The sequence below is a fragment of the Amblyraja radiata genome, chromosome 6, assembly GCF_010909765.2.
Source record: "Amblyraja radiata isolate CabotCenter1 chromosome 6, sAmbRad1.1.pri, whole genome shotgun sequence".
In the NCBI taxonomy this organism is placed as follows: Eukaryota; Metazoa; Chordata; class Chondrichthyes; order Rajiformes; family Rajidae; genus Amblyraja; species Amblyraja radiata.
Genome location: NC_045961.1, coordinates 14519653 through 14591741, shown reverse-complemented (window position 1 = coordinate 14591741; position 72089 = coordinate 14519653). Strand labels below are relative to the sequence as shown.

At 44.4% G+C, this 72089-nt stretch overlaps 2 protein-coding genes across 3 annotated transcripts; one reads left to right on the top strand and one right to left on the bottom strand.

The window, feature by feature from the left end:
• Positions 1-24287: 24287 nt before the first annotated feature.
• Positions 24288-45024, bottom strand: abhd13 (abhydrolase domain containing 13). Of its 2 annotated transcripts, none has more exons than XM_033022210.1 (2): positions 44889-45024; positions 24288-25627 (listed from the first exon to the last, which is right to left on the bottom strand). In XM_033022210.1, exon 2 carries the CDS (start codon positions 25603-25605, stop codon positions 24574-24576), a length of 1032 nt encoding a protein of 343 aa, XP_032878101.1. In that variant the 5' UTR covers positions 25606-25627; positions 44889-45024; the 3' UTR covers positions 24288-24573. The 2 variants fall into 2 exon arrangements, with proteins under 2 accessions (XP_032878101.1, XP_032878102.1); XM_033022211.1 differs by having other exon boundaries at positions 24288-25622; positions 44889-45003.
• A 76-nt stretch (positions 45025-45100) lies between these two features.
• Positions 45101-50925, top strand: lig4 (DNA ligase 4). Its single transcript, XM_033022208.1, has 3 exons — positions 45101-45212; positions 46052-46195; positions 48023-50925. The coding sequence occupies exon 3, from the start codon at positions 48062-48064 to the stop codon at positions 50798-50800; it is 2739 nt and encodes a 912-aa protein (XP_032878099.1). The 5' UTR covers positions 45101-45212; positions 46052-46195; positions 48023-48061; the 3' UTR covers positions 50801-50925.
• Positions 50926-72089: the final 21164 nt, after the last annotated feature.

Below are 72089 nucleotides of genomic sequence, written 5' to 3'. Positions count from 1 at the left end.
CCACTAATTTGCCAATCACACTCGCTGTTTGCCTGATAGATGGCTTATATTTGACTATAAGGTCGTTGCAGGCTTTTGTTAGATCTAGTTGTTTGCCCCTAGGCAAAGTCACTGACATGTTAACTGTGTTAATTGTGAACCCCAGGTAATCAATAACCTTGGTAGATGTCAATTTTGATTTAACTGGATGGATGAGGAAACCAAGTCTTTCAAACATGATTTTTGTTGCTATGACCGATGATTCTGCCAATTCTTTGGTGACCCCAAAAATGAAAATGTCATCCAAATATGCCATGACTATGTGATTCTGAGATCGCAGTAAACCCAGAATAGGTTTCAGTAGTTTTGTTCATAGTCTGGGGGCTGAGGTCAGCCCATTCGGCAGCACCTTGTATTGCCATTACTGACCCATCCAGTTAAACTTAAAATATCTCCTGTGCTCTTTGTGAATAGATACCGAAGAGTATGCATCTTTAAGGTCGATGCATGCCATATAACCATTTTTGGAAACCAGCTGGATTGCTGTGCCAAAGTTATCTATTTTAAAATGTTTATATTGCACATATGTATTGAGTTCTGTAACATCTAGGATGATACGACACCCTCCATCTTTTTTCTCTTTCGAGAATATATTGGATATAAATTGGTGAGGTTCTGAATGTGACCTCTCAATGACGTTTTTGTCAGATAGAGTTTGAATTTCTGCTTGTGTATCCAAACTTTCTTGTTGTGAGAAAACATATGTGCGATTTGGAGCATGTTGTGTGGGTGGTAATTAATCCAAAATGAACTCAATTTTGAACCCTTGCATACTGTGCAGTATAAACGGATCCGTTGTGACCCAACACCATTCATTCAAGAAATATTTCAACCTTCCCCCCACTGGCACGTGAGGCATGTCTAAAGTGTTCCCCAAGGAACTAGGTTGACTTACCTCCGATGTTACTGGTGGTATGGTACTGGTTTCCGCTCGCGAGGCTTGGAGGGTTGAGCTGGTGGTTGCCCTTTGCGCATCCTCACTGTGGGCCGGCTGGGGCTTATCCCTAAAAAAGACCTTGATACCTCTTGTATAGGTCTTCCACCAGTGCCGGGGCCCCTAGGTGTGTATCGCCTGGAGCTATAAGGGTGCATCCGTTGCGATGAACCCTTTTGTGTGGTCTGGCCTTTAGTTATGAGGCAGATGGTCTTTGCCTCATCGTCCAGATCCCGTACCTGCCTTGGCAGATCTTCGCCAAATAGGAAGTTGGCTGGCTGGACGTTGCTGGCTTTACATTGCACAGCAAACTTTGAATTTATTGCCGGTCTGATTGCGTTTTTACGCAGGCAATTGATTTCAAAATGGGCATTACAGAGTAATGCCATGGTATCTTGTTCTCTGTCAGTAACCCTCCATCTATTCCGCTTGCAAACGACGTGATGCCAGACGCCACTAGTTTGAGGACTTTATGGAGTTTTATTTCCTGTGTCTTGACTCCTGGTCCAATCTGTCCCCAGATGGTGTGGTTCACAGATTGTACATTGAGGGATGCACAGTTTGCAGGAGGGGGTACCAGTTCATGGTCTCCTCCATAGCCAGGTCTTTCAACTGGTGAGCTGCCAAGTAATTTATATTACTGGCCCGATCTTCGTCCAGGGGTGCACCCAATGGTGTGGTTATTGCAAACCTGGATGATTGTAGCGGCACCTCTGCTCCGCGTCCCTGGGAATGCTCCCCCACTGTGCTCCCGTATTCAGAATCAGGATAATGTTGCCCCGATGTACTTCCCCCTTCTCCGGGAAAGACATTTTGCTGCCCCATGTATGAGGCTGCTGGCACGGCCTGCTGTGGAGACCCGTGCTGATACTTCTCCCTCCTACGGAGCAGATCATTCTGGAGCAACTTCTCTATAAGTTGCTCCATATGGGTAAGTCGCCAACAGATGCTTCCCGATAACGGAGGGATTCCCTCCTCCCCCAACTCATCTGAGTCTATGGGTCTTGCACACTTGTGTGTGGCCTTGCGTCCTGCCGGGACCGCCATGGTGCTTTGCTCAGGCACCAGGTCTGCTCCTGCCGGCTCTGCTGCCGGCGGCAACGTCGGTGAAATAGACAGTCGCCCACTACCCGGATTACCGCGATCTTCGGTAGCTGACTTCCCCACAGACCGTCTCTTCACTTTTGACATGCTGGGTCCACTCCTGAAAATACAAATATTTTAAAAAACTTACCTGCCGTTTTTTAAAAGTAACCGCTGGGAGGACGCAGCGCCCCTGCCAGTCGGTCGTTGCGCGTAGCTTTCAGACATAATGACACGCACGCAGACGGACGGCCCTTCTTCACGTAGTCACTCACGTGACTCCGAAGTAAAATTAAATCTGAGTTTATATTCAGGGGAACAAGCTTACGCATTAAGCAAGAAAGTAAAGATCTGGTTGGGTTAGCAGTCACAACAGGAAGTTACATTGCACTGGACTAAACACTTTGGTTAGGCACATTAGGAGCATCGTGCCAATGCATTGTAGGAAGGATGTGGAAGCTTTGGACAAGGTGCAGAAGATATTCTCCAGGGGGTTCCCTGGTTGAGAAAGTATTGGATATGAGGAGAGGTTAGACAAACTTTAGCATGGCACAGTGGCTCAGCAGTAGAGTTGCTGCCTCACAGCACCAGAGACCCGGGTTCAATTCCGACTACTGGTGCTGTCTGTGCGGAGTTTGTACGTTCTCCCTGTAACCGTGCGGGTTCTCTCAGGGTGCTCCGGTTTCCTCCCACACACTCCAAGAACGATATGATACGATAAACTTTATTCATCCCCGGAGGGAAATTGTTCTGCCGACAGTCACAACACACAAGGTACATAAAACTTGACATTAAAAGTGAAAACAAAAAGAAAAAAAAAGAGTCTGTTGTCTGGCTGCCTTGTGCACGACGCCTTCACCAGAACAAATGATCAAACAAACAAACAAACACAGACTTATTCCCTGGGCAGAGGTTTCTAAACTAGAAGGCCCCACCCTCCCCCCCACACCGGGTCACTCTTTATTCTCCCATCATCCCCCCCACACCGGGTCCCCATTGTCTTCCCCTCCCCCCCCACGCTCATCGACCGCAAGGCCACACCGCCGCCGAGGCCCATGTTGCCACTGAGGCCCAAGTTGCCACTGAGCCCCCCCGCCACCACTGTGGCCCCACTGCCACCAAGGCACCTCAAGCCTGAGGCCCAAGTTGCCACTGAGGCTGCCGCCGCCAATCTCCTGCTGCCGCCACCGAGGCTCCCATCACCGCCACTTCTGAGGCTCCTTTTGACCCAGACAGGCCTCGTCTCCCAGCCTCACCGCAGTTCCCTGGAAGGCCTATGGGGCGAGTCGGGGCACGTTCCGGTATCCGGTCATCATTCTGGTCGTCAACGCCGTGGTTGTTCGGCCAGTGGATCGGGCCTGCGCATGTCCCCTGGGACACTCCTGCCGCGCGTGCGTCTCCCAGGGACACAGAACATACAGGTTTGTAGGTTAATTGGCTTTGGTAAAATTGTAATTTGTCCCTGGTGCGTAGGATAGTGTTTGTATACGGATGATCGCTGGTCGGCACGGACTCGGTGGGCCGACGGGTCTGGTTCCGCGCTGAATCTCTAAAGTCTAAATATCTTTAGAGGTACAGGTATACAGTCAGAGTTTTATTCCCAGAGTGGAAATTTCAAACAGGCCAAATCACCACATCCCTTTCACTCATCCACTGTCAACCATTCCACATGCTCAATAACATTCACATTCTCTTACTCTTTCTTCAAGGCTCATACACCCATGTAGCTCACATACAAAGCCAGCTATTAACCTGTGCCAACATACTGCACGTCTTCATTCAAATAAGGCAATCGTATTTTGCTCTTAGATTCTGCCCAAAATAATTGTGAATGTTCACATTTTTTTTCAAGTTACTTATGTCGCTTAAATGTTTTCCTTTGAATAAATCGACTAACATCTGGGCATTTATAGAGTACTACTGCCACCTGGTGATACACAAATTATAGTATCTTCAAGTCTATTTCTTTTGTATGTGCATTATCCAAAAGCTTCCACGCCAAGCTACCCTTTCTCTTCATTTCCCTGGTTTGATGGAACGTGGTCCTACACTTAAAGATCAATGCAAGTGGCTCCAGTCAATATTATTTTCAAGTCAATGTGGGCAGCATGTATGTGTAGGATGGAACTGCAGATGCTGGTTTAAACCGAAGAGAGACACAAAATGCTGGAGTAACTCAGTAGGACAGGCAGCATCTCTGGATAGAATGAATGGATGATGTTTCAGGTCGAGACCCCTCTGTCTGAAGAAGGGTCGCGACCTGAAACGTCACCCATTCCTTCTCCCCAGAGACGCTGCCTGTCCCGCTGAGTCACTCCACCATTTTATGTCTTTCTTGGGCAGCATGTAAGATGGAATATTTGACCAGAATGTGTACCACAATTAAATCTGAGTTTATATTCAGAAGAGGAAGTGTACACATTAAGCTAGAAAGTAATAATGTGCGTTGATGAGCACTCACAAGCTGAGGTCAATCACATCAGTTTCTCCAAGGCCTTGTTGAGAAAAGCTCATCGATTTTGCATTTGTGCCAAATTTGTAATGCACACATTCCAGCCATAGACACCTATTCCTTTTACTCCGGAGATGATGTCTGACCTGCTGAGTTACTCCAGCCTTTTTGTTACTATCTCTAGCCATAGTTTTAATTTAGTTTAGTTTATAGAACACCATGGAAACAGGCCCTTTGGCCCACCGAGTCCGCACTGACCAGCGATCCCCGCCCATTAATACAATCCTAGACATAAGACATCACAGTCATGCTCGTTACAGAGCTTTCCAATCAGTTGTTGTTTTGCAGATGAAAGCCCCTTGGCATTGAAGCTGCCCTTAATGACAGCTGCAGATGCATCACTGGCTGCCCAAAACCAATGGATGTGGATAGCTTGCACTTCTTGGCCGGTATTGCTCTACGAGGAATCCGCAGATCAGTTGCCGGTAGAACTAAACGTAGTACGCAAGTTGGGGACACCCGCCATTCCTGTCACTTCCCAAAATGGCTGAAGTCAAGGAAGAGCTTCCTTCATACAGTCCAGTCACTGTCACAGTCTCCTCAAGCAACCAGAACGCAGTGAAAACCACCACCACATAAAGATGCCAATCCCAACCAAGGTACAGCTACCATCTGGTCACAGGTGTGACGGGAAGACCTGGAAGTCCCTCAATAGGCTGCGTACAGGGATGGGCCGATGCAAGACCAACATGAGCAAATGGAGCTATGCAGATGTGGCAGACACAGAATGTGAATGTGGAACATCTGTACAATCCATGCCACACCTACTAAGATGCCCACTTCTTGGTGATCAATGCTGCCTGGAAGATCTAGCAGTGGTGAATGAGAAGGATGTCCACTATGCAAGAGCCTGGCCAAACATTTGAAACATAGATGATGGGCACGAAAGAAGTATCCTACACACACTATAGACAATTTTATATTTATACCAATCCAATTAACCTACAAACCTGTACATCTTTGGAGTGTGGGAGAAGATCGAAGATCTTGGCGAAAACCCACTCAGGTCACGGGGGAGAACGTACAAACTCCATACAGACAGCACCCATGGTCGGGATCGAACCTGCGTCTCTGGCGCTGATATCGCTGTAAGGCAGCAACTCTTCCGCTGCGCCACCGTGTCATCCTGGTTCTTCCAGTTCTCATTCCAAAGCATCACATATTCAGGCAACATTTACAATATAAATCTAACAAAAATTGGTTATTTGATCAGGGTTAATGTAGGCCAATACAATTTGCAGGAAGTATTTTCTGCTGCAGAATCCCTGAGCCACATCTCAAGCTTTATGTGATAATTGAAGTAACCTTGGATGCCACATAATCCACACAGAATAATTTACCCATATTAATGTGCAGCAGCAAAGCCTGGAGTGGTGAATTAGATTAATAATATAGGAAGGATAAGTTTGACTCCAGTGTCCTGAGCTCCTTCCATGTGGCTCCATGTATCCAATACTTTCCTATTGTCAATGACAGACAAGCTGACCCTGAGTGACCAATATAGTTCAGAAAGGTGGACAGCTCTGAGCACTCTTCGATCTCGATCCTGACAACGGGTGCTGTCTGTACGGGGTTTGTGTGTTCTCCTCGTCACCTGCGTGGGTTTTCTCCGAGATCTTCGGTTTCCTCCCACACTCCAAAGGTGCACAGATTTGTAGGTTGATTGGCTTGCAAGAAATGTAAATTGTCCCTAGTGTGTGTAGGACAATATTAGTGCTCAGGGATCGCTGGTCGGTGTGGACTCGGTGGGCCAAATGGCCTTTTTCTGTGCAGTATCTCTAAACTAAGCTAAAACTAAACTAAACTGGCAAGGCTTCAATCAGCTCATCAAATGTCAAAGGTTTTGAATATATCTGATTGTCATGCACAATGTAAACTGTTCAAATAGATTTAACTAATTTAAAATTTGTTGGAAAGAAAGTCAATAAATTAAACATGCTTAAAAACGCCTACAGGTAGTCAAAACATAGGAGTAAAATATATCAAAATATATTCTGAGGGATAGTATATACATGCGTTTAGATAGACAAGGGCTGATTAGAGATGGTCAACATGGTTTTGTACTTCGGAGGTCGGGTCTCACGAGCCTGATTGGGTTATTTGAGGATGTGACCAAAAAGGTCGATGAAGGCAGAGCTGTAGACGTTGTATACATGGATTTCACTAAGGCTGTCAACAAGGTTTTGCATTGTAGGCTGCTCTGGAAGGTTTGATTCTGTGAGATTCAAGGAGAGATAGCTGAATGGATATGAAAATTGACTTCATGGAAGGAAGCAGAGGTTATTGGTAGAAGGTTGCTTCTCGGACTGGGGGCCTATGACCAGTGGTGTGTCTCAGGGTGCTGGGCCATTTGTTGTTTGTCATCTATATCAATGATTTGGGTGAGAACGTACATGGCATGATTAGCAGGTTTGCAGATGACACAAAAGTGGGTGGTATTGTCGATAGTGAAGATGGTCGCCAAAAATTGCAGCAGGTTCTTGATTGGTTGGGCAGGTGGGCTGAGGAATGGTTGATGGAATTTAATACAGAGATGTAAAATGTTGCATTTTTGGGAGGACTAAGATGGGCAGGATCTACACTGTGAACTGTAGGGTTCTGGGGAGTGTTGTAGAGCAGAAGGATGAAGGAGTGCTGGTTCATAGTTTGTTGAAGGGGACAGCACAGGTAAATAGGGTGGTCAAAAAGACTTTTGGCCCACTGGCCTTCATCAATCAGTAATGAGTATAGAAGCTGGGAGGTCATGTTGCAGTTATATAAAAATCATGAGAGGAAAAGATCGGGTAGATACACAGAGTCTCTTGCCCAGAGATGGGACATTTTGTCGAGCTGGAAAGAGCCCACAACACCATCGTTGTTGGACGGATTACGAGTAATGATGAGTCAGAGTATAGGAGGGAGATAGAAGATCTGATTGATAGAAGCCAGAACAACAACCTTGCTCTTCACATCAGTGAGACTAAGGAGCTGATTGTTGACTTTACAAGAGGAAGGCCAAGGGTCCATGAAACAGTTTTCATCAACAGGTTGGTGGTGGAGAAAATCAACAGCTTTAAGTTCCTCGCTGTGCATATCTCAGAAGATCGGTCCCAGTTGTTGTAAGTGCAGAGATCTTGAGCTGACCAATGAAAGCCCCGTTGTACAGGCAGCATTGCAGGGTCGGCATGGAATTGGAAGGTCAAATTAGAAACAATGGAACTGCATTTAAATGTTAATAATTAATAAAGTAAAAGGATTCTAACCTTGGTCTGAATGGATGCTTCCTCAAACATGAAGCAGCAAAGTAGTAATGCTCAGAGTTAAACATTATTTCATCTGGCAACGTGCAATTGTTTTAAACTACGTGACTGAGTTGTACAGCATAACTACAGGCACTTAGGCCCATCTAGCTCCTGCTCTCTATCGTATCCATCTATCCTAGTGAGCTACTTTTGTTCCATGGCCTTCTGTGCTGGGCTTGATACTTCATAAGTATTGACATAAGAAGTTGCAGATGTTGGAAGTCCTAACATAATGTCATCTGTTCATTTCCTCCACAGATGCTAGCTGACCTACTGAATTCCTCCAGTACTTTGTTTTTTGCTTCTTAAATGTTGTTGGGGTATCTGATTGTACCGCTTCAACAGGCAGCAAACTCCAGATTCCAAACGATCGTCTAGGATACATGTCACCAGTTCTTCGTCGATGTTGGGCTATATCCTGCAACTCCCAGCCGACAGCACTGTGGGAGCACCTTCACTAGACTGTCGTGTGTAGGAAGGAACTGCAGATGCTGGTTTAAACTGAAGGTAGACACAAAATGCTGGAGTAAATCAGTGGGACAGGCAGCATCTCTGGAGAGAAGGAATTGGGTGACGTTTCGGGTCAAGACCCTTCTTCAGACTGAAAGGAGGGCCTTGTCCCGAAATGTCACCCATTCCTTCTCTCCAGAGATGCTGCCTGTCCTGCTGAGTTACTCCAGCATTTTGTGTCTATCTTCACTAGACAGTGTTCAAGAAAGTGAAGCCCCTGTCCCACAGGCGATTTTTTGGCGACTAGGCTGTCGCCACATGGTCGCGGGGTGACGCCTGTATGGTCGTGAGTAGCTCCTCAAGTCGCCTAAAGAGTCGTCATTTTTTTCTTGTCGCTGCTGGATTTTGAAATGTTCAAAACTTTTCGACAACTGTGGGCTTGACGTAGCTTGTATTTGCCTGTCGTAGGTGCTCTCGTAGGTTGTCGCCAGGATGACGCGGGTTGTCACTGGGTGACGTAGGTTGTCGCCGGGTCATGACCTCGGTGAATTCCGTTGGTAACTACCTACATCAATTTACGTCAACCAGCGACAGGTACCGGCGTCAAGAGAAGTCTTCAGTTGTCGCCAACAGGTTGTAGCTTGTCGTAGCTTGTCGCGGGTGGAGGTTGGTTGACTTTGGTTGTCGTAGGTTGTCTCCTGTGTGGGCGTAGGTTGTCGTGGGTGTGGTCGTAGATGGACATCCTAAGTCGCGACGATTGTTGGTGGCTTGACGTAGCTTGACGCTGACGAGGTGGTAGGTTGTCGTAGACATTATTGTAGGGGGGTGTCCAGTCGCTGTTTTTTTGGTGACCTTCTATGACTATGACAGTCGCCTAAAAAATCGGGTAAGTGGGACAGGCCCTTGAATTGCCATCACCTTCTCAAAGCCACTTCAGGATCAGCAATAAATATTGACATCACCAGTGATGCTCAACTAAAAAAGGGTGACAAAAAACTAAAGATATCATCGAAATGTTAGCAAATATAATAAATTGGTGAAGCTGCACTTGGAGTATTGTGTTCGCGTTCGGTCACCCTGCTCTAGCATAGACACAACATGCTGGAGTAACTTAGCGGGACAGGCAGCATCTCTGGAGAGAAGGAATGGGTGACATCCCCTTTGATGTCTCGATTTCGCACCTTACCATTCCATATCTCTGTGTCTCCCTCTCCCCTGACTCTCACTGAAGAAGGGTCTCGACCTGAAACATCACCCATTCCTGCTCTCCAGAGATGCTGCCTGTCCCGCTGAGTTCAGTGCAAACCAGCATCTGCAGTTCCTTCCTACACTGCGATAGGAAATATGTCATTTAAGCTTGAAAGAAGACTTACGAGGATGTTGCCAGTACAAAAAGTCCTGGGCTATAGAGAGAAATTGGACAGGCTTGGTCTTTATTCTTAGGAGTGCAGGAGGCTGAGGGACGATCTTACAGAGGTGTATAAATCATGAAGGGAATAGGTAAATGAATACAGAGTCTTTTACCCAGGGAAGTAAATCCAGATCTAGAGTGCATAACTTTAAAGTGAGTGGAAATATTTAATAAGAACCCGAGGGGCAACTTTTTCACACACAGGGTGGTGGGTATATGGAATGAACAGCCAGACAAAGCAGTTGAGGCAGGTACCATAACAACATTTTGTAAGACATTTGGACAGGGACATAGAAAGGAAAGGTTTTGAGGGATATGGCTAAACATAAGGATTGAGACTTGCTTAGATGGGGCATCGTGGTCGGCATGGATGAGCAGCCCATTTCTGAGCTGAATTACTCTAAATGTTTAATCAATTTGGGGGGGGGGGGGGGGGTGTGAGGTCTATAATACTGTTGCCATCACCAAGATGGTGAATCTTGGGTACTGCTGCCATCACCAAGATGGTGAATCTTGGGCAGGCTGATGACTGAATCACCCAGAGTATAGAATTTTCCATTCAAGACAGACAGGAATAAAAGGGGAGGAGGTACTGTACTGTTAGTCAGACCTAACATTATTTCAGCAATGAAGTTTAGTTTAGAAATACAGCGCGGAAACAGGCCCTTCGGCCCTCCGAGTCCATGCCGACCAGCGATCCCCGCACACTAACGTTGTCCTACACACGCTAGGGACAATTTACCATTTTTACCGAAGCCAATTAACGTACAAACCTACACGTGTTTGTAGTGTGGTAAGAAACCGGAGCACCCGGAGAAGACCAGCCCCTCTTCCCCTCTCCTCTCCTCCCCTCTCCCTCTCCCCGAGATTAGGAACAAATGCATAACGGCACAATCTGCAAATAATGCAAGCTACTTGCACACAGAATAAATCCAATGCTAATCTCACCTGGACACACACAAACCTTATACAGGAAGAAACCTACTTTTTATGTTTCTTTCTCTTGATTTCTATCTGATGCGCAGCCTTTTATCAAGACATTCACTAACCTGATAGAGCAAAATTTAAAAACATTCACCACAGTGCAACTGATGGGAAGTAATTTGGTCTGCCCAAACTGCAATACTTTCAGATATAATTAGCTGTAGTGCACTTGATTTACTGGACTGCGCCAGTTGGCTGACTCACACTTGATCATCCCCATCAAAAACAACTTGCAAATGATCCCCTTTGGGACGTGCATGTTCCTAATTCATCTCTCATAGCTGAGAATTCTGCTTGCAGTGCAAAAACACTGCTTGGAATTACTGCTGCTAAGGCAACAGAACAACACTGCCAAAGTACGGATGGAAGCAGAGCAGATCATATATTGTGCGTGGAAATCTTTCCTTCGTTGTAACATTGTCATTTTCATCGCTAACTTTTTCATCCCAGCTTCCATCTCACTATTGGGGTAGGAGATGGCAACCTTCACGAGGTCCACCCTGTTTCCACGAATGCAATCAACCCGACGTGCACAAACAAGATCAAATAGAACAAGTTGATCTACAACTTCAGGCTGTGCACGCCATACGCAAGAAGAAGAAGTAGTTCCCATTATTTCTTGTGAATAACCGATTTACAAGATTGGCAATTGTGCACCCATCAGAGACTACTTCCCCAACTTGTCTTGTTACATTTCATTACTTGCCTCACAAAACCTGTCTTGATTACTTTGGAATAAAAATGTTTATTTTTAAAAGTTACAGGATATTTCTTTGGTGTTGTAAAGTTTACCACAAAAATAGTGGTCTCCTCTTCACTTCGGTGACGAGAGGAAAACATTTGAGTGGTCAATTAGCAATAGTATTTATAATGTGTGTGGGAAGGATAGATTCTTGATTAGTACGGTTGTCAGGGGTTATGGGGAGAAGGCAGGAGAATGAGGTTAGGAGGGAGAGATAGATCAGCCACGATTGAATGGCGGAGTAGACTTGATGGGCCAAATGGCCTTATTCTGCTCCTATCACTTGTGATCTTCAAGTTCAAGTGAGTTTATTGTCATGTGTCCCTGTATAGGACAATGACATTCTTGCTTTGATTCAGTACACAGAACATAGTAGGCATTTACTACAAAACAGATACTGTAAGTGTGTCCATATACCATAATATAAATATATACACACATGGATAAATAAACTGATAAACATGTTCTCTGGATAGAAGTAGCTGTCTGAAAAAGGGTCTTGACCCGATAAGTCACTCATTCTTTTTATCCAGAGATGCTGCCTGTCCCGCTGAATTACTCCAGCATTTTGGGTCTATCTTCCCCATCAGTGATACGTCCCACAACAGTGGTGTCGTCAGCGAACTTGATGATGGAGTTCGCACTGTAACTGGCTACGCAGTCATGAGTATAGAGTGAGTACAGCAAGGGGCTGAGCAAGCAGCCTTGAGGTGCTCCCGTGCTGATTGTTATTGAGGCTGACACATTTCCACCAATACGAACAGACTGTGGTCTGTGAATGAGGAAGTCGAGGATCCAATTGCAGAGGGATGCGCAGAGACCCAGTTCTGCGAGTTTGGTAACCAGCTTGGAGGGGATGAATGTGTTAAATGCCGAGCTGTAATCGATGAAGCCTGACATATGAGTTTTTGTTGTCCAAGTGGTCCAGAGCAGAGTGGAGAATCAGTGAGATCGCATCCACTGTTGATCTGTTGTGGCGGTAAGCGAACTGCAGTGGGTCCAGGTTTTTGTCGAGGTAGGAGTTGATTTGCTCCATGATCAACCTCTCAAAGCACTTCATCACCACCGGCATTAGTGCCACTGGTCGATAGTCATTGAGGCACGTCACCTTACTCTTCTTGGGCACTGGTATAATTGATGCCCTGTTAAAGCAGGTGGGGACCTCAGACCTCACACGTCTTTATCTTGCCTGCCAGATCCATCTCATGGCCTCTTTTTGTCCTGATTTCTCTCTGAAGTGTACTCCAACATTTTTACTTGTGGAGTGATTTGCTTGATCCTGGCCGACTAAATCTGTCGTATGTCTACTGCCTTTTCCTGACCAGAGCCTCAATGTCTCTTGTACTCAGGATTTCTTAAGCTTGCCAGTCTTTTCCCTCAGGAACATGTTGTACCTAAACTCTAGCGATCACACATTTAAAAGTCTTCCCTTGCCAGACATCCCTTAACTTTGAATTAGTCTGACCCAAGCATCTTTGAAGTTCTCACCTCTTGCCTCACAAAATGGCTTTGCCCCAATTTAGTACCTTAAGTCCTGTATTTCTCCAAAGATAGACACAAAAAGCTGGAGTAACTCAACGGGTCAGAAAAGGAATAAATGACGATTTGGGTTGAGACCCTTCTTCAGACTCAGGGGAGAGGGAAACGGGTCAGAGCGCAGGAGGAATCACAGAGGAGAAGCAGTGAAAGTGGACGTTGCAGAACGCTCGTAGCAGAGAGGAGGAGAACTTCTTCAAAGTAGACACACAATATCTTGAGGAGATTACGCAATGGAGCAGACAAAATGTGTAAGAAGGAACTGCAGATGCGGGTTTAAACCGAAGATGGACACAAAAAGCTGGAGTAACTCAGCGGATCAGACAGCATCTCTGGAGAAAAGGAGTAGGTGAAGTTTCGGTTCGAGACCCTTCTTTAGACTGAGAGTCAGGGGAAAGGGAAATTTCTCCATTGCCATTCTAAAAATAATAGGTTATGGTCACTGTTCCCAATGTGCCTCCCCACTGTCACTTTAGCCACTTGCTCTATCCTGTTCCCTAAGGGGAGGCAGTGTGTTGCACCCTCTTTAGTAGGGCCGTCGACATAGTGATCAAGGACGTTCTCTTGGACACATTTAACAAATTCCTCCCTATTTAAGCTTCAGACCTTTCAGTTTCCTTAGTAATCACAACTCTCCTTAGTAATAGCAACTCCACTAACTTCAGCTGCAATAGTCTCTTGACTATTTGGCACGTTGCTGGTCTCCAGTTGTGAAGACTGATGCAAAAAAACATATTCAATTAGTCCGGTATTTCTTTATTCCCCATTATTACTTCTCCAGGGTCATGGTCCAATCGTCCAATTGTCCAATGTCCACTCTTGGCTCTCTTACTCTATAAAAACGTACTCTGAAGAAACTTACTCTGAAGAAACTTTTGATATCCTCTTTTAGGACATCAAGAGAGGTTATCCCTCTTTTCGGGAAGGAACAAAGGAGGACCTGGCATGGGACGACCGCCACGAGGAGGGGGAGGGGAGGAGAACAATGGGGGACCTGGCACTTTGTAACTTCGGAAGTGCCCTTTAGGGCTGACTATTTGCATACCTTGGGTATACAAGCAAAGAACTTCACTGTGACTTGTCACATGTGACAATAAAGTATTCAATTCAAATATATCATTGACTAGCCTATCTTCATATATCATCTATGCTCTCTTTTTTGTCTTTTTAGTTGCCTTCTGTTGGTTCTTAAACAGCCCTTGAGTTTTTGGGTAGATGGGCAGACAGATAGACAGATAGACAGACAGACAGACAGACAGACAGACAGACAGACAGACAGACAGACAGACAGACAGACAGACAGACAGACAGACAGACAGACAGACAGGCAGGCAGGCAGAGGCAGACAGGCAGGCAGACATTTATCGTCATTTAAACATACAATGTTCAAACGAGATTACGTTCCTGCAGTCATAAGAGCAAAACAAAACAAAACACCCAATTAACACAATTCCACACAAACATCCATCACAGTGAATCTCCAAACCCCTCCTCACTGTGATGGAAGGCAAAAGTCTTATCTCTTCCCAATTCTCTATTCTTTATTCTTCTTCTCCCGCAGTCAAGAAATCAAACTGCTGCATCGAGCTGATCGAGGCTTTTGATGCTAGAGCCCCCGGTGGCCGATGGTAAGTCCCACGGCTGTTTAAGCCGCGCCGGGCGACGTAAGGCCCTGCTCCGGGTCGATTTACACCCCTCGATTCGGGCGGGAGGCTGACAGAAGATTCAGCGGGATGTAGATCAGTTGCAGAAATGGGTGGAGAAATGGCAGATGGAGTTTAAACTGAACAAGTGTGAGGTGTTGTACTTTGGGAGGTTGAATGTAAGGGGAGAGTGCTCGGCTAATGGAAGACCCTTAACAGCACTGATGTGCAGAGGGATCTTGGAGTTCCAGTTCATTGCTCACTGAAGATGGCAGCACTGAGGATGGTGCTTACATGGAATAAGTTGCTAAGAGCAATTGGCAGAGGTATGTACAAATAAACTTGTAAATGCATTTTGGCAGGTATTTGGATGTGAATGGAGTAGAGGGAAATGGCCCTAATATGTACAAATGTGATTAGCATGGTTAGCTATCAAGGTCAGCATGGACAACTTGAGCTGAAGAACCCATTTCTAGCCTACAGTTTTATGACTCTGATGCATGATAATGCTTTCAAAACATTCTCTGAGGCAGAGAATTGCACAGATTCACAACTCTCTGGGTGAATTTTTTTTTCATTATTTCCCACCTCTAGTGTGTCCAATCCGTTAATAATCTTATTTTTCAATAAAATATCCTCTCATCCTTCTAAATTCCAGAGTATACAAGCCCAGCTGCTCCATTCTATCAACATATGACAGTCCCGCCATCCCGGGAATTAACATCATGAACCTGCGCTGCACTCGCTCAATAGCAAGAATGTCCTTCCTCAAATTTGGAGACCAAAACTGCACACAATACTCCAGGTGTGGTCACACCAGGGCTCTGTACAACTACAGAAGGACCTCTTTGCTCCATTACTCATTTCCTCTTGTTATAAAGGCCAACATGCCATTCGCTTTATTCACTGCCTGCTGCACCTGCATGCTTACTTTCAGTGACTGATGAACAAGGACCCACAGATCTCGTACTCCCCCTTTTCCCAACTTGACATCGTTCAGATAATAATCTGCCTTCCTGTTTTAGCGACCAAAGTGGATAACCTCACATTTATCCACATAACCTGCATCTGCCATGCATCTGCCCATTCACCAAACCTGTCCTAGTCACCCAGCATCCTCATAGCATCCTCCTCACAGTTCACACTGCCACCCAGCTTTGTGTCATCTGCAAATTTGCTAATGTTACTTTGAATCCCTGCATCAAAATCATTAATGTATATTGTAAATAGCTACAGTCCCAGACCACCCCAGGCCACGGAGCTTGAACCGGCCCGTTCCCGGAGCACGGTTGAGCCGCGGGACTTACTTACCATCACCCGGCGGGGTCACAACAACGGAAGCCTGGATCGCCTCAGCGCAGAGGGAGAACAAGGAGGGAAGAGACAGAGACTTTAAGACTTTTGCTTCCATCACAGTGAGGAGGTGCCTGGTGAGCTCACTGTGGTGGATGTTAATTTGTGTTTATTGTGTGTTTTGTTATTTATTATTATATGTATGACTGCAGGCACGTAATTTTGTTCGGACCGAAAGGTCTGAATGACAATAAAGGAATCTAATCTAATCTACCGAGCCTTGCGGTACCCCACTAGTCACTGCCAGCCATTCTGAAAGGGACCCGTTAATTCCTCCTCTTTGTTTCCTGTCTGCCAACCAATTTTCTATCCGTCAGTGCCCTACCCCCAATGCCATGTGCTCTAATTTTGCCCACTAATCTCCTATGTGGGACCTTATCAAATGCTTTCTGAAAGTCCAGGTACACTACATCCACTGGCTCTCCCTTGTCAATTTTCCTAGTTACATCCTCAAAAGATTAGTCAAGCATGATTTCCCTTTCGTAAATCCATGCTGACTCGGACCGATCCTGTAACTGCTATACAAATGTGCTGCTATTTCATCTTTTATAATTGACTCCAGCATCTTCCCCACCACCGATGTCAGGCTAATTGGTCTATAATTCCCTGTTTTCTCTCTCCTGCCTTTCTTAAAAAGTGGGATCACATTAGATACCCTCCAATCCACAGGAACTGATCCTGAATCTATAGAACATTGGAAAATGATCAGCATTGCATCCACGATTTCTAGAGCCATTTCCTTAAGTACCCTGTGATGCAGACCATCAGGCCCTGGGGATTTATCAGCCTTCAGTCCCATCAGTCTACCCAACACCATTTCCAGCCTAATGTGGATTTCATTCAGTTCCTCCGTCACCCCAGATTCTCTGGCCACTAGTACATCTGGGAGAATGTTTGTGTCTTCCTTAGTGAAGACAGATCCAAAGTACACGTTCAACTCGTCTGCCATTTCCTTGTTCCCCATAATAAATTCACGTGTTTCTGTCTTCAGTGGTCCAACTCTGGTCTTAACTATTTTTTTTGTCTTCACATATCTAAAGAAGCTTTTACTACCCTGCTTTATATTCTTGGCTAGCTTACCTTCGTACCTCACCTTTTCTCTCTGTAATGTCTTTTTAGTTATCTTCTGTTGCTCTTTAAACGTTACCCAATCCTCTGGCTTCCCGCTCATCTTTGCTGTATTGTAAAGCAAGTTAACGTGTGGCCCATTTAAATGGCACCTTGAACAAAGTGGTGAAGAAACTCAATTGGGCAGGTAGCATCAGTAAAAGGAATGGACAAATGCTGTTTTCGGTCACGATCTATCTTTAGTCTGATAAAGGTTGCCACCTCAAAGTGTTGGCTTGTCTATTCCCTACACAGATGTTGGCTGACTCATAGAAACATAGAAAATAGGTCCAGGAGTAAGCCATTCGGCCCTTCGAGCCATTCAATATGATCATGGCTGATCATCCACAATCAGTACCCCGTACTGGACTTTTCCCCATATCCCTTAGCCCTAAGAGTTAAATCTTTTCTCTCCCTATTGCCTTTTTAGTTATCTTCTGTTGCTCTTTAAAAGTTTCCCAATCCTCTGGCTTCCCGCTTATCTTTGCTACGTTATACTTCTTTTATTTTTATACTGTCCTTGACTTCTCTTGTTAGCCAGTCGCCCCGTTACTCCCCTTAGAATATTTCTTCCTCTTTGGAATGAACTGATCCTGCACCTTCTGTATTATACCCAGAAATACCTGCCATTGTTGCTCCACTATCATCCCTGCTAAGGTATCTTTCCAGTCAACTTTGGCCAGCTCCGCTCTCATGGCTCCATAGTCCCCTTTGTTCAACTGTAATACTGACACTTCTGATTTTCCCTTCTCACTCTCATATTGTAGATTAAAACTTATCATAATATGGTCACTACCTCCTAATGGCTCCTTTATCGAGTCCTCTTATCAAATCCGGTTCATTACACAACACTAAATCCAGGATTGCCTTCTCCCTGGTAGGCTCCAGTACAAGCTGGTCTAAGAAGACTAGTGGGGTGCCGCAAGGCTCGGTGCTGGGACCACAGTTATTTACAATATATATTGATTTAGACAAGGGAATTAAATGTAACATCTCCAAATTGGGGATGACACAAAGCTGGGTGGCAGTGTGAGCTATGGTGAGGATGCTATAAGACTGCAGGGTGACTTGGATAGGTTGGCTGAGTGGGCAGATGTAGTATAATGTGGAAAAATGCGAGGTTATCCACTTTGGTGACAAGAACAGGAAGGCAGACTATTATCTGGATGGTGTCAGATTAGGAAAAGGGAGGTGGAACGAGACCTGGGTGTGCTTGCACATCAGTAACTGAAAGTAAGCATGCAGGTACAGCAGGCAGTGAAGAAAGCTAATGGCATGTTGGCCTTCATTACGAGAAGATTTGAGTTTAGGAGCAAGGAGGTCTTACTGCAGTTGTACAGGGCTCTACTGCACTTGGAGTATTGTGTGCAATTTTGGTCTCCTAATTTGAGGAAGGACATTATTGCTATTGAGGGAGTGCAGTATAGGTTCACCAGGTTAATTCCTGGGATGGCGGGACTGACATACGAAGATTGAATGGGTTAACTGGGCTTTCATTCACTGGAATTTAGATGGGTGAGAGGGGATCCGATAGAAACATATAGAATTCTTAAAGGATTGGACAGGCTAGATGCAGGAACATTTTTCCCGATGTTGGGGGAGTCCAGAACTGGGGGTCACAGTTTAAGAATAAGGGGTAGACCATTTTGGAATGAGATGAGGAAAAACTTCTTCACCCAGAGTTGTGAATCTGTGGAATTCTCTGCCACAGAAGGCAGTGGAGGCCAATTCACTGAATGTTTTCAAGAGGGAGTTAGATTTAGCTCTTAGGGTTAAAGGAATCAAGGAATATGGGAAGAAAGCAGGAACGGGGTACAGATCTTTGATCTTCTTCTTCGTCCGTTTGAGGCAGCAGAGGTTATGTAATGCCCTCCAGGCGCTGTAGCTAGTTCAATGTGCTGTTGGCGAGGGCTGTGAAGTCTATAACCTCCACCAGGGGGGCGAAGGACAGCGCAGTAAAAAACGACGTGCTGCGCTGTTTGCTGGTCTGCTCCACACACGCAGGCTGCTGATGAACGCAGCCCCCAGTGATGCATGTTGGCATTGAACTGGCCGACCCCTGTACGGAGCCTGTTCAGGGCGACCCACTCTTTGAGAAGCAGGTCCAAGCCGGGTGGAGCTGTGGTGTTCGGTGCAACAGTGAATTGCGGAAGTCGTGAAGTGAAGCCTGTTCCCAGCTGGTTCTCCATGCTCCTGGTGTGTTGAAACCGGAGCCAGAGGGTTGCTGCGTGACGGGAGAAGGGGCGACGAGATGACAGGCATTGAGGTCCCAGTTGCTGTGAGTCCAGGGCAAGGTGGTGCAGAGGATGTTTGGCGTCTGATGGGGCCTTGCACACCAGCCTGTGGGTGAAGTACTCTCTTCAAGGGTTGGCGGATGCAATACCTGCTAGCACCGGCAAAGATCCATCAGTGTAGGGCGTAGGCAGCCGGTGATGATCCGCATGGTGTCGTTGAAGATGGCATCTAGCTTGCTAGTATGAGCGCTGCGGCACCATGCCAGGGCGGCGTACTCAGCTACGCTGTACACGAGTGCAAGAGCACTGGTTCGGAGAGTAGATGTCCTGGCACCCCATGACTTTCCAGCCAAGCAACGCAGGTTGTTCCTCGCTGATACTTTAGCACGGAGAGCTTCAAGGTGTTGCTTGTCGGTCAGCTGCCGATCTAGTTTCACCCCGAGGTATGTGGGAAATGGGTTATAGGGTAGGGGTGACCCATTGAGGTTAGCTGGCTTTGAGCTTCCTTGTTGTTCAGGTGAAAGGCCGTTGTGGTGGTTTTTGCCACACTCAGTTTTAGTCTCCAGGTCTTAAGGTAACCCGCTACAAGCTCCATTTGATGATCAGCCATGATCATATTGAATGAGGGTGCTGGCTCGAAGGGCCGAATGGCCTTCACCTGCACCTATTTTTCTATATTTCTTAAGCATTCTACAAACTTGAGAATTTCATTTTCAATCAAATCTTCTAGAAGAACTGAGATTACAAACACGAATATAAAAGTCTTGCAGAACAGCTAAGTGTAAGCTGAGGCCAAAAAAAAATCAGTTAAGCCAAAATAAAATGCAGGGCTACAGAAAACTCTGAACTTTAAAAAAGTCAAGTTTTTTGTGCCTCATGCACACATCTTTAAAATTATCAATACTCCTGGTGTAGAGTAGAGCAAGTGACTAAATGCATTATCATACAAGGCGCACATTCGTTTTCAATGGGACGTCTTTGCACAGATCATCTCTGTTGAATAATTACAATATCATGGAATAATTAGAAGTTAAAAGACTATATTTAGTGGCAAAGAGAAGAAAGAATCTAATGCATTTCTCAATAAATATATTCCAAACACATATTTCAACAACTAGGTCCAAAAGCTGCTCAGCTCATTGCATTTATTAGTCGCTTCTTATGCCATCTTTTTGCCCAAATGTTTTGACTTGAAGCAACTTTCCCAAAGTTTTCTAAAGGTTCAAATAATTTATTCGGTAATATCAAGAACCTCAACTCTTCAAAAAGAAATTGAATGCTGGGAATCAGATATTGGATAGAAACATAGAAATTAGGTGCAGGAGTAGGCCATTCGGCCCTTCGAGCCTGCACCGCCATTCAATATGATCATGGCTGATCATCCAACTCAGTATCCCGTACCTGCCTTCTCTCCATACCCTCTGATCCCCTTAGCCACAAGGGCCACATCTAACTCCCTCTTAAATATAGCCAATGAACTGGCCTCGACTACCATCTGTGGCAGAGTTCCAGAGATCCACCACTCTGTGTGAAAAAAGTTCTTCTCATCTCGGTTTTAAAGGATTTCCCCCTTATCCTTAAGCTGTGACCCCTTGTCCTGGACTTCCCCAACATCGGGAGCAATCTTCCTGCATCTAGCCTGTCCAACCCCTTAAGAATTTTATAAGTTTCTATAAGATCCCCTCTCAATCTCCTAAATTCTAGAGAGTATAAACCAAGTCTATCCAGTCTTTCTTCATAAGACAGTCCTGACATCCCAGGAATCAGTCTGGTGAACTTTCTCTGCACTCCCTCTAGGGCAATAATGTCCTTCCTCAGATTTGGAGACCAAAACTGTACGCAATACTTCAGGTGTGGTCTCACAAAGACCCTGTACAACTGCAGTAGAACCTCCCTGCTCCTATACTCAAATCCTTTTGCTATGAAAGCTAACATACCATTCGCTTTCTTCACTGCCTGCTGCACCTGCATGCCTACTTTCAATGACTGGTGTACCATGACACCCAGGTCTCGCTGCATCTCCCCTTTTCCTAGTTGGCCACCATTTAGATAATAGTCTGCTTTCCTGTTTTTGCCACCAAAATGGATAACCTCACATTTATCCACATTATACTGCATCTGCCAAACATTTGCCCACTCACCCAGCCTATCCAAGTCACCTTGCAGTCTCCTAGCATCCTCCTCACAGCTAACACTGCCCCCCAGCTTAGTGTCATCCGCAAACTTGGAGATATTGCCTTCAATTCCCTCATCCAGATCATTAATATATATTGTAAATAGCTGGGGTCCCAGCACTGAGCCTTGCGGTACCCCACTAGTCACTGCCTGCCATTGTGAAAAGGACCCGTTTACTCCTACTCTTTGCTTCCTGTTTGCCAGCCAGTTCTCTATCCACATCAATACTGAACCCCCAATACCGTGTGCTTTAAGTTTGTATACTAATCTCTTATGTGGGACCTTGTCAAAAGCCTTCTGGAAGTCCAGATACATCACATCCACTGGTTCTCCCCTATCCACGCTACTAGTTACATCCTCGAAAAATTCTATAAGATTCGTCAGACATGATTTACCTTTTGTAAATCCATGCTGACTTTGTCCAATGATTTCACCACTTTCCAAATGTGCTGCTATCCCATCTTTAATAACTGACTCTAGTAGTTTCCCCACTACCGATGTTAGACTAACTGGTCTGTAATTCCCCGTTTTCTCTCTCCCTCCCTTCTTAAAAAGTGGGGTTACGTTTGCTACCCACCAATCCTCAGGAACTACTCCAGAATCTAAAGAGTTTTGAAAGATTATTACTAATGCATCCACTATTTCTGGAGCTACTTCCTTAAGTACTCTGGGATGCAGCCTATCTGGCCCTGGGGATTTATCGACCTTTAATCCATTCAATTTACCCAACACCACTTCCCAGCTAACCTGGATTTCACTCAATTTCTCCAACTCCTTTGACCCGCGGTCCCCTGCTATTTCCGGCAGATTATTTATGTCTTCCTTAGTGAAGACGGAACCAAAGTAGTTATTCAATTGGTCCGCCATATCCTTGTTCCCCATGATCAACTCACCTGTTTCTGACTGCAAGGGACCTACATTTGTTTTAACTAATCTCTTTCTTTTCACATATCTATAAAAACTTTTGTAGTCAGTTTTTATGTTCCCTGCCAGTTTTCTTTCATAATCTATTTTTCCTTTCCTAATTAAGCCCTTTGTCCTCCTCTGCTGGTCTCTGAATTTCTGCCAGTCCTCCGGTATGCTGCTTTTTCTGGCTAATTTGTACGCATCCTCCTTCGCTTTGATACTATCCCTGATTTCCCTTGTTATCCACGGATGTACTACCTTCACTGATTTATTCTTTTGTCAAACTGGGATGAACAATTTTTGTAGTTCATCCATGCAGTCTTTAAATGTCTTCCATTGCATATCCACCATCAACCCTTTTAGAATTAATTGCCAGTCAATCTTGGCCAATTCACGTCTCATACCCTCAAAGTTACCTTTCTTTAAGTTCAGAACCATTGTTTCTGAATTAACAATGTCACTCTCCATCCTAATGAAGAACTCAACCATATTATGGTCACTCTTGCCCAAGGGGGCACGTACAACAAGACTGCTAACTAACCCTTCCTCATTACTCATGTGGGCGTCACAGTTGGTGGAACTGCCGCCTCACCTTGGTATGATCATGACCTCAGCTGCTGTGTGGAGTTTGCAGGTTCCCCCTGTGACCACGTGGGCTTCCTCTGGGTGCTCAAGATGTCCTTCCACATCCCAAAGACATGCAGGGTTGCAAGTTAATTGACCTCTGTAAATTGCTCCTAGTGTGTAGAGAGTGGTTACAAAAGTGGGATAACATAGAATTAGCGTGAATGTTTGATCGTTGGTCGTCATGGACCCAATGTTCTTAAGGGTGTAGGAAGGAACTGCAGATGCTGGTTTAAACCGAAGATAGACGCAAAAAGCTGTAGTAACTCACCAGGACAGGCAGCATCTCTAGAGAAAAGGAATGGGTGACGTTTCGGGTTGAGACCCTTCTTCAAACCCCATGGTCTGAGGGGCCTGTTTCCATGCTGTATTTCTACATTAAACCAAACCTTTTTATATTTTAAGCTTTGAAACTTCCAAAACTGGTTCTTGTTATTGGAGCCATTAAAAAAATGTATCAGAGAAAGAATCAGTACAGGTCAGTTGCTTGTAGAATACTGTTCATGAATCTTATGATACAGTGGATTTCAACTTTTGTATTTCTGAATACCTTAATCAGGATTGAAATTATTATTGAATGCAGGGTTTTTAAAAATTGTAAAACCAGTTCAAACTCTTTTTAGCCACAATAGACTTGGCCAAGTAAATCAGAAGCAGAGTAACAAGGAAAAGTGATATTTTGGAAATTTTGGACTTGGTTCGAACAATGCATGGTTTGAAAATATATTAAGATGTTCTTCAGATCTACTACGGTCAACAACACAATTATTATACTGGATTTAATGTTAAAATTGTAGAATTTGCATAAGCTGTTCTTCATGGATCATGCTTTTCATATTGGATGGGTAGACAGGTTCCCCAAGAATCCACAACAATTTAGTCTATTTAAAATGTAAAGAGAAATTATCTTTGTGTATTGTGAACGAACTGCAGATGCTGGTTTAAACCGAAGATAGACACAAAGATATCCATCCTTGTATACCGTTATTTGTAGAGTACATTTAGTTACATAAAAAGGTAATGGTTTCTGAATAGAGCCCGGACCAAGTATAAAGTTGAAATATTCAATCCTAAGGTCAGCAAAATAGTCAAAGAAATAACATTTCTAAAAATATATAATTATTTTTTTTATGCAACAGTACAATTTCATTTAGGACTATTAAACTTAGGATAAATTGTGCATGGAACGCTCTAGTCACTTTCTGAATCAGATAAGTATGCATTTGGTGCATAGGGAATTTTGGCACATGTAAAAAGAAATTCACGTACAACATTTCTCACAGAAAATCAAAACATTTTAATTCAAAAGGGGAATAAATAAAGTGATGCTTCGTTCATATGGTGTTCATTAAAGGAAACCTTCTTACATTACAGCATTGAACAACTTAGCTGATCAGATCAACAGAGTTGTGTAGGAAACATCAGTATACTTTTCTCATGCACTGAAACATGTAATATAAATTCCACCTTTGGTGATAAAACAGCCAATAGCTTCCCATGTTAACCCTCGTCATTTCTGTACTTAAACATTTCAAATTTACATCAAATACAGAAAAAAATTATATTATTGTTACATTAGATGTGGATTTTACTTCTTCATGTGAATTATTTTGTAATAACTCTTTGATGAATTGTTCAAGAGCAGCAAAATAGCCTTGGCACTGCCAGGTATCATTATGAGTTCCGTCTGGGAAAATGACTAATCGCTTAGTCCGTGATGTAGACAGCTCACACAGTTGTTTCATCATGACTGGAGGAATTAACTGGTCTGACAATCCAGAAATGAAAAGCGATGGCATCCTGCACTGTGCAATCTTGTTATAGGACAGATATTTATTCTTGTAGCACCAGAGTGGGAGATACCGCATGGGAAAGAAGGAGAACAAAGTGCTGGCCATGTGTGGGATACTGAGGAATGTGTTCTCAACAACAATTGCAAAGATGCGATGTGGATTCTCCGAGGCCAACTGAATAGCCACTGCGCCGCCCAAGGAGCGACCAAATAAGATTACTTTTGTTTTATCAAGATCAGGTCTGGTCATGACATAATCCAAGACAGCTTCTGAATCCAAGTAAAGGCCTTTCTCACTCGGTTCCCCTTCACTCCTTCCATAACCTCTATAGTCTACAAGTAATACATTAACTTTCAGATTGACCATCATCAACAGAGCATTTTGTATCCGGTGACCAATATTACCAGCATTCCCATGAAAATAAATGATGGTTGGTGAATATGATGCGTTATCTCCAGTATATCTCAACAGAATTATGTTAAGTCGGATTCCATCTTTGGTTTTCACAAAAAGGTTTTCATGTGGGATCCCAGTAGGTACGGGAACATACAAACGTGAAGAAGGTGGCTGTTCTGGGAAGTAGAGGAGTACATCTTGAAATTTATACAATATACCGGCAACTGAGGCAAGGATCAAAAAAAGCAAAAGGATGCCTCCATATAAGTGGAAGGTCAAAATCAAAGCTAGCAGAGAAATCCGGCATAAACTCCAAGACCATGACACCAAGACAATCAGCCATTTCCTGACATAGGTCCATGACTTCCACGTTTTCTCCATCGTAGTCTCTTTCAGACACATGAGTTTTTCAGGTACATCTGTTCTATTAAAAAAAAGGAAAATACACAGATAAATCCTTCAATGAAATGTTAAAAGATTGAAATGATGAATATACAAGAAACTGCACGTGCTGAAATCTTGAGCAAAACACAAAATGCCAGAAGAACTCAGTAGGTCAGGTAGCATCTGTGGAGGTAATGGACCCTTCTTCAGCATCCAGACCAGAAACCCTGTTTGTCTATTCCCTCCACATATGATGCCTGACCTGCTGAGTTCATTCAGACTGTTTTTTATTCCACCAGCTATGTTGAATATAGATTGCAGAGGAGATGACAAAATTAAATTGCTTCATAATTTGATCTATTTGAAATTTAATAATCTACTTCCGAGGATAATAAAAATCAAACAAAACATTTTACATAGAGTACTCAGTTTGTGTGATATGATAAAACCTTTCATATCAGCTTTATTAATAATGAAAAGCAGTAAAATCTAAATAAAAAATAAGGACATTTAGAATTTAAAACATAAAAATAAAAGTTTAAATTGAACATGAAGGTCGACAAATACTCTTCTACAGGTGTACAGTAGAGTTGCATCACAGCCTGGTTTGGCAACTTGAACACCCAGGAACGAAGGCCATTACAAAAAGTGGTGGACCAGTCCATCACGGATACAGACCTCCCCATCACCAAGGGAACTAAAGGAGGGGCTCCATCAAAAAATCAATATGACAATCCGAATTGTGAACAGCACTGCAGATGAGGCTCGGTCAATGCAAACTAATTTTGTCCATACAAGGCCTATGGCCAGTGCCAAGAAATGTACAAGAACACCTTTCTTGTATATACAGGTGGTTCTTCGATAGTTCAAAAGTCACGAACAGTCTGACCTGGTCACAAAACATCGCATCACTAGTTAAGAGAGCGCAGCAGCGGTTGCACTTTCTGCGTCGGATGAGAAGAGCTCACCTCCCCCATCCCGTCCTCACCACTTTCTACAGGGGCACCACAGAGAGCATTTTCACCAGCTGCATCTCTGTCTGGTTTGGGGACTGCAAAGCCTCCAACTGGAAGTCCGTGCAGAGTGGTGAGGACGGCTGAAAAAAATCATCGGGACTTCTCTTTCTTCAATCCGGGACATTCTGTGCAAACGTTGCTTGTCCAAGGACAACAGCATTATAAAAGACCCCACATCTCCATCATGGACTGTTCACTCTGCTGCCCTCGGGCAAAAGGTATCGTAGTATAAGGAGCAGAATGGTCAGGTTCTGCAACAGCTTCTTCACCCGAGCCATCAGACTCGTGAATTCCATGTAATGTGCCGCCACTATTATCCAATTTATCTTTTTTATCTATTTTATCCTTTTGTTATTTTATGTTGCACGGTGAGCCAGATGCAACAAAATTTCATTCAGACTTGCATATATTGGTGTATTTTTGAATGACAATAAAGTCTTTGATTGATTGATTGATTGTATTCCTAAAGGGCCTGTCCTACTTAGGCTATTTTTTAGGCGACTACAGGCGACTAGGCTGTCGCCTGTATGGTCGTGAGTTGTCTCCTCAGTCGCCCAAAACATTTTGGAGATAGTTGCCGACAGTGGGTTTGACGCCGATGAACGTAGCTTGACTTCTCCTGACGTAGGTGCTGTTGTAGTCGCCTAGAAATAGCCTTAGTGGGACAGGCCCTTAAGAAACCTCCTTATAGAAAAATAATTGTGGCAATGCGGGAAATGGAGTTATAGAATTTCAGACCTGCAATGACAACATTTTTTCCCTCAAAAAGAAAATGCTTTTAATAGCTTTAGGTTTATTTTTATTACTGCAAGCTAAAAATACTAGAGTCTATGTTACATCGTTCAATAGAGTATCCTTTCACGTGCCAATAAAGGCAATTGGCAACCTGTAGTAAACTGACAGACTGTGTTCTTCAGAGACAAGAGTGTCCAATTAGTGTGAAGAGGTAGTATAGAAACAAGGAACACACGACTGCAGATGCTGGCATCTTGAATTTTTTTTTAAACTACTGGAGGAACTCTGTGGGTCAGGTAGCATCTAGAAGGGAAATGAACAGACATTTTGGGTCAGGACCTTTCCTTGGACTAATTAGTCTGAAGAAGAGTCTGGACACAAAATGTCACCTGCCCATTTCCCTCCTAGATGCCTGACCCACTAAGTTCCTCCAGCACTTTGTTTTTCCACATAGAAACATGTTATTCCTCATCTTTTTTTCTGTTTGTCAATTGCCAAAGTAACTTTTAAGTGGTTCTTTCATTTCCAATCAAAATCGCGTTATAATCAATTTGGCCCGTGTAATACAAATAGTGTTCCCTGGTTGATCAATTGCATTATGTACAATTCACTGGATGAAGCATGCGTGGTAGCAGAAATCTCTGTATACCTTTGCTAATACAACAAAGGTAGACACAAAATGGTGCAGTAACTCAACGGGACATGCATCATCTCTGGGGAAGGAATGGGTGACGTTTTGGGTTGAGACCCTTCTTCAGACCGTCAGGGGAGTTAGTGGTAGAGATAAAATGTAGTCAGAGACAGAAAGACTGGTAGGAGAACTGGGAAGGCGCAGGGGATGGAGATAGAGGAAAAGCAAGGGCTACTTGAAGTCAATATTCATACCGCTGGGGTGTAAGCTGCCCAAGCAATGAGGTGCTGTTCCTCCAACTTGCGCTGGGCCTCACTCTGACATTGGAGGTGGCCCAGGTCAGAAAGGTCAACGTGGGAATGGGAGGGGGAGTTAAAGTGTTGAGCAGGTAGGTTCAGGCGGACTAAGCGGAGGTGTTCTACAAAACGATCGCCAAGCTTGCGCTTGGTCTCGCCGATATACAGGAGTCCATACCTGGAACAGCGGATACACTAGATGAGGGTGGAGGAGGTGCAAGTGAACCTCTGCCTTACCTGAAAAGACTGTTAGTCCTTGGGCAGAGTGGAGGGGGGAGGTATAGGGACAGGTGTTGGATCTCCTGCAGTTGCAGGGGAAAGTACCTGGGGAGAGGGTGGTTTGAGTGCGAAGGGATGAGTTGACCAGGGAGTTGCGGAGGGAACGGTCTCTGCAGAAAGGGGTGGAGATGGGAAGATGGTGCCAGTAGTGGGATCCCGTTGGAGGTGGCGAAAATGTCGGAGGATTATACGCTGTATGCGATGGCTGATGGAGTGGAAGGTGAGGACAAGGGGGACTCTGTCTTTGTAATGAATGGGGGGGGGGGGGGGGGGCAGCAAGAGCGGAGCTGCGAGATTACGAAGAGGCCCAAGCGAGACCCTCATCTATAATGGAAGAGGAGAACCCCCGTTCCCTAAAGAATGAGGACATCTCCAATGCTAATACAACGTTCCTTTGTCCATGCATATCCAGTAAAATGCAGTTTCCAAGAAACCTCTCATCATTGGACAACTTTGTGTAGAAACTGCCACCAATTGAAAGAGCTACACACCCAGATTTCAGATTTTGTGATAGTTAGCAATGTTGTGTCACATCTGAGTAAATTTATTCCTGAATATCTCAGGACAAGTAAATAAAATGGTGAAGGTGGGGTTAGGGACACTTGCCTTAATTAACCTAGTTTCAGAATATAAGAGCAGGGAGATTACAACAGAAATTTATAAACCTTTGGCTACGCCACAGTTCGAGTATCATTTGCATACATTATGGGAAGGATACGATTGCACCATAGAAGGTGAAGAGGAGATTCAGCAGGGTTAGCAAAGTCTAGATAAGCAGGATTTGTTTTCCTTGAAGTGGAGGAGGATGGGGAGAAACTTTCATAGAGGTGTACCAAATTATGAGGGGCCTACAAGGGGTAGATAATGAGACCCATATTCCTCTAGCAGTCATGTCTAAAGTGGCAGGATTAAGGTTTTGGATAAAGGGCAATAGGTTTAGAGGAGACCGAAGGACGATTTCTTTTACCCGGAGGGTGCCTAGAATCTGCAATGCAGTGCCAAAGGTGATGGTAAAGGCAAGTACTTGAACACCCAAGGGTTGGAAAGTTATAGACCAAGTACTGGTAACTGAGATACTTCCTGGGCAGTATGGACTGTTGGGCCGAATAATCAATTTCTGTCACATGCGAAGATTGACAAGGAATAGATGTAGTCATATCCATGGCCAAGGTGGATTTTTTTTTAAAGAACCAGCTACCTTTTTCCTTAACTGGTCTGAAGAGGAGTCTCGACCCGAAACGTCACCCAATCCTTCTCTCCACATATGCTGCCTGTCCTGATGAGTTACTCCAGCTTTTTGTGTCCATCTTCGGTTTAAACCAGCATCTGCAGTTTCCTTCCTATACATACCTCAAGATAAATCTGTGTTGCAGCATTTGGAAGCGTTCAAAGTAGGTTACAGCAAGTGTTCAGCAAAAATATGTTCCCATTGAATGATGATGGTGAAGGGGAAGTTCTCAATATTTTAACAAATTAAGACACATACAGAATGGAATTGAAAATAAAAATGGAAGTTTATTATGGATACAGTGCAGAAGTGAAACTTAAAAGTAATTTAAGGAGGCAAAAGAATGCATGAAAAATATTTGGATAGCAGTCAAGGAAGGTTCTCTATAATTAACCTGAATAATAAGGGAGGATAACAGAGTAAAAGTCAGATATTTTTAAGGATCCAAATGACAGCCCAATGGGGGTAGAAAATGTGTAAAGCTTTGAATAAATACTTTGCATCTCTCTTGTCAAAGAGGGACACAATGTAAGCTTTGTCAGATAAGGGGAATAATTTGAAATACTAGAACCTGCAGATGGTCATCCCATCATAAGTGGTGTGCAAATTACAGGAAACTATCTGTGGGATGGTATATATCAGCATTTCAAGGGAGACTGATAAATCAAGAGATTATTGAATAAGCAGTAGAAAACAAAAAGGAATAGCTAATGGCCAGTAGAGTGGTGCAGTTAATAGATTGATAGCCTCACAGCTCAAGGTTCCTTTGTTCAGTTTTATCGAGGATGCTGTCTGTGGAGTTTACATTTTCTTCCAATGACTGCATGAGTTGCTTCACACATCCACAGATTTACGTTGTTAGGTGAACTGACTGCTGTAAATGGTAGATGTGTGTGGTAGTGTTGTGCATGGCAAGGGGCAGAATGGTGGCAATATAGTAATAATCAAAAGATTATGATTAATACAAAAGTAGTGCAAATAGGTGCCTGGTGTGGACTTGCTGGGTCAAGTTCCTGTTTCTATGCTCTTTGAATTGATGATTCTTTGTTTGGAGTTTTAAGGCTGTGTGTGGTATGGTTCGACAGGGCCAAGTTCTACTTCCTTACTTTTTGTGTAATATACAACTGATTTCATCTTAAGTTGCAAGGGTAGCTATTAACATAATTTTCAGGCAACAAGTAGTGGAGTTTCTTGATTCATAGTCGTGAAAGTTATCAGAGACAGAAGCATCACCTAAAGAACCCCAGAAGGAATAGGTGCCTCAACCCCAATTCATCATCGATTCCTTTTCTCCTTTTCCAGTTCCTTCCTACGCCTAAAGAACCCTGATGGGCATTTGAAGATGTATAATCTACAAGGCTATGAATCAAAAGCTAGGGTGGGATCAATTTGTGTAGGGCGGAACTGCACACCGAGGCTTACACCGTAGACACAAAATGCTGGAGTAACTCAGCGGGACAGGCAGCATCTCTGAATAGAAGGAATGGTGGTGTTTCAGGTCAAGACCCTTCTTCAGATCAATTTTGTCCATTTTTAATTGGCATTAACAGAATGGCCTACTTTGCTGTTGGATTCTATGACTCTTTAATACACTCAAAACATTGAAAACACGAGCATGAATAGGCCCTGGTTTGACTTCCCAAAATGTAACACTTCACACTTATCTGAATTAAACTCCATTTGCTACTGCACGTTCAACTTGCCAGACTGATAAAGAACCCAGTATAATTTATGATAACCATCTTCACTGAATGTGACACCACCAATTTTAATGTAATCTGCAAATTTACTAATCATGCCTTGCACATTTTCATTGAAATTGTTGATATAGATGACAAACAGCAACAGGCACAGAATCTGTCACTTGCCTCCAGTCCAAACAAGTGTCCTTTCAATACCACCCTCTGCTTCCTATCATGCAGCCAATTCTGAATCATTAGCTACCTCTCCCTGGATTGCATGCAATCTAATCTTCCAGAGCAGCCTGAAATGCAGAACCTTATCAAAGCCAGTGACAAAGAGAGTTTAATTCAGATAAGTATGAGGTGTGGCATTTTGGAAAGTTAAACTAGGGCAGGATCTTCACAGTGAATGGTAGGGCCCTGGGGAGTGTCATCAAGCAGAGTGATCAAGGAGTACAGATACATACTTCCCCAACAGTAAAGTCACAGGTAGATAGGGTGGAGAAGGCGGCTTTTGGCACAATGGCCTTCATCAGCAGTGAATTTAGTATAGAAATGGGACATAATGTTACAGCTGGCGAGACCTCAGTTGGAATAGCGTGTTCACATTTGGTCAGCTCGGAGGCAGAGCAGTGCAGACATTTAAAAAAAGCAATTTGAGGAGCTCATTGAGAGGTACAGCATCCAAGAAGGAAAGAGGTGGCAGTGTGGCCTATTGGGGGCAATTATGCCGAGTACTGAGGCGTAGGCTTGAGGCTTTGGAGAGGAGGCTGAGGGTCAGATAATGTGAGGTGTTTTTGTTTCATAAGTTACTCTGGTGGTAGTTGAGTGAAAATGGTAGTGAGGAGGACATTGTTATGCTCCTCCTGTACCATGTGGGAGTCTTCCAGTGTCCCCGAGGATTACACTAGGAATTGCATCTCGCTGCAAATGCTCACTAACCTAGTAAGGACACTTGTGCTATGGCTGGATGACAGCAGGCTCATCCGGGAGTATGCAAGCATCGTGGTCATTCCCAGGGTACAGGCAGAAAGTTGGTGGTGGCCACCATGAAAAGGAATAAGCAGATTTGGCAACAATTACAGCGACTTGGTTGTGAGAGGGACAACTTTCCAGGGTTTTGATGTTTCATATGTGATAGAGAGGATGATAAGAGGTGGAGTTGCTTTACTAATCCAGGAGAATATCATGCCAACACTCGGAGGACATACTGAAGGGTTCATCCACTGAAGCGATATGGATAGAGCTCAAAAATAAGATTGCAATTGCTCTCATGGCATTATACTATAGGCCCTCCAATGGCCAGTCGGATATAAAGGAACATGTATGTAGACAGATTACAGAAAGATGTAAAAACAACAGGGTTGTCAAAGTCGGCGAATTTAACATCAGCAATATTGACGGTGATAGAATTTGTTGGGTGTATCCAAGAGGATTTCCTGAAAATGTATCTAGATAGTTCAACTCGAGGAGGAACTATACTGAATCTTGTACAGGGAATATCCTGAGCAGGTTACAGAGTTATAGTTTAGAGATACAACATGGAAACAGCCCTTTCAGTCCACGCCAACTGATGATCCACTAGTTCTACCCTGCACACTAATGACAAATTACAGAAGCCAATTAACCTACAAACCTGCACGGGTTTTCTCCAGAGCACCTGGAGAAAACCCATACAGTCACAGGAGAGAACGTACAAACTCCGTACATAGCACTCATTCTCAGGATCAAACCCGGGTTTCAGGTGCTACAAGACAGCAACTCTACCGCTGTGCCTCTGATGTATCAGTGGAAGTGTATTTTGGGAATAATGATCACAACTCCATAAGTGTTATGATAGTTATGAAGAAGTATATGTGGACCTTGGGGTAAATTAGAGCATTATTCGGCAGGTGCTACGGAGGGTAAATTGAGTGTAGTAATTATTGGGTAAATCCATATCTGGCAGATGGGAATCGTTTAGGCTGAGCTAATCAGCATTCAGAACCGGCATGTTCCAATAAAAAAGAAGGATAAAGACGGCAAGATAAGGAACCTTGGATGACCAAAGAGGTTATAGATTTGGTAAAATAGAAAAAAGGAAAGAAGTTTAGAAAAGTAAAACCAGACAGGACCTTTGAAGAATGTAAAGCAAGCAAGAAATAAAACATTTTATTGGGATGCATCAGAGCTTGGTTTGGGAACAGCACCATCCAAGATTGCAAGAAATTGCAGCGAATTGAAGACACAGCCCAGACCATCACACAAACCAATCTTCTTTCCAGTGACTTCATTTATACCTCACGCTGCCTTAGCAAGGCCAGCAGCATAATCAAGGACGAGTGGCACCCTGCCCACTCTCTCTTCTCCCCTCCTCCATCGGGTAAAAGGTGTAAGAGTGTGAAAATGCACACCTCCTGATTCAGGGAGGAGCAGCTGTTATCAGGCAACTGAATCATCCTAGCACAACTAGCCCTGCTATCTATCTCATTGGAGACACTCGGACTATCTTTGATCGGACTTTACTGGCTTTATCTTGCACAAAATGCTATTCCCTTATCATGTATCTGTAGACTGTGAATGGCACGATTGTAATCATCTATTGTCTTTCCGCTGACTGGTTAGCACGCAACAAAAGCTTTTCACTGTATCTGGGTACACGTGACAATAAACTCAGTTAGAAGTTAGAATGTCATTGGTGAAAATCAAGGCATTTTATATGTACATTAAAAAATAGAGAGTAATCACGTATAAAGGAGTACATTTATGCTTGAGGTCAGAGGATGCAGGCGAGGTTCTAAATTAGTACTTCGCATTTGTATTCACCAAGGAGACGGACATTGTGGACAGCGAGATCAATGAGAGGAACATAGATGCTGCATCCCCCACTGAGTTGCTCCAGGATTTTGTGTCTACTAATATTCTAGGGCAGTTTGAGATCAACGAGGTAGTGTTGGTGCTCTTAAAGAGCATTAAAATGGATAAATCCACAGGGCCTGATGGAGAATTGAGGAGGAACAGAAGAGATTACAGGAACCTTGATAAAGGTTTTTGTATCTTGTCTAGTCGCAGGCCATGTTTGGAGAGTAGTCAGTGCGGTTTCTTTATTTAAGAAGGGAAGTAGAGATAATTAGATAATATGCTCATGATAGTGGTAGGGATGCTCTTGGAGAGAATTCTTCAGGATAGGAAGAGTAGTGAAGCTTTGAAACATATCCACATTGCTAAAGAGAAGGCGTTAGTGGATTTACAGCCCAGTCGCCCTCTTAATAATGGCTCAGATAGGGATGGCACACATGAAGAAAATCTCATGCTGCAGTGTCGAGTTTCTCAAACATGTTGGTTTATTGAGGCCTAATTTCAGTATATATTAGAGCATTTCATGGAGAACTCCAAAATGTTGGAAGCTTTGTCGCCAATCCCTTTTCCAGTAGACAGAAATTACAATGGCCGGAGAGGTTTAGAGGAGAAAACCTATAGATCCAGACACAAGGAGGATAACGAGTCACCCCTCCCAACGAGGAAGTAAAAAAAAAAAGACACCGTCCCAGTTGGCCAGACTAGGACAGTAATAAACAAAGATCATAGAGTGGAGCAAGATAGTCCATTAGTCAAAAAAGCCATTGTAGGTCATGGGTAATCTCCAGCGCCATTTCCGTAACCGGCTTCTGTCTCAGCTCCAATCTATGATCTTTGGTCATGGCGTCCACTCTATGTTCTTTGGAGTGGACTATCTTGCTCCGCTGTACGATCTTTGGTTTACACCGAAGATAGACATAAAAAGCTGGAGTAACTCAGCGGTTCAGGCCAGAGAATGAAGAGAATGAATGGGTGACGTTTTGGGTCGAGACCCTTCTCGCCCAGGTGTTAGATGAAGTTAATTATTTTTCTTTTGATTACCTATAATTGTGCCATGCTAAAACTGCAGACGCTAGCTTCAGCTCCTAGCTCAATATGTATGAAATTGTTGCAATGCAGAACACAGTTCTGAATCGCTAAAGACCGATGCATTTCATTTGCCTAAGTGCATTCCAGCACGTAGCGCTGTCGCGGTTCCTAATGGATCGTATTGGCCGTCTAAAATCAAATTATAATCCAATGTTTCTTGATGTAGTTTCTTGATTGTGAATTAGGAATTTATGCACTCAGGACATTTTTCCTCGATTTTTGTTTTGAGAAAATATAATTGTTTTCTATTTCAAATGGTTTACACCGTTTATGATTACCACAATACCCGTTAAAGCATTTAACAAACTAATCACAACTGAAGTAAACTCTTTTAAAAACACGTTGTTCCTGCAATTTATCATATACGTGGTTATTAAAAAATATATATGAATACCAATTAGTAGAATATAGGGTGATCAGCCATGACCATGTGTAACTATTTATTTTACAGCAAATAAATTTAGATTTTAAAACACAGGCATTTTAAGTGTCGTATTACAATAACTGTGCCTCAACATTAAGTGTTCCATTTCTCTACAAATCTCCAAAATGCTACCCAAAAGTTTAAAAAAAAATTGAATTCTGTGTAAACGTCTATCACGTTTATTTATTCAATCCAAAATGAAACGGTGAAATGTTAATAAAATGCTAATCATTACAAGCTTTTTTGGTTGTTTGTCGCAAGAATCTTCATGTTGTATTGTCATTTGCTTTTACGCGCATTGAAACGAGTAAAGAAAATAACTCTACTGGGCTAAATGCAGCGAGATTCGGAATCGTTGTATTTTTCACCCATTCAAACAGGCCCTAAAGCATTGTGTAGGGATGGTGGGTTCTCTTGTATACTGTAGTGGTGCAATGTGCTAATTTCTGTCATTTATTGCATCAATTTTAGAAACTGTCATACAAGTAATGAAAAGAAGGGAATGAAGCGTGTATTTACTGGTGATTAATACACCCCGGGATCGGTTTCAACGCAGGATGAAGTTAAGTACATAAACTGGAGCATTAATCATCCTTGAACACTCGCTGTTGTATTTCGATCGCCAATTGTGCCCTCGACTGGACAAACTGATGTGTGTGGGAAGGAACTGCAGATGCTGGTTTAAACCGAAGATAGACACAAAAAGCTGGAGTAACTTTGCGGGACAGGCAGCATCTCTGGAGAGAAGGAAAGGGTGACCGTTCGGGACGAGACAGAAGAAGGGTCTCGACCTGAAATCAACCCGACCCGATTCCGCTCTATGATCTTTGCTGATTATACTGCGAGAGGCATAACGGAAGTTAGGTCGGGTTTGCTAAAATGGCAGACGTCCCGCTCCGTTCCGTACTACACGTCAGTCCATTGGATTTTGCAGGAGTGGACCATCTTGATCTTTGGTAATAAAGGCAACCGGAGGACTAGCAATACATACAGCATACAAGGAGCCTTTGCCAGCCCCAAGAGAAACAGATGGCTGTAAATGAACTGTCTGCATTAAAGAGAATTGATGCCAATCTGACATTTTGTGATAACTTAGCAAAGTTAAAAGAGGCTCCTCGGCTTAATGGTGATATTTAATCGATAGTGAAAGTTAAAGTGCCACCCGTTGTATGGACATCTCTCCCACCTATTAACCAAGACAGAACATGGGTTGTGCATACTGGCCTATTAATGACCAAAACGTTAATGATTTTCCAAAGGGACACTGAGTGCTGGAGTAATGGTCAGGCAGCATCATCCCTGGAGAGCATGGGAAGGTGACGTTTCGGGTCGAGACTCTTCTTCAGACTGAAGGGGAGAAGCAGGATTAAGGGTGGCAGCTAAAAGGTGGACAAAGTTGAGGGGAGTTGATAGGCAGATGATTGGAATAAAGGTCAGAAGCGGTACGGTGGCACGATAGAGTTGCTGCCTTACAGCACCTGAGACTCAGGTTCGATCCTGACTATGGGTACAATCTGTACGGAGTTTGTACATTCTCCCCATGACTGTGTGGGCTTTCTCCGGGCGCAACGGTTTTAAATACAGAGTGCCTGGAACGTATTGCCAGCGTAGGCAGAAACATTAATGGTACTGAATAGGCTTTTAGATAGGCACGTGGTCATGCAGGGAATGACAGGATATGGATCATGTGTAGGCAGAGGAGATTAACATGGCATAATGTTTAATACAGACTTTGTGGGCCAAAGGGCCTGTTCCTGTGCTGTTCTATGTGCTATCTGCCATTCTAGTTGCACCGCTATGCCAATATACTGGAAGGGGTGCAAATAAGGTTTGAGAATGTTATCACAGGTCACGAGGGTTTGAACTATATGAAGAGGCTGAATAGGCTGTCTTTTTTTCCCCCTGGAACATTGGAGGCTGAGGGATGACCTTATGGAGGTCATGGCGTTGACTTACTTCCCCCTTCCCCCCAATCTTTGCAGATCCCCAATCCTGGACTTTCCACTCATCACTCATCACTTTAATTTCATGTTTCATAAGTATTTATGACTATTGGCAGACCAATTTCCCTCCTGGTTCTATCGTATCGTATCGTAAAATCAAAGAGGCATGAATAAGATGAATAGTCGCAATATTTGTCCCAGTGTGGGAGTCTAAAACTAGAGGGCATAGGTTTAAGGTGAGAGGAGAAAGATTTATAAGCAACCAAAGGGACAACTTTCCAACACTGAGAGTGGTGCATATATGGAATGAGCTGCCAGAGGAATTGGAAGAGGCAGGTACATGGCATTTTAAAGACGCTTGGACAGGTACATGGACTGCAACGATTTGGAGGGATCTGGGCCAGGAGCAAGCAAGAGGTGTACAGGAATGAAGATAGACACAAAATGCTGGAACATAACTCAGCAGGACAGGCAGCATCTCTGGAGAGAAGGAATGGGTGACGTTTCAGGTCGAGACCTTTCTTCAGACTGATGTCAGGGGAGTGGGTAGGACAGAGATAGAATATAGTCAGAGACAGTAAGACTGGTGGGAGAACTGGGAAGGGAGAGGGGATAGAGAAGGAAAGCAGGAGCTATTTGAAAATTTCCATAGTCAAGATGAGGGAGTGGGGGGCTGGAAAATAGTTCCATAGAAAAGATAATGAACTGCAGATGCCGGTTTAAACCGAAGATAGACACAAAATGCTGGAGTAATGCAGCTGCCCAGGCAGCATCTCAGGAGAGAAGGAATGGGTGGGCAAATTGTTCTGGAGGGCAATTTGCTCACTGTCGACAAGTTGGATCAAAGGCAGACAAAAGTGCTGGAGAAACTCAGCGGGTGCGGCAGCATCTATGGAGCGAAGGAAATAGGCAACGTTTCGGGCCGAAACCCTTCTTCAGACTGATGTAGGGTGGGGTGGGGCGGGAAGAAGAAAGGAAGAGGAAGAGCAAGAGGGCTGAGGGAGAGCTGAGAAGGGGAGGAGACAGCAAGAGCTACCGGAAATTGGAGGTCAATGTTCAAGCCGCTGGGGTGCAGACTGCCCAAGCGGAATATGAGGTGCTGCTCTTCCAATTTCCGGTAGCCCTTGCTGTCTCCGCTGTAGTGAACACTTGCCAGAATACTTAGGACAAAAGCCAATTGTGATTAACAAGAGGGAAAATGGAAATACATGAGCTCTTTAAGCTTTAAATGAATTGTATAATACACATTGCGAACATTCAAAGGCAGTTCTATTAATGAACCCAATGTTGTTAGAACAAGATTACTAAATAATGATATAACACATGCCATTTGATCCCACCATACCCTCATCACCTCCTATGCTGAAACATCCAACTGATCCTGCTGCTTGGTCCTCATGCAATTTTCCCCCTCAAAGATTCTTTCTTGGAAAAAAAATATTCTCAACTTTTTTTTAATACATTTTTCTCACCAGTGACAACTTAAAGCAATTATCTAGACTTAATTAAAACAACAAAAAATCCTTGAAAATAACAAAATGAGAAAATGTTAGGTGTAAGTTCAGACAAGCAGATGGAGGACGGATTAGACAATATTCCTATTGTACTATCCTTTTTTTTTACTGCTGCACTAAAGCTTGTATTTTCATGTAGACATAAAATGGGACTAGCAGTGGGCAAATGGGACTAATGTGAATGGGCACCTTGGCCAGCATGGATGAGTTGGGCCAAAGGCCTGTTTCAGTGCTTTGACTTTAGGCCAAATTGTGGAATAAGACACTGGATTAACTGGAAAAACTGTTACAGGATCTTCAACCAAAGATGTTGACCTTGTTTCACTTTCCATGTCTGTTAAGTAATGCCAGCATTTTCAGTTTAAGAGTTCCAGCATGTTGAATACTTTGATTTTCATAGGGAGAAATTTTCATTTTCATCTTGCAGCAGACAAAGATTCACATACAACCTCCAAGTTCTTGATGTGACTTAGATTTAGTTTAGTTTAGAGATACAGCGCAGAAACAGGCCCACCGTGTCCGCACCGACCAACGATCTCCGCACATTAACACCATTGTACGCACCAGGCACGTGCCTTCTGGGTAGTCAATGTAGGCACTGCCTACCCTGACTAAAATTATAACATGGTCATTATTAAATATAAATAGTAAAGGCATGGGATAATTATGCCTCCCTAACAGATCAATCTCTTAGGTAGGCATAATTCTCCCGTTCCTTTCATCCGCACTACTTGCAACACGCGAATGTCTGTGCCGCTCACGTGCCGTCGACGCTGCTTCAAGTTGTCAATGACAAAGGGAGATGAAGGCAGCTGAAATTCTACTTTGCACCGTGGACTATGTACTGCGCATGCGCAGCAGCCTAAGTTTCTTGGCAGGTTTTTCAAACATGGATTGCCATTCTCTTAAGAAACAAAGAGGGAAGAATGGAGTTTGTGTACAAATAATGTGGTAAGTACATTTCTTTGAGCTATATGTTTTTAAATACCGTATTTCCCGGCAATGAATAATCGTTCAATAAGATCACAACTGATTCAACTCGTCCCGGTGTGCTCACATTTTTCCTACCATCTCTCCACCTGCCGTCTTCCTCCATCTCCCCCCATTCAGTCATACAGAATGGAGGAGATCTGGAAGCCTTGGGCAAATTGAATTGTTACTTTATTTATTTATTATTTTAATTTTTTTGAGCATGAGAAATTCTATGTCCCGCCAGCCTTCCTTCAAAATTTAGCAACTCAAAATGGGGTGCGTCTTCATTGCCGGGAAATACGGTACTTTAAGAGATATGGCTTTTGAAGACTTTATAAAACCGCGCATGTGCAGCTTATGGAGAGGAGAACAATCTGCACATGCGCGGTTTAAGATTATTTAAAAGCCGACTGACTGCCTACCCTGAATAATTACTCACGGCACGTGTCTGGTACACGCACTAGGGACAATTTTACATTTATACAAATCCAATTAACCTACAAACCTATACGCCTTTGGAGTGTGGGAGGAACCCAACGATCTCGGAGAAAACCCATGTGGTTACGGGGAGAACATACAATCTCTATACAGACAGCACCCGTAGTAGGGATCAAACCCGGATCTCTGCTGCAACAAGATGCTGGGATCTTATGAAAAAAGTTAAGTGCTCTGAGGAATTCTGCGGATCAGGTGGCAAATGTGGAGGGAATAGCTAGCTGACGTCTTGGGTCAGGACGGATCCAGGTTGAGGGGTCGACTACCAGTTCAGTCAGCATCTCCAGACACCCGCATACCAGAAACCTTAACACGACCAGCTCCTGCTAGCCTTCCTCTAATGCTAACCACGCCATGACAAGATGAGCAAGATTGCAGATAATACAAAAGTGGGTGGTACTGCAGATAGTGAAGATGGATATCAAAAATTGCAGCAGGACCTTGATCGGTTGTCATGTGGTCTGAGGAATGGTTGATGGAATTTAATAAGAGAGAAATGTGAGGTGTTGCATTTTAGGGAGTCAAACATGGGCAGGACCTACACAGTGAATGGTAGGGCTTTGGGAGTGTTGTGGAGCAGAGGTATCTAGGAATGCAGGTACATTGTTCCTTGAAGGTGGCGTCACAGTAGGTAGGGTGGTCAAAAATGTTTTTGGCCCATTGGCCTTCATCAGTCAGAGTATTGAGTATAGAAATTGGGAGTTCATGTGGCATTTATACAAGGCGTTGGTGAAGCCACATTTAGAGTGTTATGGTCAGTTTTGGACACCATATTACAGGAAAGATGTTGACAAGATGGAAAGGGTACAGAGAAAATTCACAAGGGTGTTGCCAAGACTCAAGGGTCTGACATATAGGGAGAGGTTGAGCAGGCTGGGACTCTATTCCTTGGAGCGCAGAAGGATGACAGGTGATCTTATAGAGGTGTATAAAATCATGAGGGGAATAGATCGGGTAGACACATATCCGCACTGCCCAGAGTAGGGGAATCGAGAACCAGAGAACATAGCTTTAAGGTGAAGGGGGAAAGGTTTAATAGGAATCTGAGGGGTAACCTTTCCACACAAATGGTGGTGGGTGTATGGATCGAGCTGCCAGAGAAGGTAGTTGAGGCAGGAACTATTGCAACTTTTAAGACACAATTAGACACGTACATGGAAAAGGGCAGGTTTGGAGAGATATGGGCCACACACAGGCTGATTGGACTAGCGTAGATGGGATATGTTGGTCGGTGTGGGCAAGTTGGGTCAAAGGGCCTGTTTCCTCACTGTATTGCTCTATATCCCCTACCCTTCACTCCTATACTTCCTCAAGTACCTGTGTCTTCCGAGCCATCCCCTCCTCCTGCTCTCACCTTGGTAATTCCTCTGAGCCCCTTCCCACTACCTTCCCCGTAGCACTTCTTCAGTACTCCTCTGAGCCCCATTTCCCCACCCTATGTGACACCAGCCACAAACTTGATTATCAAATTTTCATCGTCCCCATTCACCTCCCCATCTCTAATGGTATGGTATGTTCTCAACAAAGGCTTTACCCTTGCACCGCTCAAACAGCATGAGTTCTGAGACATCAAGCTCCTGTTCCATCGCCTCTACCTCCATAAATGTTGACACAAAAAGCTGGAGTAACTCGGCGGGTTTTCTTCCCTCTCTTGATCTTTTCATCTCCAACTGCAGGCACGACATTGACTATCTCGACTTATCCACTCGCCCTATTCCAATCCAACCACCTTGAAATGCGGAGTCCCCCACACACTCGACAATTCCAATATTGTCATCAAACCCACTGACAAGGTGCTGTTGCAGTCTGGCCGACTGGACTACATAATGTTGAGGCCAGGTGACAACTCTCAGACACCTCCCCATACCCATCCGTTGACCATGACCCCACAGACTAATATTAAGCCACCATCGGACAAATAACTCAGTCTGAAGAATTGTCCTGACCTGCAATATTTATCTACTCCCTTCATAGATTCTGCCTGATCCGCTGAGCTCCTCCAGCAGTTTCATTTCAGACTAGGTGACCGTTTTTGCGGAACACCTGGACTCTGTCCACAATGGCAATCCTGACCTCCCAGATGTATGCCGTTTCAACTCCCCTCCATCACCAAGGAGACTTAGTGATGTCCCGCACTAATCAGTCCAGTCAGAATTCAGCATCTACATCCAACCTCCCTTCACCTGGACCCATCTGCCCACATTTTTCCCCCTTGCCATATCTATCTACTTTTCACCCACCAGCCATCGTCTCCCAACTCAAACTGCAATTGCTAGCCCGTTTCTTTCACCTCCATATATTGGCTAGTCAACGCCCTTCCCTCCAGCTTCAACACACATACATAAACTCAGTCCTGATGCAGGGCGCCAACCCAAAATGTAATACATCTCCTTCCCTCTTCAGATGTTACCTGGCCACTTAGTTCCTCCAGTGGCCCTATACCTCCTCCCTCGACTCTGTCCAGGTAGGCAGAGGTTCACTTGCACCTCCTCCAACCTCATCTATTATATCTGTTGTTCCAGGTGTGGACTCTCATACATCGGCGAGACCAAATGTAGACTGGGTGATCATTTCGTTGAACACCGTAGCTCGGTCCGCCTGGGCCCAGGTGATTTCCAAGTTGCTAAACACTTTAACTCCCCTTTCCATTCCCATACTGACCTTTGTCCTGGGAAGAGGATTTGGACAAATTTTCAAACGTAAATTGGAGGAACAGCACCTCATGTTTTCCTTGGGCAGCTTACAACTCAGCAGCATGAGTATTGATTTCTCTAACTTCGAGTAAACCTTGCATCTCTTCACTCTCCGTTCCCACTCCTGTACTAGTTTCACTGTCGTCCTGGTGAGTTTCATTGTCTGCATAACTTGTTACCACCTAGCCCACAGCTAACAATCGCCCATCTCCTTGATCAGCATTATTGTTTTGCATACCTGTCATTCATTTGTTCTACATCTCCCTATATCAATGTGTAGGGGCAATCATTATAGGTCATGATCTCGTTTCCCTTTCCTGACTCTCAGTCTGAAGAAGGGGTTCGACCCAAAACATCACCTATTCCTTTGCTCCAGAGATGCTGTCTGACCCACTGAGTTACTCCAACATTTTGTGTATGTCTTTGGTTTAAACTAGCATCTGCAGTTCCATCCTACACATCTCCTCCAGTGGTTTGCTTCTTTTTAAAATCCCAAATTGTGTTCTATCAGATAAAGCGATTATCTGTTGTCTACTTATTTACTGCTTCGACAGTCACCTTTCAGCTGATGTCAGTTATTTTCATATAGAGCTTGTATGCTATGCAAGACTGACGAATGATCTTAACAACAACGTGGACAGTTGTCTATATTTGTATGCTGTCCCCAACAACCATTCAAAATAATACGCCATGTTTGTAATCCTGGAAAAAGAAGAACGTAACCCTAAACAAAACTACCAAAACCTCTGACACAACTGTCCACAACGCAGTTCTTCTTTATACTAAAATACAAATGCATCCTCCCAGTCTGAATAAGGGTCTCAACCTGAAATGTCACCTATTCCTTTTGTCCAGAGATGTTGTCTGACCTGCTAGGTTATCCTGGCATTTTGTGTCTATCTTCAGTTTAAACCAGCATCTGCAGTTCCTTCCTACACATCTGCAGTTCCTTTCTACATATGAAGCTTTACACTGGGTACACACAAATATCTGCAACATGCATTTGCTATCTGGGACATAAATGTCCTTTTACATTGTCAATACAAGTGCCATGAGTAGAGCCTATACAGGGAGAGGGAGAGGCCTTCTCTGGCTTTAATGAGCTGAAACGGCAATTCACCCGACGGTCTAGGCCCGATACTGGGGGCCGGGCCAGGGGATAGGGGACGATGGAGGACGGGGATAGGGGCTGGTCTAGGCCGGGGATAGGGGCCGGTCTAGGCCGGGGATAGGGGCCGGTCTAGGCCGGGGATAGGGGCCGGTCTAGGCCGGGGATAGGGGTTGGTCTAGGCCGGGGATAGGGGCCGGTCTAGGCCGGGGATAGGGGTTGGTCTAGGCCGGGGATAGGGACCGCAGCAGTCCGGGCCCACAGCGGGAGAAGCAGCGGGCCAACGCCAGTGACCACCGTCAATCTCCATTGCCACCGACCCTCGCGAGTGGTTTCGGCGGCGCCTCGCATCACTTACCGGCTCCATGGTGCGGGAGGGGCGGTGAGCGGGGGTGGGTTTCCGCAGCGGCTCAGGCGCTCGCCGCCTCCATCTTGCGGCGTCGGGGGCGGATAGAGAGAGGGAGAGGGAGGGGGGGGGGGTGACGTCGACGGCGACAACAACCAACCGCAGCGTCAACGTCAACGGCTGCGGCAGCGTCAACGGCTGCGGCTGCGGCAGCGTCAACGTCAACGGCTGCGGCAGCGTCCACGTCAACGGTACCGGCGGCGTCAACGTCTATGTCAGCAGCAGCAGCAGCAGCGCCAACAACAACACGACAACACTGCTGGACACTGGAGACAGGTACACGGTGCGGGGGGGAACTCGGCAGCTCTGGACACCATGGGGAACGGGTGACTCTTCGGGTCGATGCAGGGGAGAGGGACACACATAGATGTGGTAAGGTGTCAAAAAAAATGAAGCAGGCCTTGATCCAGGAAATGGTGAAGGGGAGGTGGCAAATGGTGAAGGGGAGGGGGCAAATGGTGAAGGGGAGGTGGCAAATGGTGAAGGGGGGAGGGGGCAAATGGTGAAGGGGAGGGGGCAAATGGTGAAGGGGAGGGGGCAAATGGTGAAGGGGGGAGGGGGCAAATGGTGAAGGGGAGGGGGCAAATGGTGAAGGGGAGGTGGCAAATGGTGAAGGGGAGGGGACAAGGAGGCACACAATAAATCAGTAACATTAATCAGGAGGACAGTGATATCAGTCGGAGAACTATATGATCTTTGGTATGTAGGAAGGAACTGCAGATGCTGGTTTACACCGAAGACAGACAGGCAGCATCTCTGGAGAGAAGGAATGGGTGACGTTTCGGATCGAGACCCTTCTTCAGACTAGAGAGGACTAGGGTAGGTATAATATGTGTACTTTGTACTCCCCCTGCATTGGCTGACCCCCATCTCCATTTATTTTTTCTCTCCCTCTCCCCCCCCCCCCTCTCTCTCTCTCGCTCCCTCCCCCCTCCCCCTCCATCTCCCTCTGCCTTCCACCATATAATTCCTCTCTCCCATATCTCTCTGTCCTCCTGACCTTCCAGTCCCTTCACCTCTTTCCTTGACAAATCGATTTTTGTGCCCATCCATTTTCGTGTTTGATGTTGTAAAACGATTGAGGCACTCGTCTACTTTTTGCTTACTTTTCACAGTTTAATTTGCAATCCTTGCGACTGCTTATCCAGCTTGCTTACACAGTGTTGAAGAGTGAAACACGAGTCGAGATCTTCAATTGTCAATAACGGACTGCATGCACTACGTAATCCACTAAATCTTTGTGGACAGCTTTCTTTTAGGTAAGTCATGTATGAAACTTTTGTAAAATATTATTATCATTTTTCATCTCTGTTTTACATTCTATGAATGTTCTTTTCAACTCATTTGTCTGGATTTTTAAAATTATGTAAGAGCAAGGAGAGAAGGAATGGGTGACGATTTCGGGTCGAGACCCTTCTTCAGACTTGAAATCCATCTTCCTACCTCAGCTAAAAATTATGCTTCTTTTAAAAGAAACAGCTTTTCTTTTGTAACAGCTAAATTATTAAAAACCTCTAATTCGTTGTAGAAATGAGGAAATACTGATGCTTGTTTGCAAAAAAAATGCTGCAGTAACTCAGCGGATCAGGCAGCATCTCTGGAGAACATGGATGCTGCCTTATTTACCCCATGAACGAGACCTATTAACCATTTCTGAAGACTCTCCTTTTACTGATCTTTGGAGACTTGAAATTATCAAAGACCTTGTTGCCTAAATTAATTTGCCTTAATTCCTACTAGCCCATCTGCGCTTACTGACCTACCTTCCTGGCCTACCTTGATTCAAAGATAATGTTGTCACATTTTCAAAAAAGGACATTGCAGATGCTGGAATCTGGCACGAAATAAGATTGCTGGAATTGAGCAGGTCAAGCAGCATTTGTGGAGGCAGAATATGTATGTGTCAACATCTATGCCAGGACTGAGAGAGAAGTGGGAAAATTACCATTGTACAGAACTACAACGGAGGAGTTGATTTATTGATTGATACTTTATTGTCACTTGTACTTGGGACAGTGAAATTATTTGTTTTGAAGACGGTATGCAAGTATGCAAAGAGTCGCCACGTAAAAGGTGCAGACAAAGTTGCAAAAGTATTCAATATAGCCCCTCTTCCTTTCCTTCTATCCCCCCCCCCATCCCCATCCCTCTTCATTCTCAGCGGCTCCCCCTGCGTCGGGCGCCTCTTGTGCTGGAAGGAACTGCAGATGCTGGTTTACACTGAAGATAGACACAAAATGCTGGAGTAACTCAGCGGGACAGGCAGCATCTCTGGATGGAAGGAATGGGTGACGTTTCAGGTCAGCGGGTCAGGCAAGAACATTGGCAGGTGATGTTTTAGGAAGGGTCCCAACGTGAAATAGCACCTATCCATGTTCTCCAGAGATGCTGCCTGATCCGCTGAGTTACTGCAGCATTTATTTTGCAAACAAGCATCAGTATTTCTTTGTTTCTACAACTAATTAGAGGTGTTTAATATTTTAGCTGTTACAAAAGAAAAGCTGTTTCTTTTAAAAGAAGCATAATTTTTAGCTGAGGTAGGAAGATGGATTTCAAGTCTGAAGAAGGGTCTCGACCCGAAACGTCCCCCATTCCTTCTCTCCAGAGATGCTGCCTGACCCGCTTTTTGTGTCTCCCTTCGATTTAAGCCAGCATCTGCAGTTCTTTCCTACACTTCATGTCTATAAATCTCTTAAGTGTTGTGCAGGCAACCCCCTGATTTTGGCCTTTCAGGCACATTAACTTGCTCTTACATAATTCATAAAACATACCCAAAAATCTGAGTGAGGAAAAAGATTTTTTCATGGAATATATATGGAAACTCAATGAATAAAGACAATTCCTTATCAATTTTCTTTTCTTGTCGTATGAGCAAAAGATGTGTAATAGAAAATCAAGGTACGGATGGTTTTCGTGGTAAGCATCACCTGTAACATGGGGTTCATGTAGGGTGGATGCAAAACCCCCGATTTTGCTTGCCAAAGGGAGCATTTTGTTTTAAAACTAGGTCAAATCAGACTTCTTGTGTTTATTCGCTTTAAGGTACAAAGAAAAACTGTATCACCTTATGCTTTTTAAATTTGCAGGTTACATCCTTCAGCGTAGTATTTTATCACAGATTGATCATGTCTGCGGCATCTGTGTCAAATAATTCGCTCGTCAAGACTGTGGCCTCTGAAGTTCCCTTCTGTGATTTCTGTTTAACTTTGGAGAAAATACAGAAAAGCAAATCCAGGTCTGAGAAAAGCAAGTATTTCAAAGACTTCCTGGATTCATGGAGATATTTTCATGATGCTCTTCATAAAAACGAGGTGAACACCACTGATTCTTTTTACCCAGCAATGCGTCTGGTACTGCCTCAGCTGGAGAGGGAGAGAATGTCGTATGGAATCAAAGAAACTATGCTTGCAAAACTTTACATTGAAGTTCTCGGTTTGTCAAAAGAGGGAAAAGATGCACTTAAACTCTTAAATTATAGAGCTCCAACGGCCTCGTATGGAGATGCAGGTGATTTTGCTGTGATTGCCTATTTTGTTCTGAAACAGAGGTGCCCAAACAAAGGCACTCTGACTATTCAGGAGGTAAATGACCATTTGGATTCTATTGCACTTAACAATGCTGTTAAGAAAAAAGACTTGGTCAAAAAGAGTCTGCTGCAGTTAATATGCCAGAGTACTGCTCTGGAGCAAAAGTGGCTTATTCGAATGATCTTGAAGGACATGAAATTAGGTATCAGTCAGCAAACTATATTTCAGTTATTCCATGCAGATGCAACAGAGCTTCACAACGTGACCACGGATTTGGAAAAAGTTTGTAGACAACTTCACGATCCCTCAGTATCCCTTAGCGATGTTTCCATCACGCTGTTTTCTGGTTTTAAGCCAATGCTCGCCGCTGTTGCTAACATGAAAAAAATTGAAAAGTTGATGCACAATCAAGGTTTTTACTTGGAAACTAAACTGGATGGGGAGCGTATGCAACTTCACAAAGATGGAGATGTTTATAAATATTTTTCGCGCAACAGCTATGATTACAGCCAACAGTTCGGTGCCTCCTCATTGCAAGGGTCTCTCACGCCATTTATCCACAAGGCGTTCAGCAGCACGGTGCAAAATTGTATTCTTGATGGAGAAATGATGGCTTACAACCCCAATACCAAAATCTTCATGCAAAAAGGAAACCAGTTTGACATCAAACGGATGGTGGAGGATTCGGAATTACAAACCTGTTTCTGTGTTTTCGATGTGCTCATGGTAAATGATCAGAAGCTGGCAAATGAAACTCTGAGAAAAAGACACGAAGTCCTTCTCACTGTATTCACAACAGCGCCAGGTCGCTTACAGATTGTGGAAAAAATGGAAATAAACACAAAAAAGGACGTTGCGGATGCCTTGAATGATGCTATAGATAAACGGGAGGAAGGAATTATGGTAAAGGATCCTTTATCTGTTTATAAGCCAGACAAACGTGGCGAAGGTTGGTTAAAGATTAAACCAGAATATGTTGATGGCTTGATGGATGAGCTTGACATCTTAATCGTTGGTGGCTACTTTGGAAAAGGCCAGCGTGGTGGAATGGTGTCTCATTTTCTGTGTGCCGTTGCAGAGGTTCCTGCACCTGGTGAGAAACCATCCGTCTTCCACACCATTTGCCGTGTAGGTTGTGGATACACGATGAAGGAGCTTTACGATCTTGGTCTGAAACTAGATAAGCACTGGAAACCTTACCGTAAAAGTAATTCCCCACCAAATATTCTGTGTGCTACTGAAAAACCAGAAGTGTACATTGAGCCCTACAATTCGGTTGTTCTTCAAGTTAAGGCAGCTGAAATTATAAGGAGTGATGTGTATAAAACAGGTTGCACCTTGCGTTTTCCACGAATTGAGAAGATCAGAGATGATAAGCAGTGGTATGACTGTATGACCTTGCATGATTTGGATGAACTGCACAATAAAGCATCTGGGAAACTTGCGTCCAAGCACGTTGACCTCAATGACGATGAGCCAGATAAGAAGAAGCGTAAAGCTCTGGCAAAAACCAAAAAGTTGATTGGTATTGCAGAACAGTTTAAGGCTCAAGATCTATCGAATGTCAGCAAAGTATCTAATATTTTTGAGGATGTTGAATTTTGTGTCTTAAATGGCCTTGACCACTATGCCAAAGCTGAGCTGGAAAAGGGGATTGCTGAGTGTGGAGGACTGGTTGTTCAGAATCCTGGACCAGACACTTACTGTGTTGTTGTTGGCACTGCCAATATCCGCGTCAGAAACCTTGTCACTTCTAATGAGCATGATATTGTGAAAGCTGACTGGTTGATCGATTGTTTGCAAAAGAGACATTTTATACCTTGGCAACCCCAGTACATGATTCACATGTCGCCTTCAACAAAAGAACACTTTGCTCAGGAGTATGATTGCTATGGAGACAGCTATTTTGCTGATCTTGATAAAACTCAGTTGCAAGAAATTTTCCAAAGAATGGTGAAACCAGAGCGGAAATTAACATTGAAAACTATTGCTGACTTGGAGCAGCGATACGGATGGGACAAATCACCTGTAAATATGTTCAGAAACTGTGTTATATATGTAGACCTATACAGAACAGTTGGGGACTGCAGTACAAAGACCCACAACACAAGCTTAGATTTGAGGGTTTTGGAGCTGCGATTTCATGGAGCAAAATGCGTCACAAGTCTGCAGGAAGGTGTCTCGCATGTACTCATTGGTAATGATACACAACGTCTCCGGGAACTGAAATTGTGTAGGAGAGAATTTAAAAAGAAATTCAAAATTGTTGTGGAATCGTGGGTGTCTGATTCAGTGAAAGCAGGATATATGAAAGATGAGAAAGTTTACTTACTTTAGAAGATCGTTAAAAGTCATGGAACAATGAGTAAGAGTGGGACTATTCTTAAGGTAGACACAAACAGCTGGAATAACTCCGTGGGACAGGCCGCAGCTCTAGAGAGAAGGAATGGATGATGTTTCGGGTCGAGAACCATCTTCTCGACCCGAAATGTCACCCATTCCTTCTCTCCAGAGATGTTGCCTGTCCCACTGAGTTACTCTAATGTTATGTATCTACCTTTAGTTTAAACCAGCATCTGCAGTTCCTTCCTACACATTGGGATTATTCTTAACCTGAGCAATGTAGGGCTCTGAGGTAAAGTTATCCAATTTCACCACCTGCAAAGAACTTAACTGAAGATCAGATTATGTCTGAACCTCTGTTTTATAAATGCTTTTCTTTTTTGCCAATACATAATTTTTCCAGGCAGAGATTGCTACGTGGCTCCTACTCATTCAAAAAGTTGAGCCTCTTCATACACTTCATAAACTACAATGCCCATCATTACATGCATTGTATGATATCGGACAGTTAATCAGTCAACATGCCGATTACCCCAACATAATGTGTTTGATTAAATCCAACTCTTTAATTTTTGCGCGTTTAAACTCAACCGGTAGGCATCTTAACAGCAGGAAGGATCAACATGAAAGCACAATATCAAGTTATCTGTCAGCCGCATTTAGTTAACAGGTCATCGGTTTTGCCAGATGTGCCAAGGCACTTGTGTATGTGTAAAGATGATCACACCCAAATTTATGGAGATACATTTTGCACGCACAGCAATAAACTAAAATGATCGCGTATAATAAAATATTAATGGAACTTGATTTCCGAGTCGTGCTGCGGTTCTTAGCCATGAGGCTAAGTATCATCAGAATATTTGATTTTCTTGAATGCCGCAAGGGCATAAAGCAGCACTTCTTCAATTTTGCCTTCAAACTAAATCACGTTTATTCTAACATGAGCATGGCAGGCCACAAACTCTTCACAGCAAATATCTAATGACAATTCTCACACCAATTAATTTCTGAAATAAATGTCATGATTTGAGAATGTATCCAATACATATATAAATAGTGTATTTTCAAAACTCGGGTCATTCATAAAATGTTACCCCTGTCCTTTTTTACTTGGAAATCTAATTTCTAAAGAGGAGTGAACAGAATCGTGGTTGTGCATCACCAAAAATATTGAAAATATATATTTTTAAGTATAATGGATTGCCTCTTTTTCCAAAGGGAAAAAAATAATATTAAGATGGATATATTGAGTATGTGATTAAATTATAGTGAGTGAATTTCAAACTTGTATGCAGGCTAGTCTATATATATTTGTGCTGATTTTATCTAAGTTTAAAGAACTTGTATTTTGAAAGATAATTCAATAAAGAACTTGTTTAAAATATGATATGTGTATGAATTACTTATTTTGCACTATAATAATTAGGTATGTTACAAAACTTACCTTCAGCTGCGCTGCAGTTCTGCCACTGGTCGTGTGCGCGATTTTGGCGCCTTTGGGGGGGGGGGGGGGGGAGTTAAAATGCAGTTTTCTCCTGCCTGTCCTGGATTATATTTTCTCGGAGTGCAAGCTTTTGCTGAAGAATTGTTCCCACGGCCGTTCTGTGAATTTTTTTGTTTTAATCGCCCGACAAGTTCAGCGCTGGAGTAATTTAAAAATCAGTCTCTAAAGCCATCAATGCCGACAACAGGGACGGATTTCACGTATGGGACAGGTAAAGGAAAGCCGTTTATTTTATGTATAAAAGTGCTCCTTAAGATGCCTTTAATTCACATTTTACCTTGCGAAAATGTGATTTTTTTTCCCCATACGAACCGGCAGTATTTTTCCTGCCGATATGGAGTTTAAATTCACCACAACCGCAACGTTCCAAACGATCGCGTCCCAGAAAAACCCACTCGCAAGGTGATTTAAATGGCCATTAATTTACAGGAATTAAACAAAAATTCACCCACTCACCCACCCTCCCTCTTCTCCTCCCCTCCACCCCCCTCTCCCTCTTGCCCCTCTCTCTCTGTCTCTGCCTCTCTCTCTGTCTCTGCCCCTTCTCTCTCTGCCCTCATTCTCTACCCCCGCCCCCCCTCTCTAGATGTGACTGCAAGTTGGGGGCTATGCGTCAGTAGATGGGGTGGTTATGGGGTTAAAGGAGCAAATTAATATTAATATAATATCAAGGGGGGTAATTAGCGTGTGTGTGGGGGGGGGGGGTAGTTAGTGTGTGTGACGCTGCATGCCGCCCCCCCCACCCACACAACCGCACGTTGGGGGAACAGACCCAACGGGTCTGCACTTGGTCTAGTTAATAATAAAATGTTGCACAGGCCCTCAATGCCACCCAGGAACTTGAAGTTGTTGTCCCACTCCACCACAGATGCCTTGATGAAAACAGATTTGTGGATCCTTAACTTCCCTCTTCTAAAATCAGCAATCAGCTCCAACGTCTTTAGTTTAGTTTAGTTTCGAGATACAATGTGGAACGGCTCTGCACCGACCTGCGATCCCCGCATATTAACACTATCCCACACATAAAAGGAACAATTTTTACATTTACCAAGCCAATTTACCTACAAACCTGTACCTCTTTGGAGTGCGGGAGGAAACTGAAGATCTCGGGGAGAACGTATAAACTCCGTACAGACAGCACCCATAGTCGGGATCGAAACCAAGTCTCCTGCGCTGCAAGCACTGTAAGGCAGCAACTCTACCGCTGCACCACCATGCCACCTTGCTGACGTTAAGAGCAATGTTATTGTTCTGGTATTATTCCATCAGATTATCAATCTCACTTCTATACTCTTCATTACCCATAATCAGCCCAATAATGGTTGTGTCATCAACAAATTTTAAATGGCATTGGAACTGTGTCTGAAATGAATATGCGGTGAGTAGAGCAGGGACTGAACACACACCCTAAGGTGCAATCTGTGGTCAAGGTTATCAAGGAGCCAAGCTGGAAAAGGGTACTGAGAAGATTTACAAAGATGTTGCCAGGACTAGAGTCTGAGCTATAAGCAGAGGTTGAGTAGGCTGGGACTCGAACCCTTGGAGTGCAGGAGGATGAGGGGTGATCTTATAATGGTGTATACATTCATGAGAGGAATAGATCGGGTAGATGCACAGTCTCTTGCCCAGAGTAGGTGAATCAATGACCAGAGGACATAGGTTTAAGGTGAAGGGGAAAAGATTTAATACGAATCTGAGGGGTAACGTTTTCACACAAAGGGTGGTGGGTGTATGGAAAAAGCTGCCAGAAGAAGTAGTTGAGGCAGGGACTATCCCAAAGTTTAAAAAGCAGTTGGACAGGTACATGGATACAACAGGTTTGGAGGGATATGGACCAGACACAGGCAGGTGGGACTGGTGTAGCTGGGACATGTTGGCCGGTGTGGGCATGGACCTATTTTCACACGGTATCACTCTATGACTCTAAGGAGGAATGTTGTTGCCAAGTCATACTGATTGTAGTCTGTTGATGGGGAAGTCGAGGATCCAGTTGCATAAGGATGCTCAGAGATCCAGGTCCTTGGGCTTCAGTTCTTTGGTGGGGATGATGATGTTGAACACTGACAGAGCCTGACATATGTGATCTTGTTGTCCCAGTGACCCAGTGCCGAGTGGAGAACCGTCAAAATTACATTTCCCATTTTTCGATAGTGACGGTAGACAAATGATAGTAGGTTCTTGCGAGGGAGGAGTTGACATGCACCACACACAATCTCTTAAAGCATTTCATCAACACCAGTCGGTAGTCATTGAGTAATGTCACCTTACTCATCTTTAGCACTGGTATATTTGATGCCCTTTTAAACCAAGTGGGAACCTTGGACCTTAGTAATAAGAGGGTGAAGATGTTGGCAAAAACCTCAGTCGGTTTTGAGAACATCATGGAGGTCCAGTCCCTTTACACCTCCATCCTACACCAGGAAGGTTTCAAGGACCTTCATTTCTTCCTCTAACAGAGACACAATCAACTTCCCTCACACTTTACAGTGATACAACAAGAGAAGGCTCGTCATGCACTCATTGCTAGGTAGATCCAACTAACAGGTTTAATTCATTTAATTTAGTTTATTATTGTCACATGCAGCAAGGTACAATGAAAAGCTTTTGTTTGTGTGCTATCCAGTCAAAGACTATACATGAATGCAAACAAGCGGTCCACAGTGCACAGATGAAGATGATGGCAAACGATTCCTGAATGCTGACCCTTACTTTCCCACAGCTATGTCTTGGAAGGAACTGCAGATGCTGGTTTACACTGAAGATAGACACAAAATGCTGGAGTAACTCAGCGGGACAGACAGCATCTCTAGATAGAAGGTATGGGTGACGTTTCAGGTCAGCGGGTCAGGCAAGAACATTGATAGGTGATGTTTTAGGAAGGGTCCCATCGTGAAACAGCACCTATCCATGTTCTCCAGAGATGCTGCCTGATCCGCTGAGTTACTGCAGCATTATTTTTGCAAACAAGCATCAGTATTTCCTCATTTCTACAATTAATTGGAGGTGTCTAATATTTTAGCTGTTACAAAAGAAAAGCTGTTTCTTTTAAAAGAAGCATAATTTTTAGCTGAGGTAGGAAGATGTAGCAAGTCTGAGGTAGCAAGTCTAAAGAAGGGTCTCAACCCGAAACGTCCCCCATTCCTTCTCTCCAGAGATGCTGCCTGTCCTGCTGAGTTACTCCAGCATTTTTTGTCTGTTTTTCCCCACTTATGTTGTTTAAGAGAGAGGGTGTCACTTGCTGTGGGTCAGATGCCTCGTGACCATCAGAGATCAGAGAGGATGGTTTTCACATCACAGTTTTCCATTATACCATAGCACTTTCTTGGGCTAATAGATTTGGATGGTTATGATGAGCAAACCACTCCCATCGTAATGACCATGACCGTGACCATTGGTCCTTTCCCATTTCAGACACTCATGAAATCTCCAATTGATGAGTTGTCGGGAACTGGAAAGGATACTCTGGCACTCTATCTGATTATCACAATCGCCTGCCCAGACACTTGCACTCCCTGCAATTTGTGGTGGATAGGCTAGCAATAGGATATGCACAAAGTAAGGCACCTGGTTTGCTGTCAGGGCAAAGAAAAGAGCCGCTTGTGTTCAAACTTACCAGAGGATCATCAATACCAGGTGAGGACAATGACAGGGCAGTGGTCTTAAGGTGATGATTGATGTTCATGCACATTGACTTTCTGTGAGGAGTCCATGAGTTCAAATAAATCTAGATCTTGCATTACACAGAGTCTGAAGCCCATCTCTTCTCATGTGGAGTGGTGGCCAACCATGAACACAAACCTGGTGGAGCATCCAATGGCTCACATCCCAGCTGCCAGTGCACCAGGGTCAGAGACTAACATTTCCAGTGTGGTTCCTTGGAAGGTATGACCTCTCTGGATCTGAAAACACTGTAGGGCAGCAACTACTGCTGCGCCACCATGCTGCCAGCGCAAGAGATGGGGGTTTGATTCAGACTATGGGTGCTGCCTGTACGGAGTTTGTACGTTCTCCCTATGACCGCATGGGTTTTCTCTGAAATCTTCGGTTTCCTCCCACGCTCCAAAGACATGTAGGTTTGTAGGTAGACCCAAAATGCTGGAGCAACTCAGCGGGTGAGGCAGCATCTCTGGAGAGAAGGAATGGGTGACTTTTCGGATTGAGATCTTTCTTCAGACTGATGTCAGGGGAGGGGGCGGGACAAAGATAGAATGTAGGCGGAGACAGTAAGACTGGTGGGGGAACTGGGAAGCGGATGGAGATAGAAAACAAGGGCTATCTGAAGTTAGAGAAGTCAATGTTCATACCACTGGGGTGTAAATTACCCACGCAAAATATGAGGTGCTGTTCCTCCAATTTGCGCTGGGCCTTACTCTGGCAATGGAGTAGGCCCAGGACAGAAAGGTCAGATTGGGAAGGAAGGGGGAATTGAAGTGCTGAGCAACCGGAAGATTAGGTAGGTTAAGACAGATTGAGCGGAGGATTTCAGCGAAACGATCGCCGAGTAGGTTAATTGGCTTGGTATAAGTGTAAATTGCCCCTTGTGTGTGTAGGATAGTGTTAATATGCGGGGATCGCTGGTCGGTGCGGACTCTGTGGGCCGGAGGGCCTGTTTCCACACTATCTCTAATACGAAAACTAAAACTGAAAAACCTTTCCTTCTCTCCATCTTTCCTCCCTTTATTGTTTTTTTTAGCTGCCTTCTGTTGGTTTTTAAAAGTTTCCAAATCCTCTTGTTTCCCATTAATCTTTGATATATTATGTACCTTCTCTTTTGCTTTTATGCTGCCATTAACCTCCATGGTCAGTCACGGTCACCTCATTCTATCCTTATAATCTTCCTCTTTGGGATGAAAAATTCCTGCGTTTTCCAAATTACTCACAGAAACGTGCCATTGCTGTTCCACCATCATTCCTGCTTCTAATCAACTTTAGCCAGTTCACTCTGTAGTTGCCTTTACTCTAAAGTAATACTGATAAAACCGATTTCAGCTTCTCCCTCTCAAACTGTAGGTTGAATTCTATCATATTATGATCACTGCCTCCTAGATGTTTCCTCACCTTAATCTCCCTAATCAAATCTGGTTCAATATACAACACCAAATTCAGAATTACCTTTTCCCTAATGGACTTGATCACAAGCTGCTCTAAGAAGCCATCTTGTAGGCACTCTACATATTCCTTCTCTTGGGATCCAGCACCAACCTAGATTTCCTCAGTCTACCTGCATATTGAGCTCCTCCATGACCACGGTAACATTGCCTTTCTTACATGTGTTTTCTATCTCCTAATGTAATTGGTACCCTACCACATTCTGGAGTCGTATACACTGTATCTGCAACATGGCATCGTTATGGAAAATTCCATAATGCCTGCAGAGCGAAAGACTCACCTTGGAACATCACTGACGTTTTCTGTTTGAGGATCTAATAATTGTCTCCGATTATTTCTGATGAATAATAGCTCAATTTGTAATTGTGATCTCTAGCACTTGGATTCATTGGTCTGCCCTTACTCACCCAAACCATCTGGCCATCCTGCATGGCAGCTCAAATATTGATTGATTAGATATTTTATTATCCAGTTCAGTGAGCTTCTTTGTTTTGCAGACAGAAGTATGCAAGAGTTGCCACGTAAAATATTCAATATGCTGCCTCACCCGCTGAGATTCTACAGCATTTTTGTCTACCTTCGATTTTCCAGCATCTGCAGTTCCATCTTAAACAAAGTATTCAATATAGTCCCTTTTCCTAGCCCACCTCCCTCCCCACGCTGGCTCCCTCTTTGTTCTTGGCGCACACCAGTCCTCGGACAACCGCTAGCACTTACGACGGCTCTCTGACGTCTCTCTTCCTCACCACATCCCTCTCCCTCACCGACGTCCCCCTCACTCACTGACATCCCCCTCACACACTGATGTCCCCCTCACTCACTGACGTCTCTCCTCGCTCTGACGGTGGCCGAGCCTGGGCTTGTCAGCTCCACGCCGCACAATCAAACAAGTATCTGTTCTCCAGTGGAATTATGAGTTTACTACGCTGTGTGTTTATCTGTGTTGCCTTAAGTTCTGGACTCAAGAACAAATTAAATTCATTGTTTCTTTCCTACTGAGCCTTTGTCAGAGCACAGATCACAGTGGGCTGATTTCTGTAATATGAGCTAGATATCAACTATTTTCTGGAATAACCCAGAGGTTAAGAGGTTCAGGGTTACTGTGCCATGTTCCTTTGCAGGCAGACTGGTCCAGGATAGTCCCTGGCTGGTGTCCTGCCTGCAGCAGATGACTGTTCGCAAAGACCAGTCCCTTGCCCATCCTCCCTGGCATAGATATAATGACCTCACCTGCTCCAAGTGTTCCAGCTCAAGCTGAAGGCTCGGAAGAATCACATCCAGGACATCTTCAGCAAGTCTTCACATCATTCTGGAAAAGCTACCTACAATGATGCCCAATGCAAGCCTCCAACAATGCTGCAAGTTTACTTGGGACAGCCCGAAATAGCACTGGTGTGGCTGAATGTCCACTGCTCAGACCCCATTTCTTGTGCGTAAAGCACTGTACTGCACCAATGTCACAAGAAGACTGCAATATACATCAAATGCTGCAGCCATTCTGAGGCTTTGTGATCCAATTTCTCCCCCGAGAATTCTAAATTGACAGTAGCTATTGAGTAAATTCTTAGTAAACAGCTATTGATATGATCTGCTCAACCTCATAATTTCTTTCTAGTATGTTCAAGGGGATCTGTAAAGAGAGGCCATGGATTTTATATTTGGGGAGGTAAATCTGTAAGCAATCAAGTGCACAACATATAGCTGAAGTTCTGCTGAAGCATTCAACCTTAAAAGAAAAGTTTAATTTCCAAAATGGCATTTGTAGAAATAGATTGTGCCTCTTGAAGTTGAATCAAAATTATTGCTGCTCTGTGCATCAACAATGAAAACCAGCTCCATCGATGTTAAGTCGCAGAGCAGCCGGAGATACAGTCTGGAAAATAATCGCATCTCCGGCAAGGTAAGAGATTGAAAAAAAAAGTTTGCCCCGAACTCCACAGTTATCTTATAGTCATAGAGTGATACAGTGTGGAAACAGGCCCTTCAGCCCAACTCGCCCACATGGCCAACATGTCCCAGCTACACTTGTCCCACCTGCCTGCGTTTGGTCCACATCCCTCCAAACCTGTCCTCTCTATGTACCTGTCTAACTGTTTCTTAAATGTTGGGATAGTCCCTGCCTCAACTACCTCCTCTGGCAGCTCATTTCATACACCCATCACCCTTTGTGTGAAAAAGTTACCTCTCAGATTCCTATTAAATCCAGGATGGTCTCTGGCTGGAGTCCTGCCTGCAGCAGTTCATGAAATGTTCTTCAAGTTCCTGAAATTCCTCATTAAACTGGAGCAGTTGGAAGTCCCACCAGTTTTGCACAACTGCAGACAAGAGAAAGAGCTGATGCATGAGAGCAAGTGTAAGTAGCCGTTCCTCCATGCTCTACACCATTGTGGAAGAGTGAATCATCCCAGCTGTGGATCACATCAAGAGGTAGGGGTTGGTTGCGGGAGGGTCAGGGGTGGCCAGGGACCGGGGAGGAAAATAGGGAGGAAGGAAATGCGGATGCTGGTTTACACCGAAGATAGACTCAAAAAGCTGGAGTAACACAGTAGGACAGGCAGCATCTCTGGAGAGAAGGAATGGGTGACTTTCGGGTTGAGATTCTTTTTCAGGTCGCTGACATCATGTAGCAATATCAAGGATCAGAATGCCATGGTCAGAAAGACAGCAGGGTTGGCGGAGATGGTGAAATTAATAATTCGATCCATGTTTGCATCAGGTGGAGTAAAGTGACTGCAGAGTTATGATTGAGGTCAAATAACATAATTCGCAAACTACTTTGGAAGACAGACACAAAATGCTTGAGTAACTCAGTGGGTCGGACAGCATCTCTGGAGAAAAGGAATAGGTGACTTTTCGGGTCAAGTTCAAGTTCAAGTTTGCGTTTATTGACACTTAACCAACTGGTACAGAGAAATTTGAGTTACCATACAGCCATACTAAGTGAAAAGAACACAATACTCACATAAAATAAAATGTAATATAATCATCGACCACAGTGGAATCAACATTCCTCACTGTGATGGAAGGCAATAAAGTTCAGTCATCTTCCTCTTTTTTCACCGTGGTCGGGGCCTTCCGCACTTGCCGTTGCTGATGGTTCGATGTCCAGACCCTCTCATCGGGATGATCGAAACTGCGGCGTCGGGACGGATCGGAACACTGCGGCATGGAACTCCCGAGTCGGCCTCTTCTTACCGGAGGGGAAGTCCACAGTCGGAGCTCTTCTTCTGGTGACCCTCGGCAAAGGACCACCCCCTCTGAGATGGTAATTCCGAGCCGCGCCCGCGGCTTGAAGCTCCGGGCCGGTCTCCAGGAAAGGCCGCACCAATCCAAGTTGTTAGACCGCAGGGAGGGCAGAGATGCAAAATGGAGAAACTCGCATCTCATCGAGGTAAGTGACTGAAAAAAGTTTCCCCCAATCCCCCTCCCCCCCTCCCCCCACATAAACTAACCAAGAAACATTGAAACATACATTTAAGACATATTTAAAATAATAAAAACAGAGAAGGGACACGACAAGCTGTTGGCGTGTCGGCCATTATGGGCACCACCTGGTGGTCTTTAGGTTTGAAGAAAGGACTCAACGCGAAATGTCACCCATTGTTCTCTCCAGAGATGCTGTCCAACCCGTTGAGTTACTCCAGCATTTTGTTTAAACCAGCATCTGCAGTTGATTTTAATTTTGATTTGATTTAATTTATTGTCATTGTCTTCAATGAAGAGGCAACAAAATTATTTTTCCCTTAGTCGTACAAAAAAAACAAAACACAAAACACAGAACACAGTAGTGCCCAACACAAACATCCCCACAGCAGCACCAAAGTTCCCCACTGTGAGGGAGGAACCAAAGTCCAGTCAACCTCCTCGCCGATGTTCCCCAATGTTCACCCGTGGTCGGGGCCTCCCGAGCACCCCATAGTCACCACTATGGGATGTTCGGGCCCTCTCACCGGGAACCTCTTGTCGGCCACCTTCCACCGGAGTCCGCGGCTCCCGATGTCCACAGGCCGCGCTGGGCGGAGATTCGCGCTGGCGATCCCAGGCAAAGGGTGCCCGGACTCCGCGATATTAAAGTCAGCGCCGCCCGCATTGGGAGCTCCGCACCCACAACTCGGCGATGTTGGAGCAGCGGCCCAGCACTCCGGAGCTCCAAACGAAGGCCTCGCCCGCTCCGCGATGTTTCCAGTGCCTCGCCGCCACTGCTGAAGCTCTGGTCTGGTCCTGGCAGGAAAGGCCGCGCCAATCGAGCAGGTAGGCCGCGAGGGGGGGTGGGCGAGGGCGAGGGTGAGGACGCGACTCGGATAATAGCTGCATCCTCGCCAGGAAGCGACTAAAGGACGGTTTCCCACTTGTCCTACCCGCTTCCCCCCACATAAAATACCGAAAAAAACAACAACAAAAACACACTCTAAACATAACAAAATAAAAAAAGGCAGCCAGACCGTGGGCGGAGGCAGCTAGCAACAGCGCCATCGGAGTTCCTTCCCACACAAGCTACTTTGGAACATTGATAACCAGTCACTGACCCAGGAAAGCTGTAACTAAAGTGCCTGTCCCACTTACGTGTCCTTGGGACGCAAATTACGCAACCTCGTAGTCGCGTTGAGCAGAGATGGTCCCGCAAAGGTCGGGCGCGATTTCATGCGTATGCACAGCCGTCTTGGGCATGTGATGTCATTTGAAGATGGACACAAAGCTGGAGTAACTCAGCGGGACCGGCAGCATCTCTGGAGAGAAGCAATGGGTGAAGTTTTGTGTCGAGACTCATCTTCAGTCTGAAAAGAAGGGTCTTGACCCAAAACGTCATCCATTCCCTCTCTCCAGAGATGCTGCCGGTCCCGCAGTTACTCCTGCATTTTGTGTGTTATCTTCAATTTTCTTGCCCCGCTCTGGGAGTAGAAGTGGGGGCGGATCCGGACTGCAACGGCCGTGAGCCCCAGGCCGAGCTCGGCGATCGTTTGTCTGCTTCTGCTGCTGTTGAAGGTGAGACTTTGCGTCGCGCTGGGTCTTGGGCCTGTCCCACTTTGGCCGTCAGTTCCACGACAGGCCGTTGGCTCGCGAAGATTTCGTTCACTACAAAAATTTCGGATCCCCGCGCGATGTCGCGCACAATTACATACCCCTCCGCTCTTCTAAGTGGGACCAGCCCCGCGCGGCCATACGATGCCCGTGCGCCTCAACGCGACCACGAGGTCGCGTAATTTGCCTGCCAAGGACACGAAAGTGGGACAGGCCCTTCGTGCAGAAGCCAGTTCTTCATTTAAGCTTGATAATGTGAGAATGGTAAATGCTGTTTACAAATGGACATGGATGCACACATTTATTTTACGTGCTCCTCATGGATTGTCTGACAAATTGCTGGAGGTCTTGGAGCAAAATTTAGGAAGTGTGCAACCTGTGCATGAAGCAAATGTTTGTGTTCAACAAAGACATTTTAAATTAAATGCCATTGTGTGGTGCACAAAACTATTGTCTGCCTGATGGGATTTCGAACCCACTATTTTTATAATGTGCTTTAGTTGTGTGGGTGATGGACACAGACACGACTGATATCTGTCCTGAATTTCCTAAGAAGCTGCAAACCTGTCTTTTAGCAACAGGTCTCTTCAGTGACCATCAAAGCTTCATTGTATACCATGAGTTTGGTGTGGTATTCTTTCAATTGAAATAAAAAGAAAAAGGCTTCCACAATGTGTAGGAAAGAACAGCAGATGCTGGTTTACACCGAAGATGCTGGAGACACAAGACACAAAATGCTGGAGTAACTCAGCGGGACAGACAGCATCTCTGGAGAGATGGAATGGATGACGTTTCGGGTCGAGACCCAAAGAAGACCTGAGGCTGCAGAAGGGTCTCGATCTGAAACCTCAACCATTCCTTCTCTCTGGAGATGCTGCCTGACCCATTGCGTTACTCCAGCACTTTGTGTCTATCAAAGCTTCCACAATGTTAGAATTTCGCAAAGCCCTTTAGAATTGACAAAGCGTAGTGTACATGGGACAGATGATTTAACCAGCTGACTGAATTAATGCCTTAGCAAGAGCTTCAATTACATTTGTACATTTCAAAACATTGTTATTCTAAAATTGGGAATGTGGTGGCCAATTTGTGCACCGCAAGGTCCCAGATGTAAGTTATCCTTTATACTTCTTAGTACAAAAAAGTACTTCCCCACCGATTTACTTACAGTGGGCAATTAACTGCTAACCCTCTCGTCTTTGGGATGTGGGAGAACACCAGAGCTCCGGAGGAAACCTTTGTGGTCCCAGTGAGCATGCAAGGTCAGGATTCAACCTAAGAACTGAAGTGAAGGAAGGAACTGCAGATGCTAAGTTTAAACCAAAGGTAGGCACAAAAAGCTGGAGTAACTCAGGATCTCTGGACAAAAGGAGTAGGTGACGTTTTGGGTCGAGACCCTTCTCCAGACGAAGAAGGGTCTCAACCAGAAATGTTCCCTATTCCTTTTCGCCAGAGATGCTGCCAGACCTGCTGAGTTACTCAATCTTTTTGTCTATCTAAGAACTGAAGAGGCAGTGTATTTTGTCGCTAAGCACTGTGAGGCAGCAATTCTACTAACTGTACCATAGTGCCACCCTCTTTGCCAAAAATGAGGGGAAAAACAAATTTCCAGTCATTTGATGAGAATATAATGTAAAATGACAGATTCAACCCTCATTGACTGCTGAAAAGATGTCCAAAATACTTAAGCAGCACATTGCATTCAGTGGAATAAACGGCACTGAGCTCAAGAGCACAAGATCACATCGATCTCACTGCAGTCTTTAAATGGTCAGGAATTTTAACAAATGATCACAATTTATTTCATTGACATTTCTTTCCAAACTAATATCACGTGAATAACGTCAATGTGAAATATGAGGAGGCTACAGAATGTTAATGAATCTAGGCAAAAGTACGTTTATGAAATTGTAAAAAATACTGAAACAGAAGTCAGGCACTATGATTGCTGTAGGACATGCAGCCAGGACAAAGCAAGAAATGTGTGGGGAGGAACTGCAGATGCTGGTTTAAACCGAAGATAGACACAAAATGCTGGAGTAGCTCTGTGGGGCAGTTAGCATCTCCAGAGAGAAGGAATGGGCGATGGTTTGGGTCAAGACCCTTCTTCAGCATCAAGGAATGGGCTCAGTTGAAACTTTTACTATACAACCCACTTCCGAGGTTGGAGTGACATTAGTTCTGGAATGGAGGTGACAGAGGTTCAATGGTTTCCATTATTCTTGTAGATTAGATTCACATCAGCAGGATGATGATGATGATGATGATGATGATGATGATACTTTATGGTCTCTTGCCCCAGCTAGGTGCAGTGAAATTCTTTGTTTCTGCACACAAATTACACAAAAGAGTGGCCACAAAGGCACCAACTAAGTTACAAAAAGTACTCGTCCATTCTTTGCCCCCACGCGGCTCCCTCTTAGTTCTCAGCCCCCCAAGCCGGCTCCACTTTAGTTCTCGGTGGAGTTCCAATGCCAGGTCCCCCTTTGTTCTTAGCGGACCCCGCACGCCAGATCTCCTTAGTTTAGTTTAGTTTGGTTAGAGATACAGTGCAGAAACAGGCCTTTTCAGCCCACCGTGTCCGCGCCGACCAGCGATCCCCGCACATTAACACTATCCTATATCCACTAGGGACAATTTTCTTTTTTACATTTATCAAGCCAATTAACCAACAAACCTGTATGTTTTTGAAGTGTGGGAGGAAACCAAAGATCTCGGAGAAACCCACGGAGGTCACGGGGAGAACGTGCAAACTCCGTACAGACAGCACCCGTAGTCGGGATCGAACCCGGGTCTCCGGCGCTGCATTCGCTGTAGGGCAGAAACTCTACCGCTGATCCCCCCCACGTTGGGTCCCCCTTTGTTCTTGGCAATGCGGATCACCCACCTCGGACGAGTAGAATTGAGATGTAGCATTGCCGCAAGAAAAAGTGTAAAAAGTGCAGGGAAATAACTTGGCAATGCATGAAACGGATCCTAAATGCAAGCTATATGAAAACTATTGGATAATTTGTTGGAATAGTGTTGAATGGGAGATAAATATTTGGCAGCATACCAAAAACAACCCCCTAAAATAGTACTCTCAAATAAATTCCATAAATATGAAGGGAACTGGTGTTCTGCCACAGTATTTTCTCCAAAAGGTTGCTGCCTAGTTTAGTTTAGTGATGCAGGCCCTTCGGCCCACTGAATCCGCACTGACCAGCGATCCCTACACATTAACATTGTTCTACACACACCAGGGACATTTTTTTACATGTATACCAAGCCAATTAACGTACAAACCCGTACATCCCTAGAGTGTGGGAGGAAACCGAAAATCTCGGAGAAAACCCACGCAGGTTACGGGGAGAGCGTACAAACTCTGTACAGACAGCACCCGTAGTCAGGATCGAACTTGGGTTTCTGGTGCTGTAAGGCAGTAGCTCCACCAATGTGCCTGCTCTGGCTGTATCACCTAATCTCAATACAGAACTAATGTATCACCCTCCTTCAGTACTGCACATGTATATACATCTTCTTCATCACTGCCCTCAGCATTAAGGGTAATTGACTCACACTGTGGTGTTGTGAGTTCTGAGGAGACCATTGAGGAAGCTGCAGACCATTCCCTGATATAGGGAGGGTAGAATGTCAGTCTTCTTTCTGGGGTAGGGGTGTCTGAACCTTGATGGCATAGATTTAAAGCTAGAATGGAGACATTTAATGGAGATCTAAATGGGCACATTTTTCGCACAAAGCGTGGTTGGTATAATAGTAAAATGGTAGGGACAGTTAGAATTATGAACTTTAAAAGATATCTGGAAAGGTGTATAGATAGGAAAGGTGCAGTGATACAGGCCTCATGTTGGCAAATGGGTTTAGCATAGACATCAGGTTATTGTCACGTGTACCGAGGTACAGTGTAAAGCTTTTATTACATGCCATCCAGCCAGCAGAGAGACAATACATGATTACAATCGAGCCATTTACAGTGTATAGATACATAATAAGGGAATAACGTTTAGTGTAAGGTACAGTAAAGTCCGATCAAGGATAGTCTGAGGGTCACCAAAGAGGTAGATAGTAGTTCAGCACTGCTCTCTGGTTGTGGTAGGATGATTCAATTGCCTGATAACAGCTTGGAAGAAACTGTCCCTGAATCTGGTGGTGTGCGTTTTCACACTTTTATAAGTTTTGTTCGATGGGAGAGGGGAGAAGATGGAGTGGCCGGGGTCCGACTCATCCTTGATTATGCTGCTGGCCTTGCCGAGGCAGAGTGAGGTATAAATGGAATCAATGGAAGGGAGGTTGGTTTGTGTGATGGTCTGGGCTGCTTCCACAATTCTCTGCGATTTCTTGCAGTCCTGGATGGAGTTCCCAAACCAAGCTGTGATGCATCCCGATTTAATGCTTTCTTTCTTGCTTGCTTTAGATTCCTCAAAGGCTCTGTCTGATTTTACTTTCCTAAATCTTTCCTCACCTTTGTTCTATTTGACCAAATTTATAAACTCTTTGATCAGCTAAGGTTCCTTATCTTGCCATTCGTATCCTTCTTCTTTGCTTGAATGCTGATCAGCTCAGCCTTAAACGATTCCCATCTGCCAGATGTGGATTTACCCAATAATTACTGCACTCAATTTACTCTCCGTAGCACCTGCATAATAATGCTCTAATCTACCCCAATTTAGTGCCTTTCCCCAAGGTCCACATATACTTAGTCATAACTATCAGAAAACATATGGAGTTGTGATCATTGTTCCCAAAATACTCTTCCACTGATGCATCAGTGGACGACAGATGTCACAATGGGCTAAGTGTTCGGCTGGCAACCGGAAGGTAGCCGGTTCGAATCCCGCTTGGAGTGCATACTGTCGTTGTGTCCTTGGGCAAGACACTTCACCCACCTGTGCCTGTGTGTGAATGTGTGTGAGTGATTGGTGGTGGTCGGAGGGGCCGTAGGCGCAGATTGGCAGCCACGCTTCCGTCAGTCTGCCCCAGGGCAGCTGTGGCTACAGAAGTAGCTTACCACCACCGAGTGTGACTGAGGAGTGAATGAATAATGCAATGTAAAGCGCCTTGAGTATTAGAAAGGCGCTATATAAATCCCATCCATTATTATTATTATTATCAGGGCAGCACGGTGGCGCAGCTGTAGTTGCTGCCTTGTAGCACCAGAGACCTGGGTTCGATCCTGAATATGGGTGCTGTGTACGGAGTTTGTACGTTCTCTCCTGTGACCGTGTGGGCTTTCCCAATAGAAGAGACATGGTTGGTATGGGCGAGTTTGGCCAAAAGGCTGGTTTCTGCGCTGCACATTTCTATGGCTGTAATGTTGCCCTTCTCTGAGTGGTGATTTATGAGATTTGTGAAGTGGTCCACATGCTCGAAGTTTTGGCACAAAATCCTCTCTCATTCCAGGACGATGTAGCTGAGCAAAGCAGTGGAAGATACTCGCTGGTGTTCCAGAGCAATGTGTTTGCTCGCAAGTGCTCCACATTGTGAGGTTGAAGACCATGTGTGAAACAAAAGGGCTTGAGGAGGTGTCACCCATTCCTTCCATCCAGAGATGTTGTCTGTCCCGTTGAATTACTCCAGCATTTTGTGTCTACCATTTTTCACAATATCTGTTCTAATGTTCATTAAAAGCAGTTTGTTCGCTCGTGTGTCAGACGACGTTCTGCCATCGCTTTGCCACAACCAGTGCCACATCTGTGCCTCTGCGGAGATCGTCCGCACTACATGCCTCTCCGCCACAAGTGGGCTTAAAAGCAGTAATTGGTCTGAAATTAAAAGTTTTGCAAACAGTCTGTTCTCATATAATCAGCTGAGTGTAAGACAATGGGGTATGTTCATTAGCCTGCATCAAACCAGAAATTATTCCGTTTAAGTTACTTACACCAATGTGATGAAGATGAAGGAGGCTTCCAGACCAGACTTATTTTGTCACTTTGGACAGCAAGCATGGCCATCAGCATTTCTGTCCGTCTATGAATAATTGGGGTATCTGTGTTCTCAAGAGAGTTATCCCTCACAACACTAATGTGGGCATCTGGGTTCTCTGTCCTCTGAAGCTTGTAGACCATGCATTTGAACCATGAACCAGCAAAGATGTTGGAACATTTAACCTGTTCATTGCTGTTTTTTTATTTTCACTATTGGCCATGACCCAAGTATACTTGCGGGTGGCACTGAACAGGTTAAAGGTGTGTTGGCAGCAAAAGTGTAAAAGTATACTTTAACTGAGCCTTTTGCCAGACTTTTGAAGTAAACAATATCAATGACATACAAGTTGTATTGAATCACCTGTTGTTACCTCTTGATCTTCAGAGTATAAAAACTTGATCTAGTGTGAGTCTTCAAGAGAACGTCCGTTTCTCCAGATTAATAAAGACATTTATCTCAACCAGCTTTGTCCTTTAATTCACGAGTCACGACAGTCACCAAACAGCTTCCCATTTGTTCTGAAGAGTGTTGGGGTTGAGATGCAACATTCCAGCAAGAAAGATTGAGAGAAGCATTGTTGCCATGATGCAGTCATGTATTTTCACAGATTTAATTGAGAATGTTTTTTGTTCAAGATTTCACTATCTACAGTCTCTTGTGCCTCCGTTTCACAAAGAATCGTCCTTTTGCAGATCCCTGGATTAATACCATGGATTAATATCTGGTCTGGATCAAACCGGGGTCATTGGCGCTGTGAGGCAGCAACTCTATTTACTGTGCGCTGTTCAATTGATTTAAATTGTGTGGCTTGTACTTTGCACATCTTTAAATTCAAACTCACTATGAGATCTTTTTATCATTATCTACTGCAGGCTTGCAGGTCAACAGCACATACTGTTAATCCAGAAGGCTCATTTTATTTTCGCCAGGTCGTTACACACACAGTAAAGCCCATGTCCCACTTAGGCAATTTTTTTCGGCGACTACAGGTGACTAGGCTATCACCACATGCTCGCGGGGTGACGCCTGTATGGTCGTGAGTCGTCTTCTCAAGTCGCCTAAAGTGTCGTAACGTTTTTCTGGTCGCTGCTGGATTTTGAAATGTTCAAAACTTTTCGGCGACTGTGGGCTTGACGTAACTTGTCTTCTCCCGTCGTGGGTGCTGTCGTCGGTTGCCGCCAGGATGACGCAGGTTGTCGGCAGGTGATATTGGTTGTCGCTGGGTGCTGACATTGCTGAAGTCCATTGGCGACTACCTATGTCAACCTACGTCAACCGGCGACAGGTATCGGCGACTGAATTGTCTTCAGTTGTGTCTGACAGAGTCATTGCTTGTTGTAGCTGGTTCTGGTGGACATAGGTTGACTTTGGTTGTCGTAGGTTGTCGCCTGTGTGGTGGTAGGTTGTCGTAGGTGTGGTCGTAGGTGGACGTCCTAATGGGTCGCCAATTGTCGGTAGCTTGCAGTAGCTTGACGTCGACTAGGTGGTAGGTTGTCGTAGCTTGTTGTAGACATTGCCGTAGACATTGTCGTAGTGGGGGTCCAGTCGCCACTATTTCGGTGACCTTTTACGACTGTGATAGTCGCTGAAAAAATGGCCTAAGTGAGATAGGCCCTTAAGGATGGCACAGTGCCAGGGCGGCATGATGGCGCAGTGGTAGAGTTGCTGCCTTACAGCGCCAGATATGGGGTGGGAGATTGCAACCTTCATGTGGTCCACCCTGTTTCAATGAATGCAATGAACCTGGCGTGCACAAACAGAAGATCAAACACAACCAGTTGTCTTACAACTTTTGGCTGTGCACGCCATATGCAAGAAGAAGAAGCGGCAGATATGCGGGTTCGATCCTGACTATGGGTGCTGTCCATACATTCTCTCTGTGACTGTGTGGGTTTGCTCCAGGTGCTCCGGTTTCATCCCACACTACAAATATTTTGTTTGTAAGTTAATTGTAAGTTAATTGCCTTCTGTAAATTGTACATTGTCCCTCATGCATAGGGTCATGCTAGTGTATGGGGTGATCGTTGATCGGTGTGGAATCGGTGGGCTGAAGGAACTGTTTTTGCATTGTATCTCTAAAGTCTTACTCATTTAACATTGAAATGGTATCAATTTGAATGATCCATCAGTATTTGCAACTGAAAGAAAATCTACAACCCTTTGTTAAGGAGTAATGAGGCTTATTCTTTTTACATCTGGAATCATCTATTAAACATGGCCTTTGGAGCAGTGCATTGCAAATATATAATGGCACAGTCATTTGCAGAATTGTAGCAGTCATTTATCTTTGAAGGCTATCTTAATTGTTACACAAAGGATAGAGCTACAGGATTGTGTAATTTTTCAGTGGCGTAGATAAGTTTTTGAGCAATGTGCTTTTCTAAGGATTGTTTTTTTGTTAGTGTGGAGTTCAGTAGTGTGTCCTGGGTGATGACCAGGGACCTTCGAAAGTGATTGTGTACCAAACAGCTTCAGCAGAATTCATTAAAAAAAATAACCACTATGTGAACTTAGCTCCTGTGCTTTTAGCACCAGCAAATTGACAGTTATTTCCATTGCTTCAGGCACTAGTTTCACTAATAATAAAACTGGTGTCTCTACAAATGGAATTAACATGTTCCTCTACATTTAGAGTCATAGAGTGATACAGCATGGAAACAGGCCCTTCAGCCCAACTTATCCACACCGACCAACATGTCCCAGCTATGCTAGTCCCACCTGCCTGCGTTTGGCCCATATCCCCCCAAACATGTCCTATCCATGGACCTGTATAACTGTTTCTTAAATGTTGCGATAGTACCTGGCTCAACTACCTCCTCTGGCAGCTTGTCCCATACACCCACCACCTTTTGTGTGAAAAAATGACCCCCTCAGATTCCTATTAAATCTTTTCCCCTTCACCTTAAACTGATGTCCTCTGGTCCCTCTATTCCCCTATTCTGAAGGAGAGGTTGTGCAGGTTGGGACTCTATTCCTTCGAGTGCAGGAGGAGGAGAGGTAATCTTTTAGAGGTGTACAACATTATGAGAGGAATAGAATGGTTAAACCTCTTGCCCAGAGTAGGGGAATTATGAACCAGAGGACATTGGTTTAAGGTGAGGGGGGGGAGATTTAATAGGAACCTGAGGGGTAACTATTTCACACAGAGGGTGGTGGGTGTATGGAACAAGTTGCTGGTGGAGGTAGTTGAGGCAAGTACTATTGGAACGTTTAAGAAACATTTAGACAAGTACATGGATAGGACAAGTTTTGAGGGATATGGGCAAAACGCAGGCAGGTGGGACTAGTGGAGATGGGACACGTTGGCAAGATGTTTGCAGGCTGAAGGACTCTATGGTTCTATTTGCATCTCGTTTACATAAATTGGGATTGAATACTTATGCATGTAACCGTAAGCAATTGAAATAATTAAACAATGCAACCAATGAATTTTGTTCTGAAATCTCCAGGAATGGAAGATTATTCAGCTGCAAGCACATGAGAAGAAAATTCCTCAAAGGCAATAAAATAATTCTGTAAAGAATCATCCATTTGGCTTAAGTCAGTCCATGACCCATTGTTATGGAAGTAAGTGCGTGCAAGGGTAAACTTGCAGGGGATTTAAAGATGGGGAGACCATAAACAAGACAGGGCTACCATGAATAGTAAAGTTGCATTTCGCAGTTATGACACATCAGTAAAAGAAAATCCTGTCGGATGGATATTTCTGCTAAACTTTATTATAAT

What these genes read in the sequence shown, in the direction of transcription:
- abhd13 (XM_033022210.1), bottom strand. Translation starts at nt 25,605, where the DNA reads ATGTGTCTGAAAGAGACTACGATGGAGAAAACGTGGAAGTCATGGACC.
- lig4 (XM_033022208.1), top strand. Translation starts at nt 48,062, where the DNA reads ATGTCTGCGGCATCTGTGTCAAATAATTCGCTCGTCAAGACTGTGGCC.